The 72,089-nt window shown below is 40.7% G+C and overlaps 3 protein-coding genes across 3 annotated transcripts in view; 1 reads left to right on the plus strand and 2 right to left on the minus strand.

Annotated features, from left to right (window-relative positions):
- Window positions 1-24,061: 24,061 nt before the first annotated feature.
- On the minus strand, window positions 24,062-27,320 carry LOC121191522 (stonustoxin subunit alpha-like). The gene is made up of 4 exons (XM_041052687.1): window positions 27,314-27,320; window positions 25,846-25,852; window positions 24,973-25,019; window positions 24,062-24,844 (listed from the first exon to the last, which is right to left on the minus strand). The coding sequence occupies exons 1-4, from the start codon at window positions 27,318-27,320 to the stop codon at window positions 24,291-24,293; spliced, it is 615 nt and encodes a 204-aa protein (XP_040908621.1). The 3' UTR covers window positions 24,062-24,290.
- A 209-nt stretch (window positions 27,321-27,529) lies between these two features.
- LOC121191855 (protein NLRC3-like) lies at window positions 27,530-29,299 on the minus strand (the record flags this gene model as incomplete). Its single annotated transcript, XM_041053308.1, has 1 exon — window positions 27,530-29,299. A coding segment is annotated over one exon (1,770 nt), but the record flags the coding sequence as incomplete, so codon positions are not given.
- A 40,939-nt stretch (window positions 29,300-70,238) lies between these two features.
- LOC121191856 (NACHT, LRR and PYD domains-containing protein 12-like) overlaps window positions 70,239-72,089 on the plus strand; it is an 18,245-nt gene continuing 16,394 nt past the window's right edge. Inside the window, exons 1-2 of the mRNA XM_041053309.1 lie at window positions 70,239-70,434; window positions 71,507-71,683. Coding sequence (XP_040909243.1) covers window positions 70,331-70,434; window positions 71,507-71,683 — 281 coding nt within the window. The 5' untranslated portion in view covers window positions 70,239-70,330. The remainder of the gene's footprint in view (window positions 70,435-71,506; window positions 71,684-72,089) is intronic.

The following is a 72,089-nucleotide window of genomic DNA, read 5'->3' on the forward strand; positions in this document are numbered from 1 at the left end:
GCAGTAGCACTTTAATCCTGGCTGGCATGTTCTCCACGAGCCTTTCACACTGTTGAGGGGTAATCTTCTCCCATTCTTCTTCAATTACTGTTTTTAATTGTAAAGATTTTCAATTCTCTTTTTTCTATCCTTTTCCTGCTTTCTAAAGTTCAAATACCTTCTCTTGTAGGTCTTTTCATAGTTCTTTTGCTTTCCCCATGGTTCAGAATCCAGCAAAATCAGTGCAGCACTAGATGAAATGTGCAGGCGTCTGTCAGGAGCCCACATACTCACTGACTTTTTATACACACACACTAATTACAGCCAAACAGGTGACAGGTGTGGACAGTGACCCTTAAAAGCCATTTAAAGCTGTTTGTGTCAACTTGTGTGCATAGTATCAGGCCAAAACTTCAAGGGTATGTATACTTTTGATCAGGGCCATTTGGGTGTTTCAACTTGTCTCTATGATTTAAAAAGAGCAAATATAATTATGTGATAATAAATAACTTTGCCTGACCACTAACTCTGAATGAAAGAAAAGCTTTTGCATGATCAAACACATTTTCTGAAAAATGGACAAAATTTCACAAATTTTGCCAGGGTATGTAAAATGTGATTTTCTGAAAAAAACTACACATATATTTTGTTGAGCTTATGTTTTCTTTTCTTTCTTTCCTTCTTTGCTTCTTTTTTCCGTCTTTCTGAAAACTTTCCGGCAAAGTTTCCTTGAAGGCACAATGGTACTCTGTGCTGGGCTGAATTCCACACTGATTGTTACTAATACTGTCATCTAATACTGTCTGTATACAGTATAAAGAGCTTTATTTCCAACATGGTACACCTCAGTCATACTACAGTAACAGCTATCTGTAATATATCCACACTTTGTAATTTGAGCCATCTGGATTCTTCCAATTGTGACTTTTGGAGCTGCATTTACCACTTTGCCTCATTCATGGCCTGTAACGTGCCTACTTGTAATTTGGATATTTCCTCAATGGCAAGTTGCTGATGTGGATTCAAGAAAATATTTTCTTCTTCCACTTAAAGAACTACAACCAACTGTGCTGAGCAAAGCACATGCACACAAAACACACACATACTCACTCCTGGACTTAAAATTGCTGCTATATGTGCAGCCTTTCTTCTTTTTATTTCTCTTACTGTTCAAACAGTGCACATAGTCACTTTGGTCATACTGTTTATAGTATTTATTATTATTGTTTCCTCTAATAATTTTCTTGGAGCCTTTATATTCTATCTGTATTATCTGTATATTCTGTATATTCTGAGTGCCTGTGCCCTATTGCATCTGCTCTTTGTTGCTGTAACAGTGTAATTTCCCCATTGTGGGAAAATTAAAGTTTTATCTTATCTTATCTTATCTTATCTACTGTATGAAAATGAAGGGCAGAGATGATGGAGGATTTCATTCTAACTCTTATTTTACTGCCATCAATTCAATTCAATTTATTCATTAATTATACAGCGCCTTACAGAGAAAGAGAGTTCTCTCTCTTTCTCTGTAAGGAATATACAGTATTCCCTTCTAAGTTATATTTTACAGTGTTCTGCGTTCTACTCTACAGAATTCTGATCTGTGTTCTCTTCTACAGCATTCTGTTCTACATCATTCTGTTCTTCTCTTAAATAAAGGATTCTCTTATCTCTTATCTTATCATTCTATTCTACAGTATTCTGTTCTGCGTTCTATTCTACAGTATTCTGTTCTACGTTCTCTTCTACAGCAATCCGTTCTACGTTCTATTCTACAGCATTCCGTTCTACATTCTATTCTACAGTATTCTATTCTGCGTTCTATTCTATAGCATTCTGTTCTGTGTTCTCTTCTACAGCATTCCGTTCTACGTTCTATTCTACAGCATTCCGTTCTACGTTCTGTGCTACAGTATTCTGTTCTGCGTTCTATTCTACAGTATTCTGTTCTGCGTTCTGTTCTACAGCATTCTGTTCTACGTTCTTTTCTACAGCATTCCGTTCTACGTTCTCTTCTACAGCATTCCGTTCTACATTCTATTCTACAGCATTCTGTTCTACGTTCTATTCTACAGCATTCCGTTTTACGTTCTATTCCACAGCATTCCGTTCTACGTTCTGTGCTACAGTATTCTGTTCTGCGTTCTATTCTACAGTATTCTGTTCTGCGTTCTGTTCTACAGCATTCTGTTCTACGTTCTTTTCTACAGCATTCTGTTCTACGTTCTCTTCTACAGCATTCCGTTCTACATTCTATTCTACAGCATTCTGTTCTACGTTCTATTCTACAGCATTCTGTTTTACGTTCTATTCCACAGCATTCCGTTCTATGTTCTATTCTACAGAATTCTGTTCTGCGTTCTATTCTACAGTATTCTGTTCTGCGTTCTATTCTACGGTATTCCGTTCTACGTTCTATTCTACAGCATTCCGTTGATGTGGATTTTTCTGCAGGCTGGGTGGCTGAACCCTGTCAATGGCCAGGTGAAGCAGAGCTCAGGCCCAGCTGAGGCCCCACACCTTCTTCTTGTACTCTTTTGTCTCCTGTAGAATTCAGGTTTTTCAGATCTTTAGTCAGAGTAAATGCACAGAGTCAATCAGAGGCTGGAGATCAGAGAAGTTGAGTCCAGGATGCTTTATTCCTCAATACAGAGTTCAAGAGCATGAGCAGTCCTGCAGGAACAACTGAAACTTAGTCAAATGTACATCATATTTTATATGGTGGGTTGCACCTGTTCTCAGGGACATGTCTGGGCGTGTTTTTGACATGTTTGGGCATGTCCCTTCCCATTTCCGTAATTAATATTAGCCAGTTTTTATCAGTGTCAACCACTTCCTCACTAAATCTTATTTTTCAGGTACTTGACAGGTCTGAGTTACAATGGTGTCTTTTTCTCCTTGGATGAGTTATAGGCTCCTCCCGTCGGATGTACCTTGGCCATATGTTGTTATCTAATGGTGTCAGGAAGTTTCATTATTAATTTTTAAAAACTGTCCAAGCAAATCTTATCTCAGTTTTACTCCTACATGCTTTAATAATAGCTCCCTCAAGGTTCAGCAGTGCTAGACAAAGAGTGATACACAAAACAGCTGGCGTCTGTCTAGATAGAGAGTGATACACAAAACAGCTGGTGTCTATCAGGTAAACAACCTGCGGAAATCCTCGTAAATCCCCATATTTCAGTGCACACTGTGAAACAAAGTATAGATAGGTATAGCATAAGCAAGTATTTAACAAAACAGCTCTACAGCATTCCGTTCTACGTTCTCTTCTACAGCATTCCGTTCTACATTCTATTCTACAGCATTCCGTTCTACGTTCTATTATACAGTATTCTGTTCTACGTTCTCTTCTACAGTATTCTGTTCTACGTTTTCTTCTACAGTATTCTACATTCTATTATACAGTATTCCCTTCTAATTTATATTTTACAGTGTTCTACATTCTATTCTACAGCATTCTGTTCTGCCTTCTCTTCTACAGTATTCTATGTTCTATTATACAGTATTCTCTTCTAAGTTCTATTTTACAGTATTCTGCATTCTATTCTATAGCATTCTGATCTGTGTTCTCTTCTACAGCATTCTGTTCTACGTTCTATTCTACAGCATTCCGTTCTACGTTCTATTCTACAGCATTCCGTTCTACGTTCTATTCTACAGTATTCCATTCTACGTTCTATTCTACAGCATTCCGTTCTATGTTCTATTCTACAGAATTCTGTTCTGCGTTCTTTTCTACAGTATTCTGTTCTGCGTTCTATTCTATTCTGTTCTATGTTCTATTCTACAGCATTCTGTTTTACGTTCTATTCTACAGCATTCTGTTCTACGTTCTGTTCTACAACATTCTGTTCTGTGTTCTCTTCTACAGCATTCTGTTCTACGTTCTCTTCTACAGCATTCCATTCTACGTTCTATTCTACAGTATTCTGTTCTGCGTTCTATTCTACAGTATTCCGTTCTACGTTCTATTCTACAGTATTCTGTTCTACGTTCTGTTCTACGTTCTCTTCTACAGTGTTCTACATTCTATTATACAGTATTCCCTTCTAAGTTATTTTTTACAGTGTTCTATGTTCTATTCTACAGCATTCTGTTCTGCGTTCTTTTCTACAGTATTCTGTTCTGCGTTCTATTCTACTCTGTTCTGTGTTCTATTCTACAGCATTCTGTTTTACGTTCTATTCTACAGCATTCTGTTCCACGTTCTGTTCTACAGCATTCTGTTCTACGTTCTGTTCTACAACATTCTGTTCTGTGTTCTCTTCTACAGCATTCTGTTCTACGTTCTCTTCTACAGCATTCCATTCTACGTTCTATTCTACAGTATTCCGTTCTGCGTTCTATTCTACAGTATTCCGTTCTACGTTCTATTCTACAGTATTCTGTTCTACGTTCTGTTCTACGTTCTCTTCTACAGTGTTCTACATTCTATTATACAGTATTCCCTTCTAAGTTATTTTTTACAGTGTTCTATGTTCTATTCTACAGAATTCTGTTCTACGTTCTATTCTACAGCGTTCTCTTCTGCGTTCTTTTCTACAGTATTCTATGCTCTATTATACAGTATTTTCTTCTAAGTTCTATTTTATAGCATTCTGCATTCTATTCTATAGCATTCCGTTCTGTGTTCTCTTCTACAGCATTCCGTTCTACGCTCTATTCTACAGTATTCTGTTCTACGTTCGGTTCTACAGTATTCTGTTCTGCGTTCTATTCTACAGTATTCTGTTCTACGTTCTATACTGCAGTATTCTGTTCTGCATTCTATTCTATAGTATTCTGTTCTACGTTCTATTCCACAGCATTCCGTTCTACGTTCTATTCTACAGCATTCTGTTCTGCGTTCTCTTCTACAGTATTCTATGTTCTATTATACAGTATTCTCTTCGAAGTTCTATTTTACAGTATTCTGCGTTCTATTCTATAGCATTCTGATCTGTGTTCTCTTCTACAGCATTCTGTTCTACGTTCTATTCTACAGCATTCCGTTCTACGTTCTATTCTACAGTATTCTGTTATATGTTCTGTTCCACAGCAGTCTGTTCTATGTTCTATTCTACAATATTCCGTTCTACGTTTTCTTCTACCGCATTCCGTTCTACGTTCTATTCTACAATATTCTGTTCTTCGTTCTCTTCTACAGCATTCCTTATATTGTAGTAACACTGTAGAGAGAGTTTTTTCTCTCTGTGGAGGGAAGAGAAAGAGAGATGAGAAAGAGAGAAGAGTAGAGAAGCAGAGAAAGAGAAAGTTCTTCTCTCCTCTTTCGTGGCGAAAGAGAAGGAGAGCAGCGCCGTCGTATAGGGGGGAAAGGTGATGACAATTATAAGGGCCCACAGCCCGCTAGGGCCCACACACAGCCCCCAGTAGCCTCTATGACAAAATGATTATGCATACACTGAACTAATATATATTCATACGAATGACTCAGAATTAAAACAAAGCCACAAGTCATACAATATTCTATTTTTAATAATTTCAATAACCCCCTTGGCCCCTTTTTAAAAAAATGGTTTGGTCCACACCGCTGTTCGTTCTTCCTCAAGTGAGCGGAGCGCGAGCGAACTCCAGCAGGGTTAGGATGGCCCCCAAAAAACACAAGTCCGGACACCAAAAAAGACTTGAGAAGGAGGCCAGGAGTAGGAGCAGCAGAGCAGGGGCCCAGGACATTAAAAACTTTTTTTTCTGTGAATGGCGAGAGTAAAACTACCGAGGGCGGCTGAAACAATTAGGCTACTTGTTCATTCATTTCTGTCTGTAACATTACGTTTGACGGGGCGCAGGCTGGAGCCTGCGTTAACTGTCATCTGGCCGCGCTACACTCTGGACAAGTCATCAGTTCATTTAAAAAAATAAAAAAGTCGCCAGTTCATTGTAGAGTAACGGTTCCTAGAGTAGCTATAACTGAACGTTACTAATTTAGGGGCTACAGTCAGTGACTATGTGTTTCACACATATCACTGTCGGACAGTGCTCCAGTATGCGCCCACTCAGAGGCTGCATTGAATTGTATTTTGACGCATTCAAGTTCTACTCAGTAATTATGAGCATCTGACGAAGGTCAGTTACGTTATCATGATGTGTTCAATGTGGTCTTGTAAAATGTGTTATTAGTGGGACATTTGAATTGCCTAAATACCAAGAAGTTAAATGTTCAAAGATTTGTTGTTGCTGTTTGTTTTCATAGCAATATAAAATAAAAGACACCATAATAGCTGACAACAACAAAGTAAAAAAGACTATTAAGAATTTTGGACAGTTTACACTGACTTTTGAATGTTTTAAAAAGATTTTTTGCCTGAGAAAGTGAAGCTGTCCACCTAGAGCTATGGTACTAAGAAGCCCATTTAGATTTTGTCCAAGAATAGGTTAGTTCTGCATTAGTTTTTCCATGAAACATAACATTTAATGTTTACAATATATATAATGGAACAATAAACCTTTATGCTCTGCTGCTCCAGAATCAGCAGAGGCTGCTTCATCTGAGTTTGACCCCACAGCAGATGCTCACTCCCAGCTGATGCCTTTGATGGTGAGTGAGTGATGTGAGGACTTCTCCAATCAGAAAGCCTGGATGAACAGCCACATCCGGTCATTCCTCAGAGTCCCTGACTCCGCCTTCAGGTCCGGCGATAGGGCATGGTACAGCGCCGCTAGAGCTGACCTGAAGAGGGGGATTGATGCACCACACCTTACTCTTTTACTCTTCATTCTCTAAGTCTTTTTCTTCCAAGTATTCAAGTCTTCTGAGAAGAAATTCACAAAGTCAATCAAGTACAGGAGATCAGAGAAGCTGAATCCAGAAAGCTTTATTCCTCAAAAACAGAGTTCAGAAGAGTGAGTTTCTCCTGCAGAAAAAACTGACTTTTACCATCTGTGCATCACTTTTTATATTGTAAATTGTAGGTCTGTTTCAGACCAAGGGGCATGTCTGACCTTGCCCTTTTTCCATTTCATTCAGAGTGTAATAGTATCTGTGACTTTACTGTAAACATTACATACAAACATTACGGCACATAACTTCATGTGCCACTCAAGAAAGCCTTTGTTGCTTTGAATATCATAGAAGTGTTGCTGAATGAAAAAAAGAACAAATACTGTATGTTGCTTATATGCAAAAGAGGGCGTTAAACCTACATATCATTTTTGGAGTATGGGTCTTTCAAAGATGGGAAAAGTGAAACAATCCCAAGGGCATGAAACTCTTTTGTTGCTTTACTAACAGCTCTCCTGCAAGCGGGATTTTTTTTATGTACATATTTTTTTATAAAAGGATACAGGATTAAGTTGAAGCCTCTTACCCTTCTTTTCCATGCATGTGAGCGACAATAATAACCAGTAACCGTGTGGTGGAATATTTCAAACTTCCAGTCTCTTCATACTCTTTAATCACAGTCATCTCTGCTGGGTTTGAGGTAAGAATTTGCTCCACATTCTAAAAAACTACACTTAGATCTATGTTGTAAGCAAATACATTCATCTAATACCTATTACATACATATTACTTGCATTTTTTAAGAATTATGTCTAATAAATAATGATTAAAATCTAGTTGTATACAAGTAGCAAGCACACTGTCCATCAAAGGCTGGCATCCAGAATCACTTGTGTCTCTGCTTAAAGTGCTTGAGACTGACAGTGTATCTGTCAGACTTGGAGAGGAGGAGCCTTCACACCCTTGCTGCAGGACACTTAGATCTGAAGATCACACACACACACAAGTATAAGGCAAATAAAATCTAAAGTCCAGCACATTAAAACTATATCACAGACCTGGCTGGATATTACCTGTCTCAAGACAAAACATTACCATTACCTATAACTCTGCTTACCACAAGTAGTGAGGGTCACATACTCTGTCAGGTCTGAACGATCAGCCAGGTTCATAGATGCTTCAGTAGATGGGAGGTCTGAAATGCAGACAACACATACAGCTTAATATGAACTGATTAAATACTGTACTTTGGAATTCTTATCATCCACTTCTCACAATCACATATTTTTGTCTGTGTCAAGATACAAATCTCTCAAAATATAAGTGCAGCAAAATATGAATGTTTAAATGTCCTACCATCATCACTGTAGATGAAAAACACAGATCTTTGAAACATCCTCATCCACCTCTGCTCCCTGTTGATCTGTGACTTTCAGTGTTGTAGTCTCTGGGATAAGAAACTTCTGCTGGACTATACCATAACAACTCCACGTTACAACATGTTTACATCTTTATTCATTTAATACTAAACATCTGACTGACCTGCACTGAGAAAATCTGAGAAGCAAGCCTCTTCCAGTTTAATGTCCTTCTTCTTCCCTCCATGTTGTACTTTGATCAACATGTTGGTTTGACATAAAGGAAGAAAATGTCATATGTCTGAGAATAACATGTTCAAGTTAAAATTCATCCCAACTACACACTGTTAAAATACACGTTTCTCACCGCTGTTCAAAACAGCAAGGCTACAGTTTATAAGCTCAACTGTTAGCATGCTAGCCAAAACTGACTTTACAGCTGCGTCAGCGCCGTTGAGCCGGAAATTATACTCTTAAAACACCGACATGCGGTTGCATTGTTGGATGGTTATTTCCAAAACAGTATTAATTACCTTCAAGATGCACGTCGTCATTAATTTGTGAAGCTTATCAAACAGTTTGTCATTACCGTCATACAGACACATCACACGCCACAGACAGTATGGCCGACATTAACGTTTGAGTGAAAGCTAACAGCTCCACAATGGCAGCTAAGGACAGTTAGCTAACTAATGCTGCGGGAGCTACTTGCTCTAAATAATGGAGAAAAAGCAATGGGGTTACGTTCAACATCAAGTTCGCAGTCATTAGCGGTTCTATGTAAGTAGATAAAGTGAGAACAATGACAAAATATCACACATTTAAAGTACTTTCTGATAAAAATCATGCTCTTACCAGCCTTGTGACGACGTTCCTTGTGCTGCTCATGCCGCGATAAAATGCGTTGTGAACTCCAGGGGCAGAGTTAAAACCAGATCCTGAACACCAGGGAATAAACTCCAAAATTCAACTCGGCCTGGGTGTACACCTTAACACAAACTGTAGTCAGAGTTATAAAATAAACTCCAGACATGTAACTCTTTCACACTTTTTTGCCTGACTCCAGATTTTAGTACTTTGTGAATTTGCTGTGTGTTAGTACATGTAGTTGTGTACAGTTCAGCTGCTGCTGTCCTTGGTGCTGAATTCACCAACCCAGCTGAATGGTCCTGAGTGCTTATTGTTGTAATTCATTTGGTATTTTGGAGAAGATTGAATATCATTAGTATGAGTTATGTTTTGGTTAGTGTTAGGCTTTCAGTTATGATGGTTAAGGTTAGGTTAGGTTAAGGGGCAAGGGAATGCATTATGGTAACATGTGTCCTCACAACTATAGTAAGACAAGTGTGTGTGTGTGTGTGTGTGTGTGTGTGTGTGTGTGTGTGTGTGTGTGTGTGTGTGTGTGTGTGTGTGTGTGCGTGCGCGCGAGCGTTTGTTTGTCCTTTGATGCCTTTGATGTATCAAGATTCTACATTCTGATGTCACAGGCTGCAGTAAGTGGACACACAGCCAGAGACAAGTTCAGAAGTCAAACAGGAGCAGAAACAGTTGGACTGGACAGGACTTGCTCATGATTTAGGAAGAAAGAAGCACTCAGATATTTCTGCACAATTATTGACCAATTACTGAGCCCGAAGAGCTCAGTTTAGACCCCGGATAGCTCAGTCGGTAGAGCATTAGACTTTTAATCTGGGGGTTCAAGTCCCCGTTTTGGGGGCAGCCGTGGCACAGCAAGTTGAGCTTTGGACTTTGGACCGCCCAGAGATCGGAGGGTCGCTGGTTCAATTCCTCGACCAAGCACAGTGGATACGCACAATGAATATGGATATGGTGAAGGAGCAATGCACCAATCTACCCCAGCTCCCCGGGCTCCTTATACAGAGCGTCTCTAGTGCATGTGCATATGTGTTTCGTTCACTTTGTGTGAGTAAAATGCAGAGAATAAATTCCCCCAGCTTGAGGGGAATAAAGGATTAAAACTTAAAACTATCCAAGGAAGAAGCTACTGCTGTTACAAGGACAAGAGGAAACTACAGGAAAGTCCAGATCACCTCCAAGGTTTTCAGTAAGTCAAAACCTTTTTTAGATGATGTCAGTGTTTCAGTTCAGTGGGATGTTTGTTAAATTGGCATGATGTCTAATCACACAAGAACTTCAGCCCAAAGATTTCAGGACATGTTCAATTTATTTATGCTGATTGTATCTGTGAGATTTTAATAATGTCAACTTAGGTTTCCATTTTTTTGTTTCAAAACATTATGGTTTGTGTTAAAGGAAAAGTGCCTATTTTTTGTTTTACAAGTTTGTCTTTTTATGTAAATTGAAATCATTTGTGGTTGTTGCTTTGGATCCTCCTAAATGATGGAGCATAAAATCCACAGTCCATGTCCTGTGTAAAAGGGACTTCCAAAGTTCAAAAGAAGAAAAAATGAGGCTTCAGCAGTCTGACTTATATAGTTGAAACAGGCGTCCTCCAAGTCTTTTTATCATTTATATTGAAGATCAACCACCAGTGCTTTGCATGTGGAACAGTAGTTTGCCTGCAGCCACAGATCCAGACTCACCAGCCCTGGAAGTGGAAGAACCCGCAGAGACGAGAAAGCACAACACCATGGGAGAGAGAAGAAGCCAAGTTAGTAACATACATTAATGGGATATGAATGTGTACAGATGGAGAGGGAGAGGAGGAGAGATGGCTGCACTGCTGCTGTGACCCGGCTTGGTAACACAGCCGGCCATTGCCAACTCTTAATATTCTCCTCTCCTTAGCTGTGTCTTCAGTAGCTAAACTTGTGTATCTATGCTGAAGATTAGAGAGAAAGCTCTGTTCTAAAACGTCTCTCTGTTTTCAGCTCTCAGGACTTTTGCAGCTTCTACCTCAGTCTCTACAGTTTGGAGTTTAGTCTCACTCCTGTGCTCTTGTTTGTACTTTGGGATATCAGCCTTATGTCACTGTTTACTGATCAATTACAGCCATATCAGAGCTGTGTTATGTTACTGATAATGCAAACCAAACTTTTCCTGCTTAACAGTGAAAAAGATAATTCAAAGAACTCTGAAATATCACATTCAGTGTGCAGCTCACACTGTTGGTGGTTGGGGTCTTCAGACTCCCTGAAAGCTGACATACAGTATTAGTTGAAGAAGGTAGTATTTTTATTTTGGATGAAACACATCCAGGTGTATCACTGTCCCTGTATAGTGTGCTGACTTTCTAAATGTACCTCGGACATGTTTTAAGACTCAGGAAGATTGTGCTTTCCAGTTTGCAGCCTCTAAACTTTGGAATAATCTCCCAGTAAGTCTGAGGTGTGTGGACTCTGTGGACTCTTTCACAAAGCAGATACAACTCCATCTGTTCAGACAGGTTTTTAGGTAACGTAGTATTTTATGTTTACACTTGTGTTCTATATCTGCTCCCCTCTTGTATTTTATCTGCTGTTCTTATTGTTTTATTTATTTATTTGTTTCTCTCTCTCTTTGACTGTGAAGCAGTTTGTGACTAGATTAGAGCCTTTGTGGAGGCAGAGTGATGAGTCTGTACTTTAAATGAAAACTGGGATTGTGGAAAAAATCTTCTTACCTAAAAATACAAACCGTTCATCCTGCTTCATCCTGTGTCCTCGACAGACTTGAAACTAATCTCACTTAAGGTCTCACTGTTCTGCCAGTTTACTTCTGCAGTTGAGACCAAACCTCATAACTCAAAGTGAATCTCTGAGCACAGACATGTTCAAATATACAGACTGCATATGAAGTTCAATAAGGAAACATTTACAGTGACACTGAGGCAATAAATTCAAATCTTATACCAACAGCCTGTAAAAGAAACAGTGTTCTCCTGTTGGCTTTTTAATTAGCTCTTGAATTTAATGCTTTATCAGTGACATGATTGTCAGTTGTTAACAGTGTTGGGCACGTTACTTTGAAAAACTAATTAGTTATAGTTACTAGTTACTTCTCACAAAAAGTAACTGAGTTACTCCACTATAAAAGTAAGTAGTTACCAGGGAAAGTAACTACTTCATTACTTTTTTAAAGTTTAAAAATGTCAAAGATTTGGATTTTTTTTTCAGAACAGGTTTCACAAGCCAGGTGCATAGAGTAGAACAGCAAAGTCGGGTACCTGCACAGAGGCTTTAATATTTATTGCACCTTAAAAGACACAACTGGTACAACTGTACTTCAAGAATTTTCTTCATCAGAAAAGTAAACAGCAAAATAAAACTCTAGCACATATAGTAATAGTACTGAAAGTAATAGCAATAGTACTGTACTGTAATAGTACTGAAATTTCTTGAACAAATCCAACTTTAATTCCTTAGCATTCATTCCTTCATCTATCCATCCTCCTTCCTAACACTCATCCATGCACGCATTGTGCTCCTGATTTCAAGTAATCTGCGACTTGACTTTCAGCAGTAGCAGAAGTGTCATCCTCGTCATCAAAGGCAAAGAACTCATCCTCTATGGTTGAGTTGGGATGTGTTGGTGTGCTGGTAGTACCTGTTTGCTGGTCTTCGTCTCGAGCACCTTTATGAGCATATTTTTTTAAGAAAACATTTTACATTATAATTTTTACATAATGTATGGATGTATTTAACATATTTAAAAATAAATACTATAGTTCTTACTGTAACAATTGCCTCTGGAAGGTCAACAAGAATTTGCAGGCCACTCTTCAGCTCCAGGGTCTTGAACACCAATGTCTCCAGCGTGGGTAAGAGAGTACCATGGAAACAGTTGTCCTCTCCCTGAAGAATGTCTAGGGCTACTGTTAGTGGCTTCATTGTCATACAGTACTCCCTGAGGAACTGATGCTCTCTTTCTGTAATGGCTTTTAACCCAAACTTGGATGATATGGTGTTCAGCTCGACTATAGGGATCTCACAGATTCGAGCAAGGGCATCATTAAAAGAGTTCCATCTCGTAGTGCAAGGGACTATCAGCTTTCTTACAATGACTTCATCCACAGTCTCTGCAGCCACTGTCGAACAGCTAGCCTTGTTCCATAAGGCTGTGCATTTTGCTGTAGCACTTCTGTATACTGCTTTCATTTCTGGTCTTGACAGAATCCACTTATCAACATCAGTACATGAAACAAGGTTTAATGTGTGTGATGTACATCTCTGATGTGGTGGCAAAGTAATCACATCATCATCACTGTCATCACCAACACTGTTTTGCAAGACATCATTAATGTTTATAAAAGTCACCTCATCCTCCTCATCCTCAGAGTCATCTTCCTCGACTGGCTGATACTTTTTAAAGGCCTTGACAAAATTAGAGCCATTATCTGTGACAGTTGATGTTATTTTGTGGGAAATTCCATAGGATGAGTGAATATTATCGAGCTCAGTTGCAATACTGTCGTGAGTATGACGGCCCTTGAATCGTCTGCATGCCAGGGCAGCTTTACTTCGTTCCATGCTTTCTGGATGTATCCAATGCGCAGTAACATCCAGATAGCTTTGGTTATGTGCAGTCCAGATATCTGTAGTTGTAGAGATATGTTCTAATTGTTCAAATTCTTTTTTGAGCTCGATGTTCATTTTAGCGTACTCTGCATCAATATATTTAGAAAATGTCTTTCTACACGGCGGACCGGATCCTCCTCTCATCGGTATTTTGCCCATGAGGGCTCTGAATGAGTTTTCCACAACATATCTGCCTATCAATTTATTAAGTTCCGTCTGTGTCACAAGTTTTTGTGGAACTGGAGCAGAACAATCCAGCTGTTGCTGCTTGGATGGCGTGGTGCCGTGTTCTCCGGAGCTCACGTTAACAACACCTGGCCTGCTATCATTACCAGTGTCGACAGCGTTTTTGGCCAAAAGTTTAGTAGAAGCGTGTGCAGTCGAGAGATGCTTCATTAAATTAGAGTTGCTTACACAGGACGTGGACAAACCCTTTGCTCTGGGACACAATGTACACTCAACATGTACATTTTTACCTTTTACCTCGATAAAGTTAAAGTAGTGCCTGTATTTCCACCTCGAAAATGTCGTCTTTCCCTGTGACTCCGGACTCGCCATCTCTGATAGTTCGTGTGTGTGTGTTTCTATGTGCTGGGTTTGTGTGCAAACACCCGCCCACCTGATGTCTGTGGTTGGCTTAACATAAAATCTTACTCCAATCATCATTACTTATGCGGTTAACCCTCGTCCCCCCTCACTAAAGGGGGAAGAAACACACACACATTTGGAGCTCCTGTGTCTGTGTGAGCCAAGTGGGATGGCCACTTTGTAGCTTCAGTAACTTGTAGTAACGGCATGTTGGTAATGGTAACGGCATTCTAACGATAGAAAAAGTAATTAGTTAGATTACCCGTTACTAAAAAAAGCAACAGCGTTAGTAACGGCGTTTATTTTAACTCCGTTATTACCATCACTGCTAACAGACATCTATCCATGGTAGCAAATTCAAACAGGGCTTAAAAACTGATTTGTTCATCTGAACCACTAATAAAGTGATGCTAACTCACTGATAAACATTTTATTTTCTAACAACCATTTCATAGTTTAAAAGAAGCAGCAAAAAGTTTGCTTTGCATTAGTAGTAACATAACAGCTGTGATGTGGCTGAAAATGATCAGTAAACAGTGAAATAAGGCTGATATCTGAAAGTCCAAACTGGAACAGAGGAGTGAAAGTAAACCCCAGATCACAGAGGTTCAGGTAGAAGCTGCAAAAGTCTTTAGAGCTGAAAACAGAGAGAATTAAGAACAGAGCTTTCTCTCTAGTCTACAGCACAGACACACAGGAGTGTAGCGACTGCAGACACAGCTAAAGGGAGGAGAATGTCATAGGTTGGCAATGGTCAGCTCTGCTACCAAGCAGGACCAACACAGTGCAATTTGGCACAGCTACCCTGCTAACTCCTGTGAGGCTGTAATGGAAATGCATGCCATCACAGCTTATGTGCTAATGGAAAAAACCCCATAATATCCTAATTTTCAGGGCACCTCTGTAACAACCTTAAGCTTCTGAAGACCTTTTAGTGTCTTTTAGTGCAGAATGTCCTCTCTGTGTTTCCATCTCTCCACCACAGCTTTGCAAGGAAACATCAGGTGTAGAAACACAAAGAGGGGAATTTTGGACTAAAAATACCTGGAAGATAGAAACTTGATCTACTCAGACTGTTGAAGCCTCATGTTTGCTTCTTTTCAACTCTGGAAGTCAACTTTTCCACAGGACAGGGACTGTGGATTTTATGCTCCATCATTTCCATTAGAATTTCTTTAGAAAGGATCTTGTTGCAGACAGTACAGACTTCCTAGAAATCCTTTCCTTTAACACAAACTACAGTGCATCACACCAAAACAAAGTTAAGAGGTTAAGCAGCCATGAAAATTTCTCACAATCATGATCAGCATTTTAAAAAACTCAATATTGTCCATGAATGATAAGCTCACAATCAAACCACTGGGCTTATGGGTATGATTACTTGTCGTTTCACAAACATATCATTTGGACAAAACATTTCAAAACATTAACTTCTGAACTAAACACTGACATGAACTACTAACATGTACTGACTTACTGAAAACCTTGGAGCTGATCTGGACTTTCCTGTAGTTTCCTCTTGTCCTTGTAACAGCAGTAGCTCCTCCCTTCCTTGTCAATAATTGTGCAGAAATATCTGAGTGCTTCTTTCTTCCTAAATCATGAGCAAGTCCTGTCCAGTCCAACTGTTTCTGCTCCTGTTTGACTTCTGAACTTGTCTCTGGCTGTGTGTCCACTTACTGCAGCCTGTGACATCAGGATGTAGAATGTTGATACATCAAAGGCATCAAAGGACAAACACACACACACACACACACACACACACACACACACACACACACTCACACACACACATACTGGTACCTATGTATTTGTGAGGACACTTGCTGACATAATGCATTCCCTATCTCTTACCCTAACTCTAACCGAAACTCAATTTTAACCCTGAAACCAAGTCTTAACCCTCAAACAGCAACATGAACACAGATGGAAACACTGCAGAGCTGCTTTGGATGGTTTAACAGGTAGAGATCATCAAATAATGGAATGACCTGATACCTTCATCTGTTTCCATAAACACATGGAGGAAATCTCCCAAACACAAACTTAACCACAATGTGATTCACAGTTAACAAACACACTTGCATGTAAACTCTCACACCAGCATAAAAATAAGTCATTTAACTTTCACCATCAGCTTCCTACTTGATTCAGGTGACAGGTGTAACTGTTATCTCAGTGTGATGCAGAGAAGAGACCAACATACAGCAGGAAACTGTGGATTTAAGGTCTAACAACACAAGACAAGTTGAACAAGATCTAAAAGAAACATGAGTCAAAATGATTGAAGGAGGACTTATTATGGACTGACAGGAGACAGAAAGACACTTTCCAGTCATTTCTACCAGCAGTCAGCAGACAAACACTCATGAGAGCAGCTTTACACCTCACTCTGACAAAAGAGACACAGCCCAGTTCAGCCTCTGCACAGCTCTGAAGGACAAACACTGCTGTGACTGTAATTAAGAGGCAACATACTATGATTCACATTAACAACTGACAATCATATCACTAATAAAACATTAAATTCAATAGCTAATTAAAAAGCCAACAGGAGAACAGCCTGTTTCTTTTACAGGCTGATGGTATAAGATTTGAATTTATTGTCTCAGTGTCACTGTAAATGTTTCCTTATTGAACTTCATATGCAGTCTGTATATTTGAACATGTCTGTGCTCAGAGATTCACTTTGAGTTATGAGGTTTGGTCTCAACTGCAGAAGTAAACTGGCAGAACAGTGAGACCTTAAGTGAGATTAGTTTCTTTGTGAGCTCATTATCAAGTGTGTCGAGGACACAGGATGAAGCAGGATGAACGCTTTGTATTTTTAGGTAAGAAGATTTTTTCCACAATCCCAGTTTTCATTTAAAGCACAGACTCATCACTCTGCCTCCACAAAGGCTCTAATCTAGTCACAAACTGCTTCACAGTCAAAGAGAGAGAAACAAATAAATAAAACAATAAGAACAGCAGATAAAATACAAGAGAGGAGCAGATATAGAACACAAGTGTAAACATAAAATACTACGTTACCTAAAAACCTGTCTGAACAGATGGAGTTGTATCTGCTTTGTGAAAGAGTCCACAGAGTCCACACACCTCAGACTTACTGGGAGATTATTCCAAAGTTTAGAGGCTGCAAACTGGAAAGCACAATCTTCCTGAGTCTTAAAACATGTCTGAGGTACATTTAGAAAGTCAGCACACTATACAGGGACAGTGATACACCTGGATGTGTTTCATCCAAAATAAAAATACTACCTTCTTCAACTAATACTGTATCAGCTTTCAGGGAGTCTGAAGACGCCAACCACCAACAGTGTGAGCTGCACACTGAATGTGATATTTCAGAGTTCTTTGTATTAACTTTTTCCCAGTTAAGCAGGAAAAGTTTGGTTTGCATTATCAGTAACATAACACAGCTCTGATATGGCTGTAATTGATCAGTAAACAGTGACATAAGGCTGATATCCCAAAGTACAAACAAGAGCACAGGAGTGAGACTAAACTCCAAACTGTAGAGACTGAGGTAGAAGCTGCAAAAGTCCTGAGAGCTGAAAACAGAGAGACGTTTTAGAACAGAGCTTTCTCTCTAATCTTCAGCATAGATACACAAGTTTAGCTACTGAAGACACAGCTAAGGAGAGGAGAATGTTAAGAGTTGGCAATGGCCAGCTGTGTTACCAAGCCGGGTCACAGCAGCAGTGCAGCCATCCCCTACTACCCTGGAACATTGTGCTCCCAGAATGCAGGTTTACTTGTGGTTCCTAAAGTCTCCAATAGAGAGAATGGGAGGCAGAGCCCTCAGATATCAGGCTCCTCTACTGTGGAACCATCTACTAGTTTGGGTCTTGGAGGCAGACGCCCTCTCCATGTTTAAGAGGAGGCTTCAAACTTTCCCTTTTGATGAACCTTATAGTCAGAGCTGAGTAAGGCTTTCCTCAATGAGCCACTAGTTATGCTGCTATAGGTCTACACTGCTGGAAGACTTCCCATGATGCACTGATTTCCTCTCTCCTCCTCTCCCTCTCCATCTGTACACATTCATATCCCATTAATGTATGTTACTAACTTGGCTTCTTCTCTCTCTCATGGTGTTGTGCTTTCTCGTTTCTGCAGTTACTTCCACCTCCAGAGCTGCAGAGTCTCCAGCTGACTATGGGCAAGAGGCGGACACCCACACACGCACACACTCACACCTACGGGCAGTTTAGAGTAGCCAATTAACCTAACCCATGCATGTTTTTGGGATTGTGGGAGGAAGCCGGAGTACCCGGAAATAACCCACGCAGGCACAGGGAGAACATGCAAACTCCACACAGAAGAGCCCAGACCAGGGTTCGAATCTGGAACCCTCCTGCTGTGAGGCGACAACAACTGCGCCACCGTGCCGCTCTGTTTTTGAACATTTGAAGTGTAAAGGACAAACTTGAAAAAAAAAATAGGCACCTTTCCTTTAACACAAACCATAATGCTTTGAAGCAAAAAATGGAAAAAAGTTGACAATATGAAAATCTAACAGATACAATCAGCATAAATAAACAACAAACACATCCCACTGAACTGAAACACTGACATCAACTAAAAAAGGTTTTGACTTACTGAAAACCTTGGAGGTGATCTGGACTTTCCTGTAGTTTCTTCTTGTCCTTGTAACAGCAGTAGCTCCTCCCTTCCTCGTCAATAATTGTGCAGAAATATCTGAGTGCTTCTTTCTTCCTAAATCATGAGCAAGTCCTGTCCAGTCCAACTGTTTCTGCTCCTGTTTGACTTCTGAACTTGTCTCTGGCTGTGTGTCCACTTACTGCAGCCTGTGACATCAGGCTGTAGAATGTTGATACATCAAAGGCATCAAAGGACAAACACACACACACACACACACACACACACACACACACTCTCTCTCTCTCTCTCTCTCTCTCTCTCTCTCTCTCTCTCTCTCTCTCTATTTTCTTACTATAGTTGTGAGGACACATGTTACCATAATGCATTCCCTTGCCCCTTAACCAAACCTAACCTTAACCATCATAACTGAAAGCCTAACACAAACCAAAACATAATCCATACTAATGATATTCAATCTTCTCAAAAATACCAAATGAATTACAACAATAAGCACTCAGGACCATTCAGCTGGGTTGGTGAATTCAGCACCAAGGACAGCAGCAGCTGAACTGTACACAACTACATGTACTAACACACAGCAAATTCACAAAGTACTAAAATCTGGAGTCAGGCAAAAAAGTGTGAAAGAGTTACATTTCTGGAGTTTATTTTATAACTCTGACTACAGTTTGTGTTAAGGTGTACACCCAGGCCGAGTTGAATTTTGGAGTTTATTCCCTGGTGTTCAGGATCTGGTTTTAACTCTGTCCCTGGAGTTCACGACGCATTTTATCGCGGCATGAGCAGCACAAGGAACGTCGTCACAAGGCTGGTAAGAGCATGATTTTTATCAAAAAGTACTTTAAATGCGTGATATTTTGTCATTGTTCTCACTTTATCTACTTACATAGTACCGCTAATGACTGTGAACTGATGTTGAACATAACCCCATTGCTTTTACTTCATTATTTAGAGCAAGTAGCTCCCGCAGCATTAGTTAGCTAACTGTCCTTAGCTGCCATTGTGGAGCTGTTAGCTTTCACTCAAACGTTAATGTCGGCCATACTGTCTGTGGCGTGTGATGTGTCTGTATGACGGTAATGACAAACTGTTTGATAAGCTTCACAAATTAATGACGACGCGCATCTTGAAGGTAATTAATACTGTTTTGGAAATAACCATCCAACAATGCAACCGCATGTCGGTGTTTTAAGAGAATAATTTCCGGCTCAACGGCGCAGACGCAGCTGAAAAGTCAGTTTTTGCTAGCATGCTAACAGTTGAGCTTATAAACTGTAGCCTTGCTGTTTTGAACAGTGGTGAGAAACGTGTATTTTAACAGTGTGTAGTTGGGATAAACTTTAACTTGAACATGTTATTCTCAGACATATGACATTTTCTTCCTTTATGTCAAACCAACATGTTGATCAAAGTACAACATGGAGGGAAGAAGAAGGACATTAAACTGGAAGAGGCTTGCTTCTCAGATTTTCTCAGTGCAGGTCAGTCAGATGTTTAGTATTAAATGAATAAAGATGTAAACATGTTGTAACGTGGAGTTGTTATGGTATAGTCCAGCAGAAGTTTCTTATCCCAGAGACTACAACACTGAAAGTCACAGATCAACAGGGAGCAGAGGTGGATGAGGATGTTTCAAAGATCTGTGTTTTTCATCTACAGTGATGATGGTAGGACATTTAAAAATTCATATTTTGCTGCACTTATATTTTGAGAGATTTGTATCTTGACACAGACAAAAATATGTGATTGTGAGAAGTGGATGATAAGAATTCCAAAGTACAGTATTTAATCAGTTCATATTAAGCTGGATGTGTTGTCTGCATTTCAGACCTCCCATCTACTGAAGCATCTATGAACCTGGCTGATCGTTCAGACCTGACAGAATATGTGACCCTCACTACTTGTGGTAAGCAGAGTTATAGGTAATGGTAATGTTTTGTCTTGAGACAGGTAATATCCAGCCAGGTATGTGATATAGTTTTAATGTGCTGGACTTTAGATTTTATTTGCCTTATACTTGTGTGTGTGTGATCTTCAGATCTAAGTGTCCAGCATCAAGGGTGTGAAGGCTCCTCCTCTCCAAGACTGATACACTGTCAGTCTCAAGCACTTTAAGCAGAGACACAAGTGATTCTGGATGCCAGCCTTTGATGGACAGTGTGCTTGCAAAAAATGTAATTGTTTTCCAACTTGTATACAACTAGATTTTAATCATTATTTATTAGACATAATTCCTAAAAAATGAAATATGTACAGGTATTAGATGACTGTATTTGCTTATAACATAGATCTAAGTGTAGCTGTAAATATGTTTATAATGTTTTCTTTTCACACGGTTACTGGTTAATATTATTGTCGCTCACATGCATGGAAAAGAAGGGTAAGAGGCTTCAACTTAATCCTGTATCCATTTTAATAAAAACAGACAAAAATTGTAAGAGATTTTTTTCCTGCTTGCAGGAGAGTAAAGCAACAAAAGAGTCGGGATTGTTTCACTTTTCTCATCTTTGAAAGACCCATACTCCAAAAATGATATGTAAGTTTAACTCCCTTTTTTGCATATAAGCAACATACAGTATTTGTTCTTGAGACAGCTTTTTTCTCTTTCAGGAACTTCTATGATATTCAAAGCAACAAAGGCCCTAACCCTTTTCAGCAGAGGTTGCTTCAAGGTTCCTTGAAAAATGGAACAGCAGTTTTAAAGGTAAAGTTATCAAGGAGGCAGGAACCTGAAAGAGACGTCTCTCTTAAAACAACAACTGAAAGCTGCCTTGAATGAAGGATCTGACACTGCTGATGAAGCAGGTACAGTTATCATCAGAATAGTAATGCAGTTATGTGAGTCGTCCAACAGTCGTCAGTTTACTGTGTTTTTATTGATTTATTTTACAAAAGCATCTCTGAGTCTAAATAGGCCACTTAAGTCTGCAGTTAAGATACAGTGTGAGGGCTGAACATTGCTTTGCTCTCCAGCACAGATTTATAATGACTGGGCCATTAATAGTTGTTATATGTGTATATGTTTAAGATCATAGTAAAACCATTAGAACAATGCACAGAGCAATATCATAAACACACTACTTAATATATATAATGAGTGTGAAAGTACTTTTCACTCTGTCCCCAGAGTGGGACAGCAACATGGCTTCTCTTCTGGTGCTGCTTCATCTTCTCGCTCCACAACCAGCTGGAAGAAAGCGTCCCACAAAGATCAGCGTCGGAGAGGCAACGGATCATCTGGTAAAATTTCAGAAGGTTTGTCATAACTTCCAAATACTGTAGATGTTGCTGAGTTTTATAAACACATTTTTGTAAACATATTTCTCTTGTTTCAGTCATCCCAAAGCCTTGAGGATCATCTCCTGACCACTGAAGGAACCCATCAGCCATATCTTCTTACCACAGGAACTTCAAAGACCCAGGTTTTCACCTTTTATATTGTCATGGACAAAAAGCTTCTGTCATGTCAGTCATGTACATCCTTTGGTGCTTTTGATGAGCTGTTCAAGTCACATTTTGTTTTCGGTGTGAAGTATGATGATGCTCTCTCCAGCCTGTACACATTTTTGCAGACAGCTCTGTACAATATTGATACACCTGAAGAATCTCCCAGAGTAAAAGAGCTCAGAGCAAAGCTGTTAAACAAACCATAAGTAGCTTATTTAGCCAAACTGTTGAGATGTTTCCTCTGTAATTCATCCTTTGGTTCAGTGTTGCTTTTGTTCAGGAACCTCAAATGAATTCATGTCATGTATCCAGGTAAAAGTCTCTCTAGTTATTGTGGATTCAGGAGACATCTCATTAAGATACACAGCTCCATTGATAACACAAGTGTGTCTAACCAGATCCCTTTCAACAACGACACAGAGACAGTAAACAATTCTCAGTCTGTCACTGATGAAATACTTCATCTCATTTCCAAAATACTGAAGCAGCTCCTTCAGGTTCTTCTCACAACAAAGACATGTGCTTCAGTTATAGCCAAGCTTTTGGGGAGTGGTGAACCAAATACTGTAGTTCTTTCTACAACTGAAACTTTAGAGGAATCTGTCAAGCAGGTTATCAAGCAGCTATCACTGGGAATGCCTGTCCTTAAAAGCAGTTGAGTCTGGTCCAGTTAAAATGTGTTCAGTTGAAACACTGGATTTTTCTGAAGATATAACAGCATCTCTTCACCTTGATTGTGAAGCCATCGTCTGTGTCACACAGTGGGTGAAATGCTGTGGAGCTGAGTATCGTGTTGGACTCTTTGTGTGCACTGGTACTGATGAAAACATGCCACTGTTCAGCAAAATAACATCAATCATTTTGCACAAAGTGTTTTTTGTTTTGATTGAGCATGAAACTTGTTTCCATGATCACTTCCATGCTTTCCAAGTGAGTGACACTACACAGAGTGAACTGATTCTAGAAAGGGAGAGATTAAGATATTACAAATGGTTTGATGCTCAGATGTCATATGGTTGTGATTCATAATGTTATGTTGTATCAGACAGTTGCATAATCTGATTTCTAATCTGAATTTAATGAGTTCTCTTACTGTTTTATACTTGAACTGTAAAGTGAGTAGTCGTCTACCTCAAGTTACACAATGCACCACAGAGAAATGTGTCAGTTTTTTATACATTTGCAGACATTTTATTATGCAGTAATGTGTTGTTTACAGTGTTTTGTACAACTTCTGATTTTTTTTTCGTTGGCATCATTTGCTGCCTGTGTGCTGTTAAATTTTACAGTTTTAAGACAGCAGTTATTTCAAAGTGTCATGTATTGAATTTTTTAAAATGTATTTGCACAAATAATATCCAGTGGTCACACTGACAAGTGTCCAACAGGACTCACACTGATTATTAGGATCAATATGTACCAACAGGATGAACACCAGGTATACACTGTAAAAATGACAGATGAAGTTGAAAAACTTCACAGCTTCTTGTTTTAGTCAAATTTCAGCTGCTGGTTTTCACTCTCATCTTTTCTGAGTCTTTTTTTAAAGTTAACTTTTAAAATTCATAGCATCGAGGCTCAAACTCTTCAGTCAGGAGCTTTCTAACTCTGTGAACCTCTGAAAGACAGTTTGACAAGTTTCTATCTTTGTTTTTTCTCAGATCTTTCAGATAAACTGTGGCAGCATTTTAGTTTGAACTGAATCAGCTCAGTTGTCCCAAGAAAGACAAAACACTGATGTTCACAATTATGCTTTTAATGTGAAAGGACAAGGTCATGATTAGAATCTTAAAAAGTAAAATTCAGCAACATTTTTCTCCTGTAAGAATCGTAGCTTCCATCTTTAAAGGACTGGAAGAGGAAGAAGTTTACAAGGAATCATTTAGAAGAGTTTAACAAATAAACTGCTTTAATACATGAATCTGAAAAGGTGTGTGTGAGTGAAAGAGACAGACATGTACAGACTGAACTATCTGTTCAACAGTGAAAGAGCTTCTCTAACACAGTCCTTCTCAAATAGTGGGGCGCACCCAGGGGTCACGTGTGGGGTAACAGATAATAATTGAGAAGCACTACTCAGGAGGAGACTCTCTGCTAAACTTTGCACAGAGACACTGAGGAACCAGACCACCAGAACCTGAACCCAGGATACAGAGGTTCAGTGAATGTGGTGTTGAAGGTGTAGAGGTGGATCAGAGAGTCAGAGGAGACTCTGTAGAAGGACAGAGAGCCAGCAGGACAGTCCACATACACTGCTACTCTGTCAGAGACAGAGGAAGATGATGAAGAGGAGAAGGAGGAGTAGGAGACAGGTGTCTTTTTGTTATTGTGCCAAACAGAGTAACCACCATCAGAGCAGCTCAGACTCCAGGACTGATCGTTCCATCCAAACAAACAGTTTTCTCTGTCTCCTTTCCTTCTGATTCCTCTGTAACTCACTGATATATAAACCCTTCCTCTCCACTCGACCTCCCAGTAACAGCGACCAGTCAGACCATTACTACACAGCAGCTGAGGACACTGGTCAAATCTGTCTGGATGATCAGGATATGATTGATCTTCCTCCACACGTGTCATCTTCCTGTTGTTGTCAGACAGTTTGATCTCTCTGTTTACTGTGTTTGTGTCGATGGTGAGTTCACAGAAATCTGATGGAGAGAAGAAGACACAACACAGCTGCAGTTATTGATCTATCACCTGATCATTGATTGACACTTTGAAGATGGTTGAATGTGAGCTGCTTTGTTTTCAGGAATCAAATGAAAACCACACTTACACTTCCTCAGACCTGGTCTCAACCATCGGACTCCACCAGGCTCCACCCTGAAAGGAGGAGGGGGGTCAGACCAGCACGTTCCCTTTCAGCATGCAAACATGGACATAACATGGCTCTCATACACAGATGCTTTGATTATTCTGTTCATTCAGCAAAGAGACAAAGGACCTGGAGTCCTTATCTTGGAATTATAAGGAGCAGGGAGGTGATATGGAGGAAATATTTCATCATTTGTCTTCTCCATTTGATATCACTTTTGGTGTCAGACACAACAAAAGATCTCAGAATGACAAGATCAGGATCTCAGATAGGTTCAGTTGATTATTGATCATGGATATTTTAGAAGACAGAGACATGATCAGAGACCTGATTTCATTTCCTCCTTGGTTTGAGACACTGGCAGATGAATGTCTCTGAGCAGTGTAGATGGTCTTATTATTGTTGGGATGTTATTATTAGTGTGTCAGCACTGAACAGGTATCTAAAGTCTTTGGGGTTGTTGTGGTGAAAGCACTCTGAGTGCTCAAAGTGGCTCTGTTGGTTCAGGAGCAGTTCAACCAGCTGCAGCTCAAATGTTTCCACGCTGGCTTTGTGCTGATGCAGCATGAAATCCAGTCTGAGAAAGTCCTGCTCAGGTCACAGAAAACAGCTGACCACAGCTGATTTAATGATTGTCACATATTTTCTCTTAAATATGAAACAGTGAGTCATGATGAGATACTGAAGTCAGAATTAGAGAAAACCCCTCTTTGTGTTGTTGTTGAATTCAAAGCACTTCTGTAGAGATCTGTCATCAGCTGTGACACACTAAATGTTTCCAGCTCTTCCTCCTCTATCACACACTGTCTGTGGCTGCAGCAGGCCTCTCCATACCTGAGGGTGTCCAGTCTCCAGTGTGGATCCTTCAGTCCAGCAGACAGCAGCTTCACTCCTGAGTCTCCTGGATGATTGTAGCTCAGGTCCAGCTCTCTCAGATGGGAGGGGTTGGAGCTCAGAGCTGAGGCCAGAGAAGCACAGCCGTCCTCTGTGATCAGACATCCTGACAGCCTGCAGACACACACATCACACCGGAACCCTCTGTCAACACCTGCTGCTCTGTTTTGTTGTTCTTTTTCTGTTCATATTTTTGTTTTTGGTTCTGGTCCATTAAAAGATAAGAGAAAAGGATGAATAACTTTTGTGTAAGTCTAAAAAGTTCTGCTAAACTTTAGTAAACTTTACTTTGAACAATCCTACAGAAGTTGGCTGTTTATCCACTGATGTAAATCAGATATGAGCAAATCATCAGCTAAACAGGTTGATGGATCCTGACCTGAGAGTCTCCAGGGTACAGTGTGGACTCTTCAGTCCAGCAGACAGAAGCTTCACCCCTGAATCCTGCAGGTCATTGTTACTCAGGTCCAGGTGTCTCAGACTAGAGGACTGGGAGCTGAGAACTGAGGACAGAGCTTCACAGCTTCTCTCTGAGAGGTTACAGCTGCTCAGTCTGAAGAGGAAACAATGAAGAAAAAGTCAAATAACATTTGTGTTGAAAGGACAATCAAAGGAACAAAACTCTCAGTTTGTTCTGCAGCTCACAGCAAACTAACAGACCTGCATTTGAAAACTGGGCCAAACATCAAACACAGATTTGTTGAGTGAAGCAGAAATATCAGCTCTTTATCCACCTGCTAACCAATGAGGAGTTTCTACATTGATGATCATCTTAAATTGGCTCTGATTCAAATCCTTTCTGTTTTATTCTAAAACAGAGACACAAGTTGAAGATATGACAGTTAAATATGACACAATCAGTAATAAACAGACAAGTACAGTCAAGGCCGTAAGTATTTGGACAGTTAGACTTGTTATGTTCTTCAGGCTCTCAGCACATTCCCTTTAAAATATAATAATGGATACTACAGTCAATGACTGCAAAGGGTTTGACACTAAATATTAAATCTGATGAGTTTGTTTCACAAGTGGCACAGTGGTGCAGTGCTTAGCACAGCAAGAGGGTTCCAGGTTTGAACCCCGGTCTGGGCTGCATGTTCTCCTTGTGCCTGTGTCGGTACTCTGGCTTCCTCCCACAATACCAAAAACATGCATGGGTTAGGTTAATTGGCTACTCTAAATTGCCCGTAGGTGTGAGTGTGTACGTGTGTGGTTGTCTGTCAGTGTGTGTGTCAGCCCTGTGATTGACTGGCGACCAGTCCAGGGTGTACCCCGCCTCTCGCTCATAGTCAGCTGGGATACGCTCCAGCTCCAGCGCGACCCTGGCAATGAATGAATGAGTTTGTTTGACTTCATGTGTATTTGTCCAGTTACTTTTCAACCACTAAAAGAGCTGAATCTCCCACACAGTTCATTCTATACTGATGTCAACCTGCTCAAATCAAAGCTGAGACTGGGCTCTTTAATGTAGGGTCCATTATTTTAATTCAGGTTCAATGTGATGAAGCTCAGAGCTCAGAGATGATGATCAGGAATTAAAGAAGAGAGGAATTTATTTTCCTTCCTGCTGAATAAAATAGCAGAGTCTTTATATAATGATGAATAAATCCAACTATTTATACACTTACAGAGCTTTGTTAGAGGCTTTGACAACTGGCAGCAGCTTCAGAAGAGCCTCCTCTGAAGCAGAGTATTTCTTCAGGTCAAACACGTCCAGATCTTTCTCTGATGACAGTAAGATGAAGACCAGAGCTGACCATTGAGCAGGAGACAGTTCATCTGTGGAGAGACGTCCTGAACTCAGGGACTGTTGGATCTGCTCCACTAGAGAATGATCATTCAGTTCATTCAGACAGTGGAACAGGTTGATGCTTTGCTCTGCAGAGGGAGTCTCTTCAATCTTCTTCTTGATGTACTGGACTGTTTCCTGATTGGTCTGTGAGTCACTTCCTGTCTGTGTCAGCAGACCTCGTAGGAGACTCTGACTGATCTGCAGTGAAAGACCCAGGAGGAAGCGGAGGAACAAGTCCAGGTGTCCATTTGGACTCTGTAAAGCCTTGTCCACAGCCCTCTGGTAGAAGGCTGCAAATTTACCTGTTATTTTGAGTCTTTGAGAAGATGATTTCTTTTTTAACAGCAGATTGACTCCAGAGTTGATGAAGGTCTGATGGACATAAAGAGCAGCCAGAAACTCCTGAAGACTCAGATGGACGAAGCAGAACACCTTGTCCTGGTACAGTCCTCTCTCCTCTTTAAAGACCTGTGTGAACACTCCTGAGTACACTGAGGCTGCTCTGATATCGATGCCACACTCTGTCAGGTCTGATTCATAGAAGATCAGGTTTCCTTTCTGCAGCTGCTCAAAAGCCAGTTTTCCCAGAGACCCAATCATCTTCCTGGTCCCTGGACTCCAGTGTGGATCTGTCTCAGCTCTTCCATCATACTTAACATTCTTCAGTTTGGACTGAACCACCAGGAAGTGGATGTACATCTCAGTCAGGGTCTTGGGCAGCCCTACTCCCTCTCTGGTTTTCAACACATCCTCCAGAACTGTAGCAGTGATCCAGCAGAAGACCGGGATGTGGCACATGATGTGGAGGCTTCGTGAAGTCTTGATGTGGGAGATGATCCTTCTGACCTGCTCCTCATCTCTGAACCTCTTCCTGAAGTACTCCTCCTTCTGTTGGTCAGTGAACCCTCTGACCTCTGTCACCATGTCAACACACTCAGGAGGGATCTGATTGGCTGCTGCAGGTCGTGTGGTTATCCAGAGATGAGCAGAGGGAAGCAGTTTCCCCCTGATGAGGTTTGTCAGCAGCACATCCACTGAGGTGGACTCTGTAACATCAGTCAGGATCTCAGTGTTGTGGAAGTCCAGAGGAAGTCGACACTCATCCAGACCGTCAAAGATGAACAGAACCTGGACCTCTTCAAACCTGCAGAGTCCTGCTTCTTTGGTTTCAGTAAAGAAGTGATGAACAAGTTCCACCAAGCTGAACTTTTTCTCTTTCAGCACATTCAGCTCTCTGAACGTGAATGGAAATGTGAAGTGTATGTCCTGGTTGGCTTTGTCTTCAGCCCAGTCCAGAGTCAACTTCTGTGTTAAGACTGTTTTCCCAATGCCAGCCACTCCCTTTGTCACCACTGTTCTGATTGGTCCATCTCTTCCAGGTGAGGCTTTAAAGATGTCTTCTTGTCTGATGCTTGTTTCTGGTCTGGCTGGTTTCCTGGATGCTGTTTCAATCTGTCTGACCTCATGTTCCTCATTGACCTCTCCAGTCCCTCCCTCTGTGATGTAGAGCTCTGTGTAGATCTGATTCAGAAGGGTTGGGTTTCCTGCTTTAGAGATCCCCTCAAACACACACTGGAACTTCTTCTTCAGAGTAGATTTAAGTTTATGTTGACAAACTGCAGCATCATGTCCTGAATGAACAAACAAGAATCAACATCAATGACTGATTCATAAAGAAAACATGACATGTTCATCCCCCTAAAGAACACACATGAACATATTTCCCTTCATGTCTTGAGACGATAGTAAATGTCCCATTTGTCCATCATGTTGAATCTTTAGAGAAATCCTCTTACTGCTGTGCAGACAGTCAGCCAGCTCCTCCTGCTTCATTCTCCTCAGGGCGTTTACTGTGATCTTCACAAAAGCCTCTCTGCTGCTCCTCCTCTGCTCTTCATCCTCAGCGTCCAACACCTCCTCATCCTCCCTCTGACTCTCTGAGCATTGTGGGTAATCTGGACTCACAACCTTCTGGATCTTCTTCAGCTCCTTCTTCATAAAAGTGACAATGTTCTCCTCCAGCAGCTGGAACAGAAAACTATATGAATGACACAATCAAAGTAAAACCATGGAGCCAAACATCAGATCCATGTTGGACACACTGACAATCCACTGCTCTAAAAAGTGCAGCATGGAGATTATTGTCAACACAACAGATGTCAAAGTAGTTGTTGTCCATGTACAGACCATAAATATGGAGTCCAGGTGTGTTTGATGCTGCTGGGCAGACGGAGCACTGGGAACCTCTGAGCTCTCCTGGTCCACTCTGTGGAGGAATCATGAAGAATTAGCTCACATTATGTTTGCAGCATCTGTGAGCGTTTTATGCTTTGTACACAAACAACAACTGCTTTTATGTTCAGTGGTGACTGTCCTGATTAAAGCAAACACTACTGTGCTGTGGCATTCTCAATGAGAGGAAACAAGCTATCAGTTCTGTACCTCATGACCTAGAGTCATCACAACAAGTCCACCTTTTAAATGATGAGTTTTAAGGACTCACACTGGGTTTGACAGAGGTCTCACCTCTGCTACAGGACACTAACGCAAACACTGGAACTGGATAGGTGCTGAGTTACAGGGAGTTTTAGTTCTGATCTAAATGACACATATAAGAACAGAAGAAGTGTTTTTCTTGAAAAGAGAAACATCAACTTTGCCACTAAAGCCTGTGTTTCAGCCTGATCATGTTCATATACTGTGTCATTCATGAAGCCTGGAGACAAAACACAATCACTTCATCTTTCATAGAAGACCAGTTATACAGGACAGCTGTCTGATACATTTTAAACTCAACTGCAGCTCACTTCTTTGCAGCAGAGGGAGGCTGTCCTTTGAAATTAATGAGGTGATCCTTTGACCGGTCACTCTTCATGGACACACAGCTGGGCTCAGGTACAGGGATGTCTTGTCTCTGATGGATCCTGGTGGACACAGAAATTAAGACCATCACGGACATGGGGACAGGGACAACATATCTATTATTCATACAGTGTTCTCATAGTAAAGAAGAAAACATGTAGTCAGTTGCAGCTCACTTCTTTGCAGCAGAGGGAGGCTGTCCTTTGAAATTCATGGGGTGACCCTTTGACCTGTCACTCTTCAGGGACACACAGCTGGGCTCAGGTCCATGTTCAGGTCTAGGTCCAGCAGAGTCTGGTGTGTGCTGCTGCTCTGGCCTTCAACACAACACACACAGAGCTTTGAGTGTGAATAATGATGGTGCAGTGATGTGAGTGTTGAGCTCTGACATGGAGAAGAGTCATGGACAGTTAGAGATCCTCATCTCACCTCTGAGCTTTGGTCTGGATCTCATGGTCCCCACACAGACTGCTTTTAGGGGGAGGGGCTCCCTCCTCTCTGTCCTCACACTGATTCATGATGCTGAATTCACATCCACATCAGCTCACACACACTTTCTACCTTCATCTGGAGAGAAAACACAAATCATTCATCTGCACATCAACTGAAATCATCCTCAGGTTCAGGTTCCTTTATTTGTACCTGTAGGTAGATTTGTTTTGCAGTCACATGATCAGATGATGACGTCCTTTTGACACATATACACAAAACACAAAGAAATGTAATGCAAAACCAACACAGCTGAATATAAACATGATGATAAAAGTAAAAGTGCTCATGGCTCCACCAATCAGGACATCAAAGAGAGAGAAGGGTCAATAAAGAATAACTCTGGTAAAATGTAAAATAATAAAAACCTTTACTTTAAAAGAAGTTGAAAAAGAGAGAGAAGTTTAAACCCAATAAAAAAAATTAAAACCCACACAATAAATAAATATGTAATAAATCCATAAATAAGTAAGTATGTGCAATGTATGTGTAATGGATAAACCTGCGCCCGGAGGGAAGAAGCAGAAAGTGGCAGTGCAAAGGGTGGAGTCATCATTTAAAATGGAGGTAGCTGTCCTCTGTACCTGTCTGCTGTACAGGGACGCTGGGCTTGGCTGGGACTCACTAAGCAGACGACTAGACTTAGACACTTAACTATTTGGTCTGAGGACTTCCTCTGTTTTAAAGTTGTCTGACTGAACCATGACACTAAAGAAAATGATAAAATGATAAAATGGAGAAAACATGCTCATTATGGTTCAATGTGAAAATGTGCAAGTTTCCTTAAACAGTATAAACATTTCTGAGCCTTTTTACAAACCACTTCACAATTTTCTTCGAAACTCAATTTGCTGTCAATGATAGTCCCAAGATATTTGTAAGACTGCACATACTCAATGATCTGACCTTTAATTACAGTGACTTGGTGCCTGTGGGGTTTCCTCCTAAAATCAATGAGCATATCTTTGGTTGTTGTAGCATTTAGCTGCAGGTAGGATTCCTCACACCACTGAACTAAATCATCAATGACTGGTCCATGGCTGCTCTCACCGTCCTGGAGGAGACTAACAATAACTGCGTCATCAGCACTTTATGATGCTTCTGCTGTCATGTCTGCTCTCACACATGTTTGTGTATAAAATGAACAATAGTGGTGACAACACACAACCTTGAGGAGAAACAGTGGAAGAACACCTTTGGTCAGACAATGTACTGTTGACCCTCACTCTCTGTGTCCTGTTGGTTAAAACATCCAGAATCCAACCCACCAGATTATTATTTAAATCAAACTGTTGTAGGAGCCTTTCAATCAGTGGCGTTTTTTGGCACAGGAGAATCAGCAACCGCCCAGGGCAACATCACATAGGGAGCGGCACAACCACGTGAAAAAAAAAAAAATATATATATATATGCGCCGCTAAGCGGTTTTCTATTATCTATCATATTACTGTGTGAGGAATTGGCAAATTGCCGCCCTCTGCAGCTGCAGGCGCCCCCGCTTGCTGAGAAGGTGCCGTGCTCAGAAGCTGTGTGAGGAGGGGAAAGAGGAGGGGGGCGCAGGGGACAGTTCACCTCTGGGTCTCTCCCAAATGGAACAGACAAGAAGGGGATGGCGGGGGGGGGGCCTTAAATAAACGTCTTTATTTAACAAAGTAACAAATGATAATCACCCGAAAAATGCAAGGAAATAAAGTATCAAAAAGGAACACAAAATCACTCTTACGAGGAAAGTCAAAATCACTCTGTGGAGGAAAAAACAACAAACTCAAATCAAAGGCAAGGCAACAAGGCAATAATAAGAATGACTACAGTACAAAAGAACACAAAAACCTGACACGGAGATTAATCACAAGGAATAGGCGCTGGTTCACTCGACAAAAGACAAGACAAACTGGCACGGAACAGGGGGAGAAGCAGACTATATATACACAACAGGTAAGGGGAAACAGGTGGAAACAATTAGGGCAGGGAAGACAATCACAAAGGCGGGAAACCAGACAAAGGCAGGTAGTAAAATGAGACAAGAAACACAAGGACAATGATTTCAAAATAAAACAGGAAACCACGAGACAACATAGACACGAGACAAAGGCATAACTTGACATAATATCACAAGGTATGACAGAGAATGTCCCGCCCAGAGTGTAATTCAATGTAAAACCGCCACAAATAAAAGCCTGGCGTGTGTCCCATTAAAATCCAGATGTTTAAGAAGCATGTTGAGCAGAGTCACTGTAGCATCCTCCACTCTTCTGTGAGGCCTGTATACAAACTGCAGAGGATCCAGTGCATGTTCAGTTTGCTTCAGGACCTCAGATCTGACCAGTTTCTCAAAAGTTTTCATTCAAATTAAAGTCAGGGCGACTGCTCTAACATCATTCAGTGTTTTGGGACAGCAACCACAGCATCTTTCCAGAGCTTAGGGACATGTTAATAATTCAGAGCATTATCCAGCTCTGTGTCTGAGTTCCAACCATCTAAAAAGACACCAGTACTGAGCTCTGTGCTCTGAAGGCCTGCAGTAGTTTCCATGCTTTCCCAGACTGAACCAAGTTTGTTTGCTGCCATCTTGTTTTCCAGCTCTGGTTTGTAATCCTGCTTTGACTGATTTGGTAAATCATGTTTTGTTTTTAGGAAATATTTTAACAGGCTTACAGGGAATGATCATGTCCCTGCAAAAGACCATATATGAGCATGTTATGTCCACCAATGAGTCCAAATCATCCCACAGGACTGTGTGAAAGCATTCCAGTCCATGCAGTTAAAACATCCCTGGAGGCAGAGCACTGACTCATCTGTACAGACCTTTATGTCCCTGATCTTTTTCTTCTCCCTCTTTAAAACAGTTTTATATGTGGGCAGCAAATGCACACAGCTGTGATCAGAGGAGCCCAAAGGAGGGACAGAAAGAGATTTATTGTATCCTGTATCGATCCATAGCACAGGTCCAGTGTCTTTTTCCGCCTGGTTGGACAGGAGACATACTGGTAGAAGTTTTTAGATGTCTCCATCATTTGACCTGTAGAAATATCAGCTGCTCCTCCTCTGGATTGGCTCTTCATTCCTCTTTCATATCTTTCACACACGATTCAGAGACGACCATTTCCAGACACACAGATGGACTGAGATCCACTGATTTTATCTGACAATCTGTTTGTCTGCAGTGTTTCTGTAGAAAATGACTTGATGAAACAAGCTGCAGGTGATTATTCCACACAAAACAACTGAGACTCAGTTCATTTCTCCTTAATATTATTCCAGGGGCCCTTTTAGTTGGGACCCCTGGCACTTTCCTGCCTTTTCTAATAGTAAAGTCTGAACTATATGAAGCAGCAACAACAAACCAAAACCAAACCAAACAGCAGAGACACAGACAGACATCAATAAAAACAGCAAATATGTCCTGACAGACAGTTTTTCTGTTTGTACTGTGACCAGCCACAGAGATATAATCACCTATCAGAGCTGCTGAGATGCTTTATTGTGAGAGTATTTATGGATTTGGGTCTTTATCATCTAATTCATCAGGTAGAGTTTGTCCTGATAGGACCAGGAGGCCTCTGACTCTGTGGATGGAGTGTTAACTGTCTCTCTGAAAATCACATAGAGGCTGAAAAACCCTGTCAGTCCCTCTGAGCTCAGTCCCGTAGAGTTCATCTAATGACAGAGAAAGTCAGAGCTGTTCTCCAGCCGCTGTCCGGCCGAGCTCAGACCGCATTTAGCGGCTCAGACTGCGGGAGAGCAGCGGCTCAGGTCCGCCTCCTCCACAGGCTGATTCAGGCAGGAAAAGCTGCCTTCAGTCAGCAGTAAGTGGAGCCACAGACTAACAAAGGCTCCGTGTTCAGCTACTGACCATCAGCTCACTCTTCTTCTACTCTGACTCCACCGCTTCTACTGTGAATATCCACACAACACGGAGGATAATGAATAAAGAGACAGAAACCTCTGCGTCTCTGCGCGCCGCCATGTCTGAATAACGGTCCTCCTCCTGCCTCATCCCGACTTTACAGTGACAACTCAGAGTCTACACAACTAAACACCACAACGCAGTATAAAAAACACACACACAATAAAACACTAAAAACTCGACCATCAGATAATTCAGGTAACTACAGGAAGTGTTGACGAGAAAAACATTAAAACCGCGGACATTTACCTTCAGACAGAGAAAATCATCTGCGCCACAAACGTCAGTGAAAGTGAAAGTAAACTTTCAGCAACTGTGGGATACAGTGATGGGAATTCCGCAGGGGCGTAACAAGCTTTTCAAACGTGTGGGGGATGTGTCCAGCTGTGGCACCACTGACCCTTTTAAGAGAGCTGGAGCTGCAGCTGAGTCGACTCTTTCCCCTCCAAGTTTTTTTTTGCTGCTTAAATAAATTTATTACTATAATAATGTAAAATTATGTGTAAAATTAATTACTAATGTACAAAACATACATTATATCAAAAGTTTATAATTTATATGGCTTATTATACTCAACATGGAACAGATACAAAAAATACATTTTAAGTACAAAAACAAATCCTGGCATCTCCGGCTCCCAAGCAGGAGCCGGCCAACACGTCACTGCTTCCTAACACCCACCTTCTTGAGAGCGTTGCCTCATGTCTCGTGTCTGCTGATGTCAAAGTAGATGAGGACTGCATCAGTGTCAGTGTAGGACAGAGGACACACATTGTCATAGTTCCTTCAATTAACCCTTGTGTGGTGTTTATATTTTTGTTACTCAGCCAGTGTGTGTTCCAAATACTACATTACTTTACCACCAACCTTAGAAGATTCACTGGATTGTTGGAGATGAAATTTATTTTGTTGAGGCCATACTGGACAGTGTCCAGCAGGAGGTCAGTGCTCTAAATGTATAGATAAGTGTTGGTTTTCACCTGCCTCCTGTCTTTGTGTTGGTCAGAAGCATTTTATCCTGGCTCAGTGGTCACCACACACATTTGTCCCACTTTGCTGCAGCAGTCTAAAGGGTGTAGCTGATCCAGTCTGACCTTCCTTCTCCTCCGCTCTCTGTCTCTGTAAAATGATCCAGCCCAGAGTCCTCCCACAGCCTGTGGCCCACGTTCAGCAGGATGACGTCATGCACTTGTCCCTCTGGCCCGTCCCCCAGCCTGGTGCTCACCGTCCCTCTGCTTTTGATGCACTGAAGTTTTTCATGTTCTGGATATCTGACTCTCCATACAACCCAGAGATGTGAGCCTCCAGCAAGAGACAGGCCAGAGAGTACCCCCCCCCACCCCCCCCCCCCCCCCCCCCACGCGCACACACACACACACACACACACACACACACACACACACACACACAGAGATAAATTTTTACTCTCTTCAGTATTTAGATAAGTTCTAACTCTTTTAGTATTTAAAAGTAATGGTAGGTTTTTTCCCTACTCCTTCCTTCAAAGTTTTATTTTCCTCTACACTTTCCTAAAAAAAAAATTGCATCTTAGTAAACAGATGTAGAAAGTTTCAACTCTTTTTAGTATTTAGACAAGTTTTTACTCTTTTTAGTATATAGATTTGTTTCTGCTCTCTTTAGTGTGTAAGATAAGTTTAACTTTGTAGTATTTAGATAAGTTTGAACTCTCAATAGTATTTAATAGCACTTTCTTTAAAACCTTTTAAAAGAGAAAAAAGTATTGGTAAGTCTTTTTTCCAACTCCTTCTTTCCAACTTTCATTTTCTTCTACACTTTCCTAAAAAAAAGTATACATGTTTATTGCATGTTAGTATAGATGTAGTAGTAAGTTTAGACTTTTTACTCTTTTTACTATTTAGATAAGTTTCTAGTCTGTTTTGTGTGTAAGATACATTTTAACTCTTAATTGTATTTAATAACGCTTAATAAAAAAAAATCATGGGAAGTATTCACCCTGACTCTTTTTCCAACTCCTTCCTTCAAACTTTGATTTTCTTCTAAAGTCAAAAAAAAAAACTAATTCACCTTACTATGTATATAGGTTTAGTGCATCTTAGTACATAAGTCCCAAAGTATTTATCTAAGTATTTCAACCATTTAAAACATTTCTAAATGTAATAATTCTGTCAGTTGAGACCAAATTGGCATAACTTCCATGACAGAGGTAAAAGGCTTTAGGAGGGTCTACAGACAATATTCCATCCCAACATGTTCTGCCCACAGTTCATATGTCAGTATAATGACAGAACATACACAACACAAAATACCAATCAAAAGTAAAATGTTATTTTTTTGGATGATTTTTTAGTTTTTTCTGACCTAATTTTTAGTTTATCTAAAGAATTTTTTGTTTGGTAAATTTCCCATTTCCTTTAAATTAATGTTTAAAATTATAACGTACATTTATTAACTGATGTATAAGTTCAAACGTGCATTAGAAGGTGTGTAATGTGAGAGCATGTCACACTGACTCCAGCCACTAGAGGTCAGGAGTGCACAGTTTTAACGTGCTCTGATTATGTCAGTTTCTGAGTCTCACAGGTGGAACACACATTCATTTAGCTGTCAGATGAATAAACAATGCAACATGTATGAATATTACAATGAACATTTCAATATGAAGAGTAGGAAGAAGAAGTTTGGATGGAACATTGTCAGAGGGCGTAATGGTATGCTAACACCTTTATGTTTCATGTTTTGTGTGCAGTGTCAAGAATGTGAAAATGTAAGCACAAATCTTCAGAAATAACTCTGTAGATATTGTATTTCTAGATGAGATTATAGTTGTGTGGGAAAAATGCAAAGAAACTGCAGATTATTTATCTCAGGATCAGTGAAATTATATTTCAGCTTTGTGTTTTCACTGTTAGATGGTGGCCCATCTTCTAACCTTTTCGTCCTTTCTCTTTAGGTTTAACTGGTCCAACCTCATTTTGCAGTCTTATATAAAAAAGTCAGAATATATCTCAGCTGCAGAGAAGATGCTCTTATCCAGAGAAGTTTTCCAACCTGATGGTTTTCCAGCTGGTGAAGAGGAAGTCCAAAATCATGCAGAGAAGCAGGTGATAGCAGCAGGAGTCCAGCCATGTAGACATACAGGTCATACAATGCTTTGTGTTTTGCTTTTTGTTTTTCCAAGATAGTTTCAGTGAAGAATAGACCTATGTTCATGTTAAGCTTTGTAGAAGTTGCCACCCTAAGAGATGCATAGCAGACTATTTATAGGTAATTTCAAGCTGAGTTCAGGCAAACTGTATAACATCCTGATAGACATATAAATGTCCAACTGCACCATCTCTGAGTGTGTTTGACCACTTAACCTTTGTAATGTTTGTTTCAGTGCAAACAGAGGACCTGACTGAACGCTCCATTGAAAGAGACTGAGGGACAAGTTGGCAGAGAACACACAAGGCACTGACACAGTGGAAGATTTACATTTAGCATGACCAAAAAGCATATAAAAAACTATTGTTATTTTTCTATAATATTGTAGGTGGGTAAAGTTAAGTAACCCTAAAAAAAGAGACCCTTTCAGAAACTAAAAACTTTGGAATAAACTTTTTAGTGTACAGCAAATCTACTGTTTTTCTCATTTGAAGAGGCTGGTTATGTGTCTTTACTGTGTCTCAGGTGAGTCACATGAATAATATAAACAGTATTATTAGAGTATGAAGTCATAGTTGTGTTATCTGTCAGCTCGGGTCCTGCAGGTTAGAAATGAGCTATAAACAACACTGACAGAGTTCGAAGATGCTTGTAACTGAACAAAAAAAAAATCCCAAATTGTAAATATAATATCTTTACATTTACATACTTTGTAAACATTAGTGGAAAAAATGTCTAATTTAAGCTGAAGATATATAAAAGGAGAATATTCACACTGAGTCCTTCCATTCAAACATCAGCATGTTTGCATCATTCATAAAATAGCGAAGCATGAAAGCTTTAAATTGCCTGTTTTTCCACCTCATCAGCTCATAACTAAGATTAGGGGGAAACTGTCAGTGAGGAAGCTGCAGATTGTTGCAGGAAGTCTGTTCACATGGAGGCATTAGAGGTGTGAGAAGAGACCATATATCAAAGATACACAGAAACCTGCTGCACTCTGCTGCATTGTCTTCTACATAATACGAGCTGTTGTCTGTCACACAGTCTGTTCCACAGTTTATGATTTAACTTAGTTTTCTGAAAAGATAATGAAAGTCATCAAAGAGTATTGTTGTCTTTGTAAATGAAAAGGATTCATTGCTTAAATTGGTGTTTTCTAATAATCAAACATCAAATCTAATCAATAGTTCTCTTATACAAAGCGTGATTTATTTCATTGATTCGTTCCTACACTCATACTTGACTTTGCATGTCAAAAACAAATTTGACTATTTTTGAAAATGGGGCAAAAATATTTCTGAAGATCTTCCACTTGAGGGAGCTGCTGGTACACATGTCCAGTACTGAATGTGTTTTCCATTCATCCAACTGGGTCCTTACTATCATCATGTCTGCACTTTGATGTAGTCGTCTCTGGTGGCAAAGCAGAAAGGCTCATATTTCTGAGGAACTGTGTGTGATGACTTGAATCTAAGGGATAATGTGTGTCAATAAACACAATCCCACTGCTCCTGTAGTACAAAAAATGCACAGCTGTACTGTGGAGGAAATATACCATAGACATAAATAAAAACAAATACCTTTTGGGATTAATCTGCTTTTCTGCTACTGAACAAACACTGCAGAAGTTCCTTTTGTGTAAAACTATGAAGAGCTATGATGGACGAAATTGTTTATGGACAATAACTTTTACATGCTAACCTGTTTTTTTTTTTGTGATCAAATTTTTATTATTCACATTTTGAGAAGACAACATACAATAATAACCAATATAACAAGCAACAGATAAAAAATAAAAATAACAACAGCATAAAAACCAGGACAAAGAATGAAAGAAAGAAGAAAAAAAAACAATACAAGATAAAATCCCACTCCCTCCCACCACTCCAGGGCACCTCAGAATCAAATGCTCCAAACAGGCTAGATGGCTAGATCCACTCCTTTAGTTCTCCCACTGCCGACACCCATAGATCATGCCCCTTTTTTCCCCTTATTTGTTTGTTTTTGGGATGATCCTATTGTGGTGACAGGGTCTTGAGTTGTTTGTTGCAAACTTGTTCATACTTTACCTATCTATACTTTGTTTCACTGTGTGTGCACTGAAATATGGGGATTTACGGGAATTTCCGCAGGGTGTCTACCTGATAAGAGACCAGCTGTTTGAGTATCACTCCCTGCCAGGACAGACACCTGCTGTTTGTGTATCACTCTTTCTCTAGCACTGCCGAACCATTGAAAGAGCTATTATTAAAGGTTGTAGGAGTAAAATTGAGATGAGATTGCCTTGGACAGTTTTTGCAGGAGTAAAACTGAGATGAGATTAGCTTGGACAATTTTTAAAAAATGAACAAGGAAACTCCCTGACACCATTAGATAACGACTTAGGGCCAAGGCACAGTTAACAGGTGGCGTCTACAGCTCGTGCGGGGGAGAAAAGACACCTGTAAAAATCAGCCCTGGAGTGTATTTGAAGAGACAAAAGTAGATGTGATAACTCCTGACTCCAATAAAAACTGGCTGACCTTGATCAATGAAAATGGAATTGGACATGCCCAAACATGTAATAACACGCCCAGACTTGTCCTTCAAAACAGGTGCCGCCGTATAAAAGGTGATGTACACTTGGTGAAATTCAGTTGTTCCTGCAGGACTGCTCATGCTTCTGACCTCTGTGCTGGAGGAATAAAGCATCCTGGACTCAACTTCTCTGATATCCTGTGTTTGATTGACTCTGTGCATTTACTCTGACTAAGATCTGAAAAACTTAGAATTGTTACTGAAGACTAAAAGACTGCAAGAAGAAGAAGGTGTGGGGCCTCAGCTGGACCTGAACTCTGCTTCAACTGGCCCTTGACGGGGTTCACCCATCCAGCCTGAACGAGCCACATCACTATTTGTGTCGAAAATTTGGCCCTTCCTACCTTAGACACGACCAGTGGCAGACTGTTGACCAGGTTCAAGGACAGGTCTGGGCGTAACTGGGCATGTCCCTCTGCATTCCCCTCTATTTGATTGGTGTAAAGTCAAACTTATCTTTTTGCTCCCTTGTTTTGCAGGCCTGAGCTCTACAGGTGTCTTCTTCTTATCTCATATCAGCCACACTTGGTTTTTAATAGTATCTAGGTGTCTATGGACTACTTTTTTTTTTTTTTTTTAACTTTTACGGACTATCTCTTTTATTAAATGCTACATATACTGACACCATCCCTCTACATATCTCATCATTACAGTGTCATTAAAGTAGCAGAGCATGAGAGATAACTCATTTGTTATACACCAATAACAGACACAGTGGCGCCCAAGGCAGCCACAGGCACAAGATAAGAAGAGAACAAATGGCCTTTTTTTCCTGGAAGAATACAGGAGGAATACGCAGATATACAGGAGGAATACACAGATGGGTTAGGACACATTGCACAAAATTTGACACTACATTTCCCCCCTTTCGTGATGGCTACATCACAAAACTGGTGCAATGTCAAACACTGGTTCATAATATATGTAAGGATCCAAAGCATTAAAATTTGAGCAGCATGTTGAAAAGAAACTAGGAAGATTAAAGAACAGGATAAAGAATAAGGAACGGAATAAAGGACTTAACCATAAAATAGAGGAGAACATTGCCATTGTTACTTGGACTGAACAATAAGAACACAAACGTAACTAGTAACTCTACCAAGTAAATATAAACTTGTCAACTATATGGTGAAACACTTCAAACAAAGCTAACAAGGTGAATTAATCATGCAAATATAAACTTGTCAACTATACGGTGAAACTATGGAGACGTCACACATGTGAGGGAATATTAATGCACACACAAGTAAAATATAATAATAATCATATTGCATGAAATGTGAGTTGTGCCCATGATAAGATATGTAGTGTGAGTATATGTTGTTGCGTGAGTCCAGAGATGAAAACAGTCTATTCAAGAGAAGAAACTGTCCAATCCTGGGAAGCAGGTTATATATATTAAATGCACTAGTGATCTCCAGCCGGAGATCACGGTGATGGGCAAAACACATCTTACATCTTTGCCCTGTACTTCTGCGGGTGTTGAGGATTTCCCAAGCAGATGGCAAAGCCGGTTTCCACCTTACCAAGAATAGCTTGTAATGCACGGGCTGTTGGCACACTCTTCATCTTCTGCAGCTCTCCGCGGAGGTGCCTTAAGCCTCCGCGAATCACCTGAATGAGAATTTGATTCTCAGGTGAGAGGCTATCATGAATACGGATATATTCTGCTGTGGAGAGGTCTCCCACCTCCTGTAAGGTGAGGCATTGATGACCCTCTGGACATAGCACTGGGAATGGCAGCTGAGGGGCCGTGAGGACCTTCAGATCGGATGGGCTGCATGGGGTTGGCCAAGGAGAAGGCCATGGGCTGCCAGGGGTCTCCTGTGAGGTGGGGCTGCCAGAGGTCCCATTTGACTCAGCTCTTGACGGAGGTGGCTCCGGTGACTCCAGGGGCTGCTGCCAAGGCCGAAACTGGTCCCATTGTGGTTGGCGATGTGGAGGAGATGGCTGTGGGTTTGGCCATGATGTTGGCAGTTGCGGGCTGATGCCTTGGACCGGTTGACTGGGACCAGGTTGGAGTTCTTCTTCACACTTTTTGGGGGGCATATATTGAGAGCTGAGCCACCAATCAGCCATGTTTTGCCTACTTGCACTTGAAGGGCGGTTGGGGTTGCTAGATTAACCTTAAAAGGACCTTCACGTCTGGGTTGGTCCCACTTTCTTTTGAACACCTTGACGTATACCCAGTCACCAGGCGTCACCTTTTGCAGTTGTGGCTGGATCTCTGCTTCTCGATCTTCTGTTACTGCTTTATTCTGTTGAAACACAACTTTATGTATTCAGGTTAAATGTTGCAAATAGGCCACCAATTCTCTTTCATATTGTTCTAGGGGTGGCCCATGATAAGGTCCTCTAAGATATGACACAGGCATAGGTCTTCCAGTCATCATTACATACGGTGTTAGGTGTGTTAGTTGGTTAGTTTGTGACCTCAAAGACCTTAAAGCAAGTGGCAAAGCATCCATCCAATTAAGCTTATAATCACTATCTGCTATTATTTTTGCTAACTTGGCTTTCAGTGTTCCATTAGCTCATTCTCCTACACCCTGTGACTGTGGGTGATAGACACATCCAAACTTCTGCTTGATCCCTAGCATTGTTAATGCTATCCTCATTATATTTGCTACAAATGCAGGACCATTATTTGAACTGATGGTGTTTGGGAAACCAAATCTTGGGAAAACTTCTTTACATAAAAACTTAGCTGCTGAATTAGCATCTGGACCTTTTGTAGGAACAGCTTCTATCCACCTACTAAATCTGTCACCACAAGAACGTATCTGTAGCCTCTTATATGCTCTGTCATATCTATGTGGTCCATCATTAGGTGTCTAAAAGGACCATTTGGTGGCAGTATATGGGCTATAGGTGCTGAAAAAGCCTTTCCTACATTATGTTGTGCACATACGATGCAGTCATTCAAAGTTTTATCTACTGTGGCTGCTAAAAATGGTGACCACCAAACAGCTCTAAGACATTTCAAGATCTGGCCCCCTGCGCAATGGTCAGGACCATGCACATTAAGAACAGCTGTTTTTAGCAGTGATGTGGGTAACTCAAAATGATGTTGCGGACTACGCCACAAATCTTTATTTGGTCCAGCTTGCATACATTTAATAGTCCCTTGTTTAAGCCAAACAATATACTCACAGACGCTAGCCTGATGCTGTGCTTCCATCAATGAAGCTAAAGTAGTGAGAGGTTCACAGTCCTCTGCTACCAGTGAGGGACCTATACATGTTTCAGTAGCCGCTTGCTTAGCCGCCTCATCGGCTTCACTGTTCCCCTTAGCTATGAAGGACTCATTTTTCTGATGTGCTGGACATTTAATGATAGCTAAGGCGGATGGAAGGTGAACAGCATCTAATAGTTCTGAGGTAGCGGCACCATGAGTGACTGGCATATCATCTGCTCTGTTGAAGCCTCTCTGTTGCCAAATTTTGCCATTGATGTGAAATACACCATATGCATGTGCTGAATCAGTATAAACATTCAGACGCTTGCCTTCAGCTAATTGGCAGGCTGTTGCAATGCTTTGATTTCTGCCAATTGTGCAGAACAAGGCTGAGGCAGTTTCATTGCTTGTACCTCTGTAAATGTGTCATCAGAATTCATTTGTATCACAGCATATCCTGCATGATTTCCTGTAGCATCTCTGAAACATGAACCATCAACAAAATAAGTTAAAGCTGCTGGTATTGCTTGATTATGTATATCTTCTCTTGGTTTCATGAAAGCCTTTGTTTGTTGGACACGTCATGAGGAGTGCCCTCTTCAGGTAATACCATGCGTGTTGCTGCATTAACTGTGTTGCAATGTTGGATAGTTAGTTCTGGCGCAGAGAGAATTACCTCATAGCCAGTTTTTCTTGCTTGTGTTAAAACAAAACCGGGACTTGTCAGTAATGCATGTAATTGATGGGATGTGTATGAAGTAACTGGATGTCTCATGGTAATAGAAGATGCTTTTTGAAATGCAAAGACTGCTGCAGCAGGCACCCTGCTCCTTGGTAGCAGGGTGATAAACCCTACTTCAGTATTGTCCAATTTGGTGCTATAATATGCTGATGGTTGCTTACCAACTGGAGTGTCTTGCATCAATATTGCACATGCATAGCCCGATCTTTCTGCAACATACAGATAAAATGGTTTACTATAATCAGGGTTTCCTAGTGCAGAAGCAGTTTGCAGATCACGTTTGAGTGCTTGAAAATTTTGTTCAGCAACATCAGTCCACTGCAGTGTGGCTGAGCTGTCTGTTTGTCCTATAGCACGAATCAGTGATCTCAGAGGTGCAGCTTTGATAGCATAATCACAAATCCAAGCTCTACTGTATCCAGCCATGCCCAGAAAAATCAGCATTTGTCCTCCTGTCTGTGGTTTTGGTCTGTTGGTGATTGCTTCTATGTTAGAGGAGGCAATTTTTCTGTGATTACCACTAAGGTCTCTTCCTAAATATTCTACCTCTTCTTGGCAGAATTGGAATTTATCTTACTTTTACTTTTTTTTAATCTCACGTTTAGCTAACTTTGTGTCCCCCCCTTAGCCAATGCTGTTAGCACAGTGATAGAATCTTTTCCACACTGAGCTTTAGTAGGGCTGGCGAGCAAAATGTCATCCATATATTGGATTATAGTGCTCTGGACATTGAGATGATGCAAATCTTCAGCTAGAACCCTGTTAAATATTGTTGGGCTCTCCACATCCTTGTGGCAAACGAGTGTAAGTATACTGTTGGTTTTGAAATGTGAATGCAAATAAGTGTTGTGAATCAGGATGTAAAGGTACACTGAAAATGCTGAGCATAGATCTATAACAGCATACCATCGGGTGTCTGGTGGGATATTTGATAGAAGTGTGTGTGAATCTGGCACAATGGGGGTTTCTGCATCGACTATGGACTTGACAATGTGCAGGTCATGCACTAAACGATAATCAGTAGAATGTGGCTTTCGGATTGGATAAATTGGAGTGTTGTGGGGGCTTTTGGTTTTAATTAACCCCCCCTGCAGCTAACAAGCCCTCAGTTGTGGGTTTGATGCCTTCTACAGCCTGTTGTTTTAGTGGATATTGCTTTTTGTAGGGCAATGTAATGTTCGGTTTGAGTTTAATTCGGACGGGCTGTACAGATTTCACTAACCCTACATCTGTCTTGTGTTGTGACCATAATTGTGTAGGTATCTGTTTAAGTAGTTCATGTTTTACTGTGAGGGGTAATTGTTTAGGAGTTTCTCTAACAGTTAAAACTTTTTCTGCCTGTCCCTCATCATGTGTGCTAAATTATATTCTACTGTATTGTTTGTCTGCAGATACATGCGGGTTTTTATTCAGAAATCGTTTCCATTGAGGAATTTGCAACACAGATTTCACCACTGGTCCTAAGTCATGAGATTCATAGGTTTTTGCTATCAACAGCGTAATGTGAGGTGCAGAACCTGGGACTGAGAACCAGGGTTGCAGTTCAGGTGGAAGCTGTGCTGCAGCTGCAGCTCCTTGAGGACCAATGTATACGTCTTGAACTTTTAGATAATAGATTTTGTTGTTAATCATTTCCTGTCAACATTCATCATAGTCCACATGTTCCTGTTGTGCATCATACTGAAGAGTACAATGCAGGGGAAGTCGTGGTTCATTTGCTTCACTGAATTGGCTCTGTGCCCATATTTTCCACTGGGGGACCATTCATGCTCCAAGTTTGACTTTTGCATTAATTGTATCCAATATACAGCTGCTTTTTTCTGCTGTCATGGAATTTTGGACTACAGAGGATGGCATCATGATGGCTGGGGAGGTTGAGGAGTCTGGGGGCAGATCCAACCAAACTCCATCTGGTGTACACATGACATTAGCTCTTAGAGAGCACAAAATGTCTCTCCCTAGTAGACTGATTGGCGTTTGATCAGAACAGAGAAGTGGTGTGGAGTACTTTGTGATGTAGGTGCGTTTCGCACATTTTGAATTGTTGAGCTGCCTCTTATTTTTTCAGCTGCAGCACGATATTTTTCCATTTTTTGTTTTTCTTCAAGCTCAATTCATTCCAGCATGTACTACAGCTCTTTTTCTCTTTCCCTCTCTTGCTGACTTTTTTCCTCAATCTCTGTGTATTCCTTTCTATCAGCTTGTGCTCCAGGGGTCTGGCTCCTAATCCATTGCCTCATATTAAGGAATCTCTGATCCTCCATATTTACACTGCTTCTTTCACTCCTCACACTACTGGGGACAATACATACACTATTTCTCCCTCTTCTTCTGGCAGTGTTTCCATCTTTACCTGTAAATTTTCCTGATAGCGCTCCTTTAATCTCTCCCTGAAGCTGATCTTTTACCTGCACCAGAGGATATAGCCCTGACAGTGGCGTTGCTGTATTAGATGCATATGGGGGAGGCTTATCATGCCACTGTGGGGCTGAAGGCCGTTTCTGTTGTTTCTTTTCTGTTTCTGCCTGTGTGTGTCTCTCTGCTGTTTTTACTTTTATTGGCGCCTGCTTCTCCTCCACTATTGGCAATTGTGTTACATTTAGCACTTGTCTTCGCTCTTTCTGCCTAAACCATCTTAACATCTCTCTCTCCCTTGCTCTTTTGCCTAATCTGCTGTTGATAGTCTCTCTAGCTTTATGATGTTTGATGCTAGCTTCCACCTCATCACAACAGGCCTCCATGAAGATTCCCTCCTTAGGCCATTGTAGCCGTCCAGTGGTTCTTTTGTGCCACTTCTTCATGCAGAGTCTAGTCTGCTTTTCATGGTCTGGCTGCTGTCTTATCACCAACTCCAGCGGCGTCGATGCACCAATTCCCTTCATCACTTTTGTCCCCATGTATGCTTGTCTGGCTTCACTGGGTGTGGGTCTAGAAACTTCCGGTTGTGATCTTCTTTGGTTTTTATTAATACAATTTTTGCAGTAAGGCAGGGTTTTAATTTTCTGTTTTGTCTGTAATCAAACCTCAGGTCCTCCTCTCCGTCTTCACCTGGCACTTTGACCAGCCAGCCAAATTTTCCTGTTTCCCACTGCAGTCTCCTGGGCACCACTGAAACAGAAAGTCTTGGATTCTCCGATCCTGTGTTTAACCCCACTAGGGATGTGTTTTCAGGAATTCTCATGAGTGGTTTTAAAGGCACAGCTACTATTGCACTAGGAGCATCACAGAGTTGTTTGAATAGAGGAGCCAATAAGACCGGGGTCCACAGCCTGTGCAGTATATGAGTCCAGTCTAGAGCTGGAAATTATTCTACAATTTTAGGCTGATTAATGAATCATCTTGCCACTGTTGTCTCTGGATTTCCTTCCTGCACAGAATGGTCTAAAGACACTATTTTGTCCTCACCACTGCTTTCATCTTCCATCCATCTATAAACTTTAAAAACTTTTCTTTATTATTTGCTAGTTTTATTCAATATTCTTATTTATTATTCTTATTTGTTTGTTATATTATTATATTGGATCCATTCATATAACTTACTATTATTTTATTTTTACTACTTCAGCTGATCGCTGTATTTTAGCTATCTTCGATCACTCTCCATTCAACTCCACTAAAGAACAATAAGAAAGCCACTAATGCTGTTATTCCACAAATTATATGTCCAATGGGAAACTTTTCACTCAGATTATCAACACTATTTACACTATTTATATTTTTTACACTATCTCCTCTCTACAGCACGTCTCAAACATACTCACAATTATAATAAACACAAATTACACACATATACTTTATATACAACTGTTGCAGACAACTGGACGTACAACAATTATCTGTGCAGTCTCATATGTACACTTTAAACAGCTGGCCAGTATTGCCCTCAGCAATATTCGTCAGCCTTGACATTACTTGCAAGTGATCACCAACCCAAGATGACCCTTCCTGTTTTCTCACTAAAACAGGGCACAGCAGAACAATACTCTTTTACCTGTGCAAACCTCTCATCCTGTATTTTAGGATATTTGAGAGCCGTATCTGTAAAAGGTATGTTTTCTCAAAACATTTCTACCCGTACAGACCTCTCAACACCAAAAGTGGTATCCGCAGAGGATCCTTCAAAACACCCCTACCCGTGCAGACCTCGAGCTCCACTCACCCCAGCTCTGTACTGCTCAGACTTCCTGAGACATTACTCAGAATTTACTCTCCCCTGTGTTGCTAACCAAATCATTCCCCCTGCAAACACCAAGCACGCAGCTAACCAAACTACAACAGCAACATTAAGCAACAATTCCTCCATTCACACGCAGTTACTCATTCACACTCATCTGCACCGTGGAGGCTTTATCAGATGCTAGACTCACACTTAAACAACATGCAACTGAATTCAACCTGTGCGCTGTTATCTTACTTCATTATGTACGTTAATAAGCTTTTAGTGTCAAATTTTATTCAGACCAACAAGCAGATTTACTAGGTTCCTAAATAATGAAGTTTGTGCCTATGATTGGGTTTATGCCAGGTTCTTTAGGGGTGAGTCATATAGATCTATACCTCATCCTGGCGAGATTCCAGCACTGCATCCAGACATAAATCATGCAGATAAAAGGCTCTGCTTACCTTAGTTTTGGTGTGCTTGTGGTCTGAATGGCAGATGCCGATCTGCTTCCCGGTCTAGGTCAGGTCCTGTTGACAGGTGCCCCTCCTGGCTGGCTCGCCAGTTTTGATGTAGACCCAGCTGTGGGCCAGTTGAAGCTGAGTCAAAGTCCGGCTGAGTCCCCTCACCGTACTCTTTTACTCTATTGGTTCCCTTCTCCAAAAAAATATCGAAGTGTTCAACTTTTTTCTTCAAAGGAAAAAACACAGAGTCAAAGTCAAGTGCTGGAGAGCAGAGAAGTTGAGTCCATAGAGCTTTATTCTCCAATACAGAATTCAAAAGCTCGAGCTTTCTCTGCAGAAAAAAACTGAAACATATCCTCTGTACATCATTTTTTATATTGTAGGTTGTGCCCAGGTTCAAGGACATGTCTGGGCATAACTGGGCATGTCCCTTTCTCATCTCCCTTTGTCTGGTTGGTGTATTTTTTGCTTACGTCAAAACTTGTGTCCAACCTATCCCTCTCCCCGCTCCCAGCTGGCTCGATATCCACTGATGTCTCCCCCATCTCATGCCAACCACCATCCACTCCTATTACCCACACTCTGTTTGTAATGGAATCTGGGGTGTTGTTGACTAATTTTCATTAAAAACTTTCCAGACTATTCTTTTCTAATGTTACATACACTTTTCTTTTTCTAGTGTTACATACACTGACATCGTTCTCCACACATCTCCTCATAACAGTGCCATCGGTGCGCCAGGGCTATGTGGTGTGTGTGTGTGGGGGAGACAGAGCGGACATGTGTGTGGGAGACAGAGCAGAGGTATGTGTGTGTGGGAGACAGAGCGGAGATGTGTGTGGGAGACAGAGTAGAGGTATGTGTGTGTGGGAGACAGAGCGGGGGACAGACAGAGGATCAGGTGTAGGATAAGCAGAACACAAATGGATTTGCACACATTGAAGAATACATTATATACATTGCACAAATCTGACACCACAAGAAAATGGTGTAAGTCATAGTTCAGATGAAATGGAGATCACAAAAGTATTTGCTATGACAATTTGTGTAGAGTACACACTTGTGGTGTCAGGTTCTGTGCAATGTGTTAAGAATCCATCTATGCTTCACCCCTCCTCACCCTTCTGTGCTTCACCCATCTGTGTGTACTTCAATGAGGGAAATTCCATTGGTGGTTGCTCTTGCAGCACTTGTTGCTGCCTTGTGTGCCTCTGCCTGCTATTGCTGCATAGCAAGGGATAATCACTCATGCTTTGCATGCATGTGTTGGGTTCTTTAGAGGCACTCAACCCAATCAAAAGAAGCCAAGATTCCATTAAAAAACAAAGTGTGGTTAGAGAGTGGTTGTTAGGAGGGTGTTGTGGTGCACGTGAGATGAGAAAAAACTCCATTAGAGATCAGGCCTGCAAAATACCAGGGAAAAAAAAAAGATAGACACACACCAATTAAATGGAGGGAATTAGAAAGGGATAGACCCAGTTACGCCCAGACCTGTCCTTGAACCTGGTCAACAGTCTGCCACTGGTCATGTGTAAAGGCCACGTGCTGTACTTTTTTGATATGCAGGGCTATGAGAAGGGCTAAATTTTAGATATGAGTAGAATCATCCCAAAAATAACCAATGAAAGGAAAAAGGGATGTGGTCAGACATGTCCCTTGGTCTATAACACACCTACAATTATATAATTATATAATATAAAAAATGATGCACAGATGGTAAAGATCAGTCGTTTTCTGCAGGGCGGCTCAAGCTTTTGAATTCTGTATTGAAGAATAAAGCTCTATGGATTCAACTTCCCTGGTCTCCAGTGCTTAAGATGTGCCTCTTTGTGTTTTCTTTTAAAAAGAAGAGTTGAACACTCTTCTTTTTAAAAGAAGAAAAAGACTTAGAGAATTAAGAGTAAAAGAGTACGGTGTGGGGACTCAGCCGGACTTGGACTCAGTTTAGACTGGCCCTCAGCTGGGTCTACAGCCTGGTCTGAAAAATCCACACCACGCTCTTGAATGAAAGTAAATATTGTATACTAAGGTATGCATTTTCTCTCTCTCTCTTTGACAGAGAGAGCGAGAGAGAGAGAGACTGAGAGAGAGCAAGAAACAGATATAAAGAGACAGAGAGGATTGCTTTGGATTATGAAGGTTGGAGAGTGAGTGTAAGGTGGGGAAACCTACAGAAAAAAACAGAGGTTACGATGCATGTAGACAGACAGATAGACAGATAGATAGATAGATAGATAGATAGATAGATAGATAGATAGATAGATAGCAAAAATGTTCACACCACCACACGCTTTCCTGAAAGTTAATTTGCAAGTTGCAATACATACATTTAACACAACAGTCACATTATGACATTTGTACACAGTACACGTGGAAACGTGCTGGAATTGAAGGACTGATCAGTGACATCTCAGCCCGATCTGAGAAGGAACGGAGATAGAATGATAACATCAGTCCGAACACCTGTTGAGAACGGTAAAGGGGCTGTCAGTTTGAGGAGATGTCGAAGCTACTCCATGCATCTGCAGGGGATGACGAGCATCCATAGGCCTGTTCTTGTAACGATCAACCAAACCAGTCATCCACACATCTGATGTTGTGACATCTCCAGATGCTGCCTTTTGCCTTAGGACAGTAATAGGTAAACTCATTTTAACAATATTATCTCCAGTTGGAACAAAAACTATAAAAAATAAAAGCCTCATTTGCCTCTCAGATTTAGATATGTACGAGATTATATATACAACCCATGCATATGCATCTACAACATATTGATTATCTAAATTGGCATTCCAACACTTAAGGAGTGATTTGTTATACTGGTTTATCTAAACAGCATTGATGTCACATTTTAATATCACCTTCGTCTTTTTAGCAAGACGCTGATATACTTCCTCAAAAATTTCTTGTGTGATGCGTAATGTTTTAAGTAAATGCACAAAATGATCATAAGTTGCGTCCTCCATAGCTTTTTTTAAAGGCTGTTAGTATAGTGTGTGCATCCTCTTTTTTCCATGAGTTTTGGCTGGCTAAGTGGCAAACATGTACAGTTTCACTTTTTCTTAGTAGGGTTAGCTTTACAAGTGCATGACTCATTATTAACTTCAAGTGCTGGTGGACGACATATAAACGTGCATGAAGAATCCTGCTATTAAAGTATCTTGATCGAGTTATATGATGTTACTAGTATGAAATGTATTACTTCCATTGGGAAATAAAACAGGGAAGCATTTAGCTTCATTATCATGGTCAGATAACATTCTAACAGGATTATTCCCTTCTGCAGGAGCCACATTCAGTACAGAATCATAATACTGGTCCAAAGCTTCCTGTCCAGTATCAACAGGCATAAGATGTGTTCTGAAACATGCAATGTTGCTGACAATCATGTAATAATTCATCTTCAACAACAAGTTCCACTTCAGGAGAATCAACATTCAACATTTGTTGGAGAACAAAACTGCTTCACCCAGTCCTCATTAAACATCACTTCTTTGTTCACATGGTTTTGCTGTTTTAAACAGATCAATGTGTTTCTAATTTGTGAGGTGTTAATGAATTGATATTCATAATGTCCTTTATATGTAAGCTTAGGTTTTAACGTCACTGGCAATAAAGACCTCTCCATATTGGATCAAGGTAACAGGGTATTTGTTTGCACTGTGTTTGCAGGAACACATGTTACTGATACATGCACGCCATTTTGGATGCATGTGTGTATCCAAAATGGCGTACATGCTCTGTATGCAGGTTGGAAATGAAAAGCTATATATTTGTAGTAAAATTGGTAAGAATGACACATTTCTTACTTGCTAATAAAAGCTTGTTTTGTTTCCACATATATCATTATCACAATATAATAAAACACAAACTTTAATCATGATGCAACTTTTTATACTAACATGAAAGAACTCTCTTTACCTAAATTCCCTGCCTTACAACAACATTGCTGACATCTTGGATCACATCCCTGAATTTAACAGAATCAGATGCATATCACCTCTTGAACAACTCTCAGTACATCCACACAAAGCAATCATCTGGATTACTTTCATTTCCATTTGTATAACTTTGCCCATCCCTGACAAACAGCTCAACTACACACAGAAAAGGCCTGACAGATAACAGACACACCTGGCTGAACTGTCCCTATCAAAAGGGCCTGGCTAAAACAAAACTCCAGACATACTTGCTGACATCACAGAGCTGCCTCAATTCACATTTATATCACCTCTTGATCAAATGACAATACACCCACACATAAGACACTGTCAGCACAGCTTACATTTCCATTTGTTTGCCTTTGACCATCACTCTCAAATAGCTCATGTAAAACACAAAAGACCACTACAGCCACACATCAAACTTCACTCTTTATACTAATTTATTTTTTTCATACATTCATAACCACAGAAAAGGAGCTCTTACACGTTTCATATTCTTTTTTTATTTACTCTGACATTGGTCTCATTAAAACATTCTAATGCCAGGCTGGACTGTTTGTGTGTGTGTGTTCTTTTCTTTCCTGGTTTTCCTTCTCTCTGCTCCTGGTTTTTCCTCTCCTTCCCTGTTTGCTCTCTAGGTGCTGCCTTAGTGATTAGTGTTCACCTGTGACTGGCTGCCTTCATCCAGGACCCTAGAATAAAAGGACCAGGCTCGCAGAGTATCGTTCTCTTTCTTTTCTCCTTGCTGCCTGCATGCCACAGCAGAAAGCTTTGATTTAATGTTTGTTAAAAAGAGGTATGTGGAGGGAGGTTGAGAACAATAGGTGAGTTGGGGTACCCTATACACTGTTTCACACATCTAGTTTCCTTTGTTAGACACACTAGGTTAGTGGTTGGTGCCACCCCCTGTATTGGTTTTGGTTAAATCACCTTTTATTTAGAGAAGCTAATTTGCCCTTTTGTTTGATTTGGTTGTCAGAGGTAGGGGGCGGTCAGGTCTGGTTTTGTTTTATTGGTTTCATTTATTTGGCACAACTTCCTTTTATCATTCTCCCCCACATTGTTGTAACCCTCTGTGATGTGAGAGCAACTAGGATTAAATCATTTTGTATTGTCCACTGCTCTGCCTCTCTCAGTTTTCTTTGTTGAACTGTGGCTATCCTATTTCCCCTAGGGGATGTAACACCTTAAAAACCAACTATATTTCAGTAATTGAGAATATGAGCACAAACTGCCCTGTGAATCAGAAGGGGCAATAGTTCAACAGGTTGCAAGAATGACTAGAATGTCAAAGACTGTGAGTTCAAAGCCAGGTGGTGATGCCATATGTTCTTTATGACCATGCGCTCCATGTTATCATACATTATTACTTTTTATTCTAGTTATCACTAGTTATTCCAAACATACTAATTTTATGCTTTATGTACTATATGAACACTTGGTCTGTTTTTTTCTCTGTCTACAACCAAACATATGACTTTTATTGATGCATACTCTGTAATACAAGTTGCCATAATCATCCCCTTAACATTAATGGGAAACAACATATTTCTTTCATAAACCACATATGGTGAAACTCACTCATACTCTCACATACCAAATACTGCCTGACTTAACTTTAACATGTGACATGTTTAATATGTGATTAAAAGAGTGCCTGCTCTGTCTACAAACATGTGGACACACTCCTAACGCAACTCAGTCAACCTATTGTCTATGCAGTTTGAATACTTGCCAGACAAAATACACATCTCTACATGTAAATTCACTCACACAAAACACTTCACCTTTACACAAGATAACCACCTACCTGTAACTTTCACTTATTCAAATACATTCTCAACAGACCCTGACCTGACCCATTTCCTCTCACATTCTCTACTCTGACCAAACTCTGCATTTTCACACACTAAAAACAAACACCATGAAGGGGAGGAGCCACTTCATGTTTAAAATCCCCTCGAACAAAAACTGCCACTTAGAACACTTCTGCCTACAGCCAGGTTTCTACACATCAAGTGGACTTCATTGCTTACTATTGGAAAAACAGTAAGTACATTTTTAACACTAAATAATTTACTGCATGCACACATGCTAAACCTTACTTTATCTATACTGCATTGTTTATAAGTTTTCCATGTTCTTCACAGACATGGCATTTTCTTCACCCTCAAAATTGCCATCAATGAACCACCCACATGTACAGGAAATCCGACAGGCTCTGCAGCTACTATATGTAAGTGCTTTCCTGTTTCTGCAGACTGATAAACTAGAACTATGACCCTTTCCTTGACACTTCTTGTAACTATTTCTTTGCTTCCAGGACACTGCATGTGACCCCCAGGTCTTTGAGCCTGAACTACAGAACAACATATACCAAACCTCAACTGATGTCATGAACAGCACAATCAGGCAGGCACAACTATTCACAGCACTAAAACAAAAGCTAGAATTCCAACAAAAACAACTTGAAAAGACAAAAGAACAACTAAAGCGTTATCAGGAAGCCCTGCACGCCCTTATTCCACCAGGTACTGAAAACTCACAGATAAGAATCTCTACATTTATAAACCAATACAAAACTGTTTCACGTGTCCTGCTTTGAATTTTCTCAAACTAATTATCTTTTCTATTCCTTTAGAAATGGAGGAAGACACACCAATGGACACGCCACATGCTGGAGAAAATGCCACTCTTCCACTGCAACAACCCACAGAAGGTAGAGTGGACTTGTGCTTTCTCCATTAAGATTAACATTAACATTAACATAAAAAACTGTCACTCCAAACTCATGACCAACATCTCATCTGTCTAATTTTCCTTATAATCCACATCCTGAAATACACACACACACTCATTCTGTCCACTTTGCAAAAAATGCAATCATATTTTTTTTATCTAATTCTTTAGAAACTGTAGACAAGAAAGTTGTGGACACAGACCATCCAGGCTATGATGTCAAGGATCCTGAACAGCAGCATGCAACTGATCAGGCAACACAAGGTAAAAGCACTACAACATATGTAGCAATAACTTAACATGACCAAACAAGATATTTAACTATATCAAAACATCCTGTTATAAACACTAATCATACCTCTCCATTTTTTTTTATCAGACATTGGACAAAAGACCACTCCTCCAAAGAGTAAAAGATGCCAGCTGCAAGAAAAATAGAGGCTGGACCCACAAAACACAAAGCCTTTCATTACAGTGGCTGTGTAATATTTATATATAAAAAATGTGCATGCTTGAGTGTGTTTAGACTTGTTTGGTTTTCATTGTTGACAGAACCACTGTAAAAGAAAGGCGTTTGTATACATGTTCATATTTATTTTCCAATAAAAACAGTTTGTCACAAACTCAACCGTGCTTTTTGCAAATCATACAAAAAATTCACTGAGATCCATTACTGTAAAACTGATACTTGTTAATTGTGTTTATCAATAACTGCTTTCATCTTCCACATTAATCATTTACTTTAACCGACAGCAAACAGAAAATGACGTTAATTTAATGGCTCTCAACTCTGACAAAGGAAAACTAAATATAATCTAAGCACTAATAAATCAAACTCTCATATCAGGGTGAATATAATGGATTAATATAACCTGACTTTCAACAGCCAAGTGTCTGCTCCTCAGTCCACAGGCCAGGAACAAACTCTCCATCAGACAACATCCAATGGAACTGATTTGATTGCTGCTGAATAGAAAGGACACGAGATGTGATGAAATGTCTTTGATGTTTTAGTTTGTCCTGTTGAGCCACTTTCAAGTATGAAACAGATTTTATTAGTGATATGATTGTCAGTTGTTAATGTGAATCATAGTATGTTGCCTCTTAAATACAGTCACGGCTGTGACTTTGCAGTAGACATTATTTTCTGTGTTCACCTCTTTATTGAAAGTGAGGAGTGATATTCACTATCTCTCCATTGCCACAGACAGTTTTAGTTGTTGTTTCTGCAACAGATCAGCTGCTGCACAGAAAATCATTTTGACTCATGTTTCTTTTAGATCTCGTTCAACTTATCTTGTGCTGTTAGACCTTAAATCCACAGAGTCCTGCTGTATGTTGGTCTCTTCTCTGCATCACACTGAGATAACAGTTACACCTGTCACCTGAATCAAGTAGGAAGCTGATGGTGAAAGTTAAAGCTGACACTATATCATCACGTTCTGGGAGTAGAAGCTGTAAAATAACCAGGCTGGATGGAAGGAGGAAGCATTTTTTTCCCTCCAACATTATTTCATCATTATTTTCAGTTACTGGTATTTTCTCAGTCTGGGTCCAGAAACAAAACTTTCTTTGTTTACTACAATGACTTTAAGGTGATTCTTCATCTGTTTGTAAGTTTGTGTTTTCATTGTATTTCTTTTATTTCTCTCTCTTCTGTTGTGGGGCTCCTGTCTCCTGATCTCCTTCATCCTGGATCTTCTTCTTCAGATCCTAAAACAATGACTTATTTTTATGCTGGTGTGAGAGTTTACATGCAAGTGTGTTTGTTAACTGTGAATCACATTGTGGTTAAGTTTGTGTTTGGGAGATTTCCTCCATGTGTTTATGGAAACAGATGAAGGTATCAGGTCATTCCATTATTTGATGATCTCTACCTGTTAAACCATCCAAAGCAGCTCTGCTGTGTTTCCATCTGTGTTCATGTTGCTGTTTGAGGGTTAAGACTTGGTTTCAGGGTTAGAATTGGGTTTTGGTTAGAGTTAGGGTAAGGGCTAGGGAATGCATTATGTCAGCAAGTGTGTCCCACAAAGATATAAATACCAGTGTGTGTGTGTGTGTGTGAGAGAGAGAGAGAGAGAGAAAGAGTGTTTGTCCTTTGATCCCTTTGATGTATCAACATTCTACAGCCTGATGTCACAGGCTGCAGTAAGTGGACACACAGCCAGAGACAAGTTCAGAAGTCAAACAGGAGCAGAAACAGTTGGACTGGACAGGACTTGCTTATGATTTAGGAAGAAAGAAGCACTCAGATATTTCTGCACAATTATTGACAAGGAAGGGAGGAGCTACTGCTGTTACAAGGACAAGAGGAAACTACAGGAAAGTCCAGATCAGCTCCAAGGTTTTCAGTAAGTCAGTACATGTTAGTAGTTCATGTCAGTGTTTAGTTTAGAAGTTAATGTTTTGTCCAAATGATATGTTCATTATTCATGGACAATATTGCTGATCATGATTTTGAGATATTCTCATGGTTGCTCAACTTCTTAACTTTTTTTGGTGTGATGCTCTGTAGTTTGTGTTAAAGGAAAGGATTTCTAGGAAGTCTATACTGTCTGCAACAAGATCCTTTCTAAAGAAATTCTAATGGAAATGATGGAGCATAAAATCCACAGTCCCTGTCCTGTGGAAAAGTTGACTTCCAGAGTTGAAATGAAACAAACATGAGGCTTCAACAGTCTGAGTAGATCAAGTTTCTATCTTCCAGGTATTTTTAGTCCAAAATTCCCCTCTTTGTGTTTCTACACCTAATGTTTCCTTGCAAAGCTGTGGTGGAGAGATGGAAACACAGAGGAAATTCTGCACTAAAAGACAAACATTTGAAGATTCCCACTTGATTCTGTTTAACAATGCTGATGAATTTTGGAATTACTATTTGCACAGAAATAGGACTGTGGATTTTGTGGCCTATCATTTCCACAGAAATTGTTTAAAGAAGGGATCTCCTGGCAGCCAGTATGGACAGCAGGAAGAATTAGATCAAACACCAGTGCTTTGAATGTGGAAATGGGAATGTGAGTATATCTTGAAGTGATTTGGGTTTTTTATGCCTTTATTATGGACATTAGAGAGATGACAGGAAATCAGGTGGAGGCAGAGGCATCAATGTTTCCAGTGGAAACTGAATTAGAGATGTTGTGGTAGATGTTCAGAAGCTTAAGGTTGTTACAGAGGTGCCCTGAAAAGTAGCATATTATGGGGTTTTGCGTTCATGGAGATATATATACATTGACAATTGGACGTTATTACCAATCATTGTAACTTATCTGGAACCTTTTCTGTACATACATAGGGTCATTGGTAAATCTTTGGTCTGGGCCCGCTGCTTTCCGTGGGTGTGTTTTCTGCAGAGCAGCCTGCACCTCCACTGATGTCACAGAGAGCAGTGTGTCCTGTGTCCCCTCTGTGGCCACAGCTCCTCTCGGTTGGTCGGTGTTGGCAGCGTCACAGCGATCATAAACTCGTTGAGCTCATCAGGGAGTGTGGTGTAGTTGGAGACAAGTTTTTCTCTCTGTAGTCTGTGATGAGCTGGAGTCCCTGCCACCTGCGCCGTGGATCTGAGGTATTATAGTAACTTTATTTCTTCATGATGACTCTTGAAAGTTTTTGAAGAGAGAGGAGAAATTTTCTTCTGTCATTTTTGCCTTTTTTTTCTCACAACACTCGTTTTAAAGATTTTCATGATTCAAAGAAAAACACATTTTCTTGTTGGTCAGAGAAAATGACGAACTGTTCCATCATTTATCCAGAAGTTTCTATAGTAATGTGATCATTATTCTGTGACTGTGACAGGAGGAGTTCAGTGAATTGATGTGACTCGTCTGTGCTCTTTCACTGCTCATTTTAATGAAGTATATATTCCCTCTCTGTATTATGATATTGGATTGTAACTCAGCTTTACCACAACACTGTCATTGTACACCTGTATGTTTTGTTCACCGTGTTGATCCATCTGTCTTCCTGTATTCATTCTCTCACTCCCTCGCTCACTACAACCACATACACTAAATACACTAAACTGTAGTAAACTGTGGAAAAGCAAATCCATTATGTGTGAAACATAATGTGGCTGGATGATGTTCAGAGGAAACAGAAGTTTATTAACAGCAGTGGAGGTGGGAGACTGGGGTTTGTATCCAGAGTCCACTCTGTGGTTAGGTTTGGTATTTACAGCTATTTAACAATACACACAAGCTAACTTGCATACGGCCTAATACAAATGTCACACACACACACATTTCATCAGAGAGAGCAGCTCTCAGAAATAAGTCCAGCAGTGGAGACAGTCCAACAGGCTCCACATGTTTCTGTGCTGAGAGGAGACTGTACTGAAGCTGTCAGCTGTACCATCAGCCTCTGTGTCACACACTGCTACTGTACATGAAGACTGCTGTCAGCTCGGCTCAGCTCCACTCATCACTAACTTCATTTAGAGCAAACAGAGCTCTGCTGTAACAGGAAGCAGCAGAAAGTCAGAGGCTTCGCCGTGAGGAGCGCAGACCTCTCTGTCATGTCAGGTGTTTTCAGGAAGGGACGTCACTTCACAGACCTTCACAACTCGAGTCAGCATCAGACGGACACACGCACAATAAACATCCACGGTAGCTGGAATTTCCCTCTCAGCTCCGGTGTTTCCTAGTGGAAAACGCCAGGACATGAAATGAAAAGAGTGAAACGATCCTTTGCCTTGAAATCCAAAGAGGAAAACGACGGCGGGGATCCACACGGTGTGTATCCAGAAGTAAAGCATGGTGTCCTTTAATCAGGTGCAAAGGCTCCGCGCTCTTCCCGACGAAGCTCCGTGTCCAGCGGTTCATTTCCAGAAGAGAAAGCGCTGCAGATGAAGCCGTGCGGAGGAAGAAATCCCAGTGTGAACGCTGCTGATGAACACAAGAGCTGGAGACTCTGTCGCTGCTTCTTCTGCTGCTTTCACACGGACATTAGCGACCCCTACCGGAACTGTTATCCAGAGAGGAAGAGTCTGTGTCTGTGTGTGAGTCCTCTGTCTCTGTCTCTGTGTGTGCTCAGTATATTGCTACTAAAGCAGCGTTTCATGGTTCAGGACTGACAGCAGGACTAATGTGGACAAGTCCAACTCATTTCATTCAGCTCCACAACCATGATTTGTCACATGGAGTGAAGTGAAGCCAGTGAAGAGGAGGGGAATGGGAGGAGGAAGCAACACAAAGTGTTTGCTGGTCTCTGATGGGATCTTAGCCAGCAGTTTGTCTCTGTGTTATTCTGTCTCTGCATCGTTAAACATTCATACTCAGGTGGACAGTCACAGTGGACACTGTCTAATGTCCAGAGGAAAGAAAAAAGTTCTTTAATCATATATTAAAGCTGTGAGATGTTCACTGACACTGACCATGTGTAGTTTAAATACATGCGTGCAAGTTTATTTTCCTTAAGACAGAAGATGAGCTGATTAATGCAGGAAACAACATGAGTCAGACTCAAGTATCTGCCTTTATAATTCTAAATGAGCTGAGGACAAAAGGTGAAGACGACAGCTCATATGGAAAATTGACACATTAAGAAAAATATATATTATTTGTGTGAATAATATTAGTGCATATTTTCCACTTTTGATATATGATGGTATTATAAAAATATATGTGTCTTTTCAGTCTAAAATCCTTCTAGTGTATCTACAGGAGCTGATTAGTCCCATATATACAGTGGTGTTCCAGTATATGTCAGAGGTCAAAGTGAAGACAGTCCAGTTGGTCTCATTGGATAAAGCCAGTTATCTGTGTGCAAACAAGCGTGACAGCAGATTTATTCCACTTAGTTCTGTCAGAGCCACTGAAGCTGTTTCTTTACTTTCTATTCTTCCCTCGAGCTGCAGTGAGAACATCTACAGAAGAAACATTATTATTATTATTTACTGTCCAACACAGTAAAGTGTAAATGATGGACATTTACTCAACACAACTTTTTATTTCCACTGTCACAGGATAGAAAGAACAAAGAACTTCACTTAGAGCCTTGTTTCATAATTCATTTCCAGCCCACAGTGTTTCTGTCCTCCAGCAAACCTTTGGACGTCAGTGTGTCAAGCTAATGTTGGTGAATCTGAGGCTGTGTTGACTGAGAGAAGAAGCTGTGAGATCTTTTAGACCCTGAGGACTCACTCTGGACTGATTTGATAGATGCTCCACAAATAAAAGTGCTTTTCCACTCAGCAGCACCAAGAACAGCAGCAGCTGAACTGTACACAACTACTAACAGATAGATGGAGTGTGTACAACATTCATGTTAATGTATCTGCTGAAATCCTGTTGGAAGTAGCATAAAGTGGCCTCCAGGCTGATGGCAGTAACCTGCTGCAATTAGCCAATAATGAGCCCATTAGCCTCTATAATGAAGTTCACACATATTATTATTTGCAACACAGGATGAAGACAATTAGTTTAAAAAAAATAATCATTTGAAGGTTTATGAGAGTTGCTACTTTGACTACTTGAAGCATTAACAACCTCTCAGTCAGCACCATGGAAAGAGGCAGAGACGACTGCTGTTCTCCCTACAGTACAAAACAATTATCACTGTTTACACTTTATTTTTCCCATATGGTTCCATTTTTTCAGTGTAACTTCAAATTGATGAAATCACAGTTCCACTATCATCTCTCTATCATCTCTTATTTTCATCCTACACTTTTTTTCCCCGCAGATCCCAAGTCCAGTTTGTCCCAAGTCGGGACATAAAAGCAGTTAAAACACAGTCATGCAGAATGTAGATCATTTTCTCAAACAGCTGCACCAGCACTGAGTTAGTCACAATTATTTCTATAGACACTGTTATAGTTAAAGATAAAGCCCATAGTAGGGCTGGCTCATGCAACTGAACCATCCCTTAGTTATGCTGCTATAGGCCTAGGCTGCTGGGGGACTTCCCATGATCCTCTGCACACCTCTTCTCTCCTCAGACCCACTCTCACATGTATTAGCATTTATTCCATGTCATTAACTCTGTGTCCTCTCTGTCCTGTAGTCCTGTGCTTGTTTCTCTCTGGTCTCTCTTTCTCTGTACCTTTCTGCAGCTTTTTGCTTCTGTGCTCTGTTTCCTATCATAACTGTAACCTGCTGAGCACACAGTATCCACTAACTGTTCTGTAATCTGAATGCTGGCCCTCTAACATTGTTCACTGCCAACCCTGTTTGTATCATGTTTTATATGCTGCATGTCCTTCTCCTCCTCTCCTCCATTCCTAGCTGTCCTATCTTCCTCCTTTTCCTCCTTTCACCCAGCCCGGCCATCAGCAGGAGGGTCCCCCATATGAGCCAGGTTCTGCTCAAGGTTTCTTCCTGTTAAAAGAGTTTTTTCTTGCCATTGTTGCCTTAAGTGCTTGCTCTGGGGTCAGGCTCTGGGTCTCTGTAAAGCGCTTTGAGACAATTTTGAATGTGGAAGAAAAACAAAAATATGAACAAAAAAGTACAATAAAACAGACCAGCAGGTGTTGACAGAGGGTTCCTGTGTGATGTAATGTGTGTCTGCAGGCTGTCTGATGTCTGATCACTGAGGAAGGCTGAGCTTCTCTGGCCTCAGCTCTGAGCTCTGAGGGCCAGCATTCAGATTACAAAACAACACCACATTCACTGAACCTCTGTATCCTGGGTTTGAGCTCTGGTCGTCTGATTCCTCAGTGTCTCTGTGCAGAGTGTAGCAGAGAGCATCAGAATCAGAATCAGAATCAGAAAACTTTATTGCCAGGTATGTTACACATACAAGGAATTTGACATGGTGTTGTTGGTGCAAGTTTGAACAAGAAAAGAAAGTTTTAATACTAAAATAAGAGAAAGAGGAAGTACTACGTGGAAGAAAATCTGTACAAATAATAACAATATAATGTGCTCCTCCTGTTAGAGAAACTCTCTCACTGGTGAACAGATAGTTCAGTCTGTACATGTCTGTCTCTTTCACTCACACACACCTTTTCAGATTCATGTATTAAAGCAGTTTATTTGTTAAACTCTTCTAAATGATTCCTTGTAAACTTCTTCCTCTTCCAGTCCTTTGAAGATGGAAGCTACGATTATTACAGGAGAAAAATGTTGCTGACTTTTACTTTTTTAAGATTCTAATCATGATCTTGTCCTTTCACATTAAAAGTATCATTGTGAACATCAGTGTTTTGTCTTTCTCTGAATCTTGGGACAACTGAGCTGATTCAGTTCAAACTAAAATGCTGCCGCAGTTTATCTGAAAGATCTGAGAAAAAACTAAGATAGAAACTTTTTAGCTTCATCTGTCATTTTTACAGTGTATACCTGGTGTTCACGTTGTTTGTCATGTTTTACAGTGAATCCTCTGACTGCTGATAATACTTGTGTACTTTTACTGCTGATGTTGTCATTGGTCGTTTTCATTTTCACGCTGCATCACATATTTCTGACAGTCCTTTCCCTTGTGATGTTTTCCACATTGTCACCCTGGTTGTTGTGTTTTTAACAGTGCAGTCTAACTTCCACTTTACAATACATCTGCTGCTTTTTATTTTTTACAAGTTCATTACACTGTTGTAATATTTTACAGTGCATCCCCTGGTTGTAAGTTCATCCAGAGCTCATCTATGACCATCATTGTTTATTGGATATATCCTGTGTCACCTTTGTTGCCATTTTACACAGTGCACAACCTCCATTAAATTCTTTTACAGTGTATTTCCTATAATAATTAATGTTTAGCCTAGCCATATAAATAATAAACACTTGATATAATGTATGTTTTGCACATTGTTAATTAATTTTACACAGTATTTAACATACGTTATTTTAGTAATAAGTTAATTTAAGCAACAAGTTAATTTAAGTAACAAATAAATCTGGTGAGTCACATGGGAGCCGAAAGAGCTGCTCTTCTTAGTGAGCCGAGCCATAAGAACCGGCTCTCTTAAAAGAGTCGAAATTCCCATCTCTGTACTCCACGGTAGCTTCAAGTTTACTTTCACTTTGACCGAAGTTTGTGGTGCAGATGATTTTCTCTGTCTGAAGGTAAATGTCAGCACTTCTAATGTTTTTCTCGTCAACACTTCCTGTAGTTACCTGGATTATCTGATGTACGGATTTGGATGTTGTAGTGTTTTTTTATACTGCGTTGTGGTGTTTAGTTGTATAGACTCTGAGTTGTCAATCTAAAGTCGAGGTGAGGCAGGAAGAGGTCCGTCATTATGCGCCATGTTGTGTGGATATCTGCAATAGAAGCGGTGGAGTCAGAGTAGAAGCAGAGTGAGCTGATGGTCAGTAGCTGAACACGGAGCCTTTGTTAGTCTGTGGCTCCACTTACTGCTGACTGAAGGCAGCTTTTCCTGCCTGAATCAGCCTGTGGAGGAGGCGGACCTGAGCCGCTGCTCTCCCGCAGTCTGAGCCGCTAAATGCGGTCTGAGCTCGGCCGGACAGCGGCTGGAGAACAGCTCTGACTTTCTCTGTCATTAGATGAACTCTACGAGACTGAGCTCAGAGGGGCTGACAGGGTTTTTCAGGCTCTATGTGATTTTCAGAGAGACAGTTAACACTCCATCCACAGAGTCAGAGGCCTCCTGGTCCTATCAGGACAAACTCTACCTGATGAATTAGATGATAAAGACCCAAATCCATAAATACTTTCACAATAAAGCATCTCAGCGGCTCTGATAGGTGATTATATCTCTGTGGCTGGTCACAGTACAAACAGAAAAACTGTCTGTCAGGACATATTTGCTGTTTTTATTGATGTCTATCTATGTCTCTGCTGTTTGGTTTGGTTTTAGTTTGTTGTTGCTGCTTCATATAGCTCAGACTTTACTATGAGAAAAGGCAGGAAAGTGCCAGGGGCCCCAACTAAACAGGCCCCTGGAATAATATTAAGGAGAAATGAACTGAGTCTCAGTTGTTTTGTGTGGAATAATCACCTGCAGCTTGTTTCATCAAGTCATTTTCTACAGAAACACTGCAGACAAACAGATTGTCAGATAAAATCAGTGGATCTCAGTCCATCTGTGTGTCAGTGAATGGAAATGGTCGTCTCTGAATCGTGTGTGAAAGATATGAAAGAGGAAAGAAGAGCCAATCAGTGGTGGAGCAGCTGATAGTTCTACAGGACTCCTGTCTCCTGTCCAACCAGGTGGAAAAAGACACTGGACCTGTGCTATGGGTCGATACAGGGGGCCTATAAATCTCTTCCTCTCCCTCCTTTGGGCTCCTCTGATCACAGCTGTGTGCATTTGCTGCCCACATATAAAACTGTTTTAAAGAGGGAGAAGAAACAGATCAGGGACATAAAGGTCTGGACAGATGAGTCAGTGCTCTGGCTCCAGGGATGTTTTAACTGCAGGGACTGGAATGCTTTCGCACAGTCCTGTGGGGATGATTTGGACTCATTGGTGGACATAACATGCTCATACATGGTCTTTTGCAGGGATATGATCATTCCCTGTAAGCGTGTTCAAATATTTCCCAACAACAAAACATGATTTACCAAATCAGTCAAAGCAGGATTGCAAATCAGAGCTGGAAAACAAGATGGCAGCAAACAAACTTGGTTCAGTCTGGGCAAGCCTGAAAACTACTGCAGGCCTTCAGAGCACAGAGCTCAGTACTGGTGTCTTTTTAGATGGTTGGAACTCAGACACAGAGCTGGATAATGCTCTGAATTGTTTTTAGTGTCATTTTGATTCCTTTTATTTTAACACAGAAACTCAGGAACTGAAACATAAACTTAAAGACACTGTGCATTTTAACATTGAGCTGTGTGATGTCTAAAAGACGTTCTGTGTGGTAAAAGTGAACAAAAGTCACGGCCCCGATAATATATGTGTTCGTTTAGTGAAGTCCTGTTCACATGAACTGAGTCCTGTGTTTCAATATATTTTTAGTAAATCCTGAGGATGATTTCAGTTGATGTGCAGATGAATGATTTGTGTTTTCTCTCCAGATGACGGTAGAAAGTGTGTGTGAGCTGATGTGGATGTGAATTCAGCATCATGAATCAGTGTGAGGACAGAGAGGACGGAGCCCCTCCCCCTAAAAGCAGTCTGTGTGGGGACCATGAGATCCAGACCAAAGCTCAGAGGTGAGATGAGGATCTCTAACTGTCCATGACTCTTCTCCATGTCAGAGCTCAGCACTCACATCACTGCACCATCATTATTCACACTCAAAGCTCTGTGTGTGTTGTGTTGAAGGCCAGAGCAGCAGCACACACCAGACTCTGCTGGACCTGGACCTGAACATGGACCTGAGCCCAGCTGTGTGTCCATGAAGAGTGACAGGTCAATGTTTGACCCCATTAATTTCAAAGGACAGCCTCCCTCTGCTGCAAAGAAGTGAGCTGCAAATGACTACATGTTTTCTTTTTTACTATGAGAACACTGTATGAATAATAGATATGTTGTCCCTGTCCCCATGTCCCTGAGGGTCATAATATCTGTTTCCCCCAGGATCCATCAGAGACCAGACTTCCCTGTACCTGAGCCCAGCTGTGTGTCCATGAAGAGTGACAGGTCAAAGGGTCACCCCATGAATTTCAAAGGACAGCCTCCCTCTGCTGCAAAGAAGTGAGCTGCAGCTGAGTTTAAAATGTATCAGACAGCTGTCCTGTATAACTGGTCTTCTATGAAAGATGAAGTGATTGTGTTTTGTTTCCAGGCTTCATGAATGACACAGTATATGAACATGATCAGGCTGAAACACAGGCTTTAGTGGCAAAGTTGATGTTTCTCTTTTCAAGAAAAGCACTTCTTATGTTCTTCTATGTGTCATTCAGATCAGAACTAAAACTCCCTGTAACTCAGCACCTATCCAGTTCCAGTGTTTGTGTTAGTGTCCTGTAGCAGAGGTGAGACTTCTGTCAAACCCAGTGTGAGTCCTTAAAACTCATCATTTAAAAGGTGGACTTGTTGTGATGACTCTAGGTCATGAGGTACAGAACTGATTGCTTGTTTCCTCTCATTGAGAATGTCACAGCACAGTAGTGTTTGCTTTAATCAGGACAGTCACCACAGAACATAAAAGCAGCTGTTGTTTGTGTACAAAGCATAAAACGCTCACAGATGCTGCAAACATAATGTGAGCTAATTCTTCATGATTCCTCCACAGAGTGGACCAGGAGAGCTCAGAGGTTCCCAGTGCTCAGTCTGCCCAGCAGCATCAAACACACCTGGACTCCATATTTATGGTCTGTACATGGACAACAAATACTTTGACATCTGTTGACAATAATCTCCATGCTGCACTTTTTAGAGCAGTGGATTGTCAGTGTGTCCAACATGGATCTGATGTTTGGCTCCATGGTTTTACTTTGATTGTGTCATTCATATAGTTTTCTGTTCCAGCTGCTGGAGGAGAACATTGTCACTTTTGTGAAGAAGGAGCTGAAGAAGATCCAGAAGGTTGTGAGTCCAGATTACCCAGAATGCTCAGAGAGTCAGAGGGAGGATGAGGAGGTGTTGGACGGTGAGGATGAAGAGCAGAGGAGGAGCAGCAGAGAGGCTTTTGTGAAGATCACAGTGAACTTCCTGAGGAGAATGAAGCAGGAGGAGCTGGCTGACTGTCTGCACAGCAGTAAGAGGATTTCTCTAAAGATTCAACATGATGGACAAATGGGACATTTACTAACGTCTCAAGACATGGAGGGAAATATGTCCATGTGTGTTCTTTAGAGGGATGAACATGTCATGTTTTCTTTATGAATCAGTCATTGATGTTGTTTCTTGTTTGTTTATTCAGGACATGTTGCTCCAGTTTGTCAACATAAACTTAAATCTACTCTGAAGAAGAAGTTCCAGTGTGTGTTTGAGGGGATCTCTAAAGCAGGAAACCCAACCCTTCTGAATCATATCTACACAGAGCTCTACATCACAGAGGGAGGGACTGGAGAGGTCAATGATGAACATGAGGTAAGACAGATTGAAACAGCATCCAGGAAACCAGCCAGACCAGAAACAAGCATCAGACAAGAAGACATCTTTAAAGCCTCACCTGGAAGAGACGGACCAATCAGAACAGTGATGACAAAGGGAGTGGCTGGCATTGGGAAAACAGTCTTAACACAGAAGTTCACTCTGGACTGGGCTGAAGACAAAGCCAACCAGGACATAAACTTCACATTTCCATTCACGTTCAGAGAGCTGAATGTGCTGAAAGAGAAAAAGTTCAGCTTGGTGGAACTTGTTGATCAGTTCTTTACTGAAACCAAAGAAGCAGGACTCTGCAGGTTTGAAGAGGTCCAGGTTCTGTTCATCTTTGATGGTCTGGATGAGTGTCGACTTCCTCTGGACTTCCACAACACTGAGATCCTGACTGATGTTACAGAGTCCACCTCAGTGAATGTGCTGCTGACAAACCTCATCAGGGGGAAACTGCTTCCCTCTGCTCGCCTCTGGATAACCACAAGACCTGGAGCAGCCAGTCAGATCCCTCCTGAGTGTGTTGACATGGTGACAGAGGTCAGAGGGTTCACTGACCCTCAGAAGGAGGAGTACTTCAGGAAGAGGTTCAGAGAGGAGGAGCAGGTCAGAAGGATCATCTCCCACATCAAGACTTCACGAAGCCTCCACATCATGTGCCACATCCCGGTCTTCTGCTGGATCTCTTCTACTGTTCTGGAGCACATGTTGACCACAGAGCAGAGAGGAGAGCTGCCCAAGACCCTGACTGACTTGTACTCACACTTCCTGCTGGTTCAGACAAAGAGGAAGAAGCACAAGTATGATGAGGGACACGAGACGAGTCCACAGGAGCTGACGAAGGCTGACAGGGAAGTTCTTCTGAGGCTGGGGAGGCTGGCGTTTGAACATCTGGAGAAAGGAAACATCATGTTCTACCAAAAAGACCTGGAGCAGTGTGGTCTTGATGTCACAGAGGCCTCGGTTTACTCAGGAGTTTGTACAGAGATCTTTAAAAGAGAGAGTGTGATCTTCCAGAAAACAGTCTACTGCTTTGTTCATCTGAGCATTCAGGAGTTTCTGGCTGCAGTCTACATGTTCCACCGTCACACAGAGAGGAAGATAAGAGAGCTGAGGACTTTCCTGGGAAAAGACTACAAACACTGGGACTCAAAACCTTCAAAGCGTTTTAAAAATAACAATAGCAGCTACCCATCACTCGATGTCCTCCTGAGGGATTCCATGGTGAAATCCCTCCAAAGTAAAAATGGCCACCTGGACCTGTTTGTTCGCTTCCTTCATGGCCTGTCTCTGGAGTCCAACCAGAGACTCTTGGGAGGCCTTCTGGGTCAGACAGAGAACAGACCAGAAATCATCCAGAGAGCCATCAACAACCTGAAGGAGATGAACAGAGATGATATCTCTCCTGACAGAAGCATCAACATCTTCCACTGTCTGATGGAGATGAAGGACCGCTCAGTACATCAGGAGATCCAAGAGTTCCTGAAGTCAGAGAACAGATCAGAGAAGGAACTGTCTGAGATCCACTGTTCAGCTCTGGCCTACGTTCTGCAGATGTCAGAGGAGGTTCTGGATGAGTTGGACTTGAATAAGTACAAGACATCAGTGGAGGGACGACGGAGACTGATCCCAGCTGTGGGGAACTGCAGAAAGGCTGTGTAAGTCCAGACATGATCTTTAACATTATCAGTCAGTATAGATTAGTAGTTTAATTTTTTTCAGATATACACAGTATGAAATTATTCTCATTATTCTCATAATAGTTTTATAATTTTTAGATCAGCTGTGTTTTTCTAGAAATGTTTTAAATGTGTTTGTCAAATGTAGATTTTTCAGTTGGTTGTGATTATTGCTGTTAAGTTTTTCTGCTTATTTATTAGTTACTGTTACATTCTACATTAATTTGTTAATTTATTCATGTTGAGTCTTATTGTTTTCATGTAAACCTGATAAATCAAATTCACATTTCAGGTGATTCAACTCTACTGAAAACATAATTATGAATATTATCTTTCATTTCTGCCAATAGATCCCCCTAAATCCTCCACACTGCTCCTTTAAAGTCTTTCCATATTTTGTGTTAAATTAGACAGGTGTTTTCTCTCCTGGTGTAGAGTAGAATCAGGAAACACCTTCAGCCAAGAACAGAGGTCTGAATATATCAGAGCAGAATGGGAGAATTCAGTATTCTTCTACACATTTGTCTGAGTCAGACTGCTGAAGCTTCATTCAGCTACAGCTGAACTCATGAAGTCATTTCTTACAGTGTAGTTGTGTTAGGAGGAGACCACTTCACAGTCAGTGTGGACCACAGGAAGGACGACGGCCACCAAAGACTCTTTAAATCAACATGTGACATCTGACTGTTGGTTGAAGTCAACAAATGTGAATTTGTCCTTTAATGTTGTTTAATTACACAAAGTTCAGGAAGAAGGTCATGTAAAACCTTCAATGATGAAGAGGATTTGAGTCCAACATGTCTGATTTGATCTTTATCTTCTAATTCCAGACTTGACTGAGGTCAGCAGCATGTTATGAATCTGTGTTGACATGAATAGTATGAATGTTGTGGTGACATTTGGATAATGTGTGTAGAAGGCTGACATTATGATGATCCCCAATAAGAGAAGGACAAAGTCCCTCTACTCATGTTAGTGAAAGCTCATTGATTAGGACATATCTGATTGGATTAGAAATGATTTTTATCCACATGATTTATTCTTTATTCAGATTGAGGTCCTGCAGTTTGTCAGAGATCAGCTGTGCTTCTCTGGCCTCAGCTCTGAAGTCCAACCCCTCCCATCTGAGACACCTGGACCTGAGCTACAACAACAAGCTGCAGGATTCAGGAGTGAAGCTGCTGTGTGGTTTTCTGGAGAGTCCACACTGTAGACTGGAGACTCTGAGGTCAGTTCACTATCTGTTACTGTTGTAGATCTTATATCTTTAATCCACAACTGAACCTGGTTTATCTTAATCCAGAACTTGAATCCATTCATCTTGAATGAATGAATGAATAAATGAATGAGATTTGAAATAGTGTTTGTTACATATTGTAAATTTTTCTTATCTCAGACTAAGAATTATTCCTTCAGTTTCACTTCATTTCACTTTATGTGACCCAACTCAGAGTGTAGAGAGGTCTGAGGAGTTCAAATTATAAACCTCAAAGTAATATAACTTACTGATACTGAGTGGTGACACAAATAACTAAAAAGTTCAAAAAGCAAGAGCAGCAGACATGCATTCAAACAATATTACGTGTATTTAAACCTAGATAATTAAGACAGGAAGTGTTGAGAACTAACAGGCC

The sequence above is a fragment of the Toxotes jaculatrix genome, chromosome 13, assembly GCF_017976425.1.
Source record: "Toxotes jaculatrix isolate fToxJac2 chromosome 13, fToxJac2.pri, whole genome shotgun sequence".
Classification (NCBI taxonomy): Eukaryota; Metazoa; Chordata; class Actinopteri; family Toxotidae; genus Toxotes; species Toxotes jaculatrix.

Coding starts and splice junctions, on each gene's coding strand:
- LOC121191522 (XM_041052687.1), bottom strand. Junction 24,845..24,972: donor GAGACCAGGTCTGAGGAAGT/GTAAGTGTGGTT, acceptor TCTCTCCATCAG/ATTTCTGTGAACTCACCATC.